Source organism: Panulirus ornatus, chromosome 2, assembly GCF_036320965.1.
Source record: "Panulirus ornatus isolate Po-2019 chromosome 2, ASM3632096v1, whole genome shotgun sequence".
In the NCBI taxonomy this organism is placed as follows: domain Eukaryota; kingdom Metazoa; phylum Arthropoda; class Malacostraca; order Decapoda; family Palinuridae; genus Panulirus; species Panulirus ornatus.
Genome location: NC_092225.1, coordinates 88,110,720 through 88,182,808, shown reverse-complemented (window position 1 = coordinate 88,182,808; position 72,089 = coordinate 88,110,720). Strand labels below are relative to the sequence as shown.

At 45.2% G+C, this 72,089-nt stretch overlaps 1 protein-coding gene across 1 annotated transcript; it reads right to left on the bottom strand.

The window, feature by feature from the left end:
- Nucleotides 1-22,184: 22,184 nt before the first annotated feature.
- On the bottom strand, nucleotides 22,185-46,526 carry LOC139758055 (uncharacterized). Its single transcript, XM_071679119.1, has 4 exons — nucleotides 43,898-46,526; nucleotides 29,240-29,465; nucleotides 27,722-28,217; nucleotides 22,185-26,910 (listed from the first exon to the last, which is right to left on the bottom strand). Exons 1-4 carry the CDS (start codon nucleotides 44,120-44,122, stop codon nucleotides 25,146-25,148), a joined length of 2,712 nt encoding a protein of 903 aa, XP_071535220.1. The 5' UTR covers nucleotides 44,123-46,526; the 3' UTR covers nucleotides 22,185-25,145.
- Nucleotides 46,527-72,089: the final 25,563 nt, after the last annotated feature.

Sequence of the window (72,089 nt, the reverse complement as noted above, 5' to 3'; positions counted from 1 at the left end):
ATTTACCAACCCTGCCAGGGATACTTACCGTATTTACCAACCGTGCTAGGGATACGTACCGTATTTACCAACCCTGCCAGGGATACTTACCGTATTTACCAACCGTGCTAGGGATACGTACCGTATTTACCAACCCTGCCAGGGGTACGTACCGTATATACCAACCCTGCCAGGGATACTTACCGTATTTACCAACCCTGCCAGGGATACTTACCGTATTTACCAACCCTGCCAGGGGTACGTACCGTATATACCAACCCTGCCAGGGATACTTACCGTATTTACCAACCCTGCCAGGGATACTTACCGTATTTACCAACCGTGCTAGGGATACGTACCGTATTTACCAACCGTGCTAGGGATACGTACCGTATTTACCAACCCTGCCAGGGATACTTACCGTATTTACCAACCGTGCTAGGGATACGTACCGTATTTACCAACCGTGCTAGGGATACGTACCGTATTTACCAACCGTGCTAGGGATACGTACCGTATTTACCAACCCTGCCAGGGATACTTACCGTATATACCAACCCTGCCAGGGATACGTACCGTATATACCAACCCTGCCAGGGATACGTACTGTATATGCTAACCCTGTTAGGGATTCGTACTGTTTATACCAAACCTACAAGGGATACGTACTGTATATGCTAACCCTGTTAGGGATTCGTACTGTTTATACCAAACCTACAAGGGATACGTACTGTATATGCTAACCCTGTTAGGGATTCGTACTGTTTATACCAAACCTACAAGGGATACGTACTGTATATGCTAACCCTGTTAGGGATTCGTACTGTTTATACCAAACCTACAAGGGATACGTACTGTATATGCTAACCCTGTTAGGGATTCGTACTGTTTATACCAAACCTACAAGGGATACGTACTGTATATGCTAACCCTGTTAGGGATTCGTACTGTTTATACCAAACCTACAAGGGATACGTACTGTATATGCTCGAGAGGAAGGGGATGGCGCTCGTCGTCTCGGCTTGTCTGGTGTCCGGGTCTTTGTTCTTTCTTCTGACGGATCGATTTTGAGCCCAAGGTCCTCCCAGACGGTTAGACGGATGTGTGCCGCGTTGGATATTCTTTGAGGGGATTTGTGGTGACGCATCGGAGGTGGAAGTAGTTGAAGGCTTCAGACTTTTCTTCTTCAACACGTCGAGAACTGCTGGCATCTCCGACGTGGCTCCAGTTTTCGAATCGGTTCCTCGGTCTCTTGGAAACGTCGTTCTGTTTTGCTCAGTATTTTCCCAAAACCTGAGATGCTTCATGGTATCGGTCACTGGATCAGATCGCTCGACGGTGGTCGGTCTCTTCGGGTTTCGACTCTTCTTGAGTGCCGGGTTCGACGTTGATGCTTTACTCGGGTGACTGATTATCGTCCACACGGTCGATCCACTTCGATGAAAACTTTGCGGTGAGGATGCCGTCTCTAAGTCGTCTGTGGGTAAGTCAGAGGAGGACAACAGTGACTTAAGGCCGTCGTCATTGTTCCGTTTGGACCACTTCGTCGGGAGGAGAGCAGCGCCTCCAGGGTTCCCTGGGTGCATCAGGCGATCCTCTGCAATAGAACTCCAGGTAGAAAGCGTCTGCGCGGGTCTCCAGTTGGCGACCCCCCCAGCAGGCGTGGTCCTCTCAGGCTGGTTGTAACCTGCTGTGTGTCGTTCGTCGGCGGACGCAGAATCCGCGTATCTTCGACGGCTCATGTATTTCTGGGCTTCAGTAAAAGATTTTGTGGCTGGTGTGGAGGATTGATTGAAACTAGAAATATAGGTCGGTCTCTCGAGAACTTTGAGTCTGCTACGGTCACTGTGGTCTGTTTTGACTCTCATGCTGTTAGTGTTATCGTTGTTGTCGTCTGCACTGGAAATGTCTGATTCGGTCGTGTTGTCCGGGTTCGTGATAATTTCTACAAAAAGACCGAGCTCCAAATCCTCACCTCTCTTGTGGCTAACTCTGGAAAATTCTTGCATTTGGTGCGTTACGTTTCTAGAAATATATTTTGGTATTACAAGTCCTGGATAATATGATGTGGAATTAAGATTTGTTATCAAAGCTTGTAGGAATTCATCAAGATCTGAGTGTAGGAGTTCTGAGGGAAAGGATATATTATCATGATCATTCCCGAGCCCTTCCCCAAGTGTTGAAATATCTTTACCAATTCGTCTTCCGTTAACATACAGGCTGGGGCGTATCTTGTAGCCATCAAAATACACGTTTTCCGATGCTTTCAGTCGGTGAGGTGCGTTACTGACGACCTCAGTGGAGACTGAATACCCATTTACATTTCCACCTTTTGTACGGTGGTACGAATCTCTCAGAGGGTCGCTGTGGTAGCCCCGTATGGAGTCTAGCTCCCTTCTGGCCAGCTTTAGCAGGGTCTTGAACGTTTCATCATCCAACATGATGTTTGAAGTAAGGTTAAAGTCGTGGTCATAGTCACTTGGGACCGAAGTCTGTTGCGACTGGTCATTCGGAACGCTACTGTCCTGCAGGTGGCCGTGGGTCGGGTGACTGTGCTGTGGCCGGTGGCCGGAGAATTTGTGGTATACCTCGAAGGAGCTGGAGGAGGTGAGAGTGTGGCCAGGAGAGTTACTTTCTCCTCGAGTATTTTGCTGACTTGAGACGAGATCTGGAGTTGTCTGATGCCCTGCGACTGACAGTGGAACACTCTCTTGAAACCAAGAGTGGCTTGACGTGCTGCTGTCCGTCGACAACTGACTCGGTCGAAGGGACGACAGGTCGTGACTCTGGTGTTGTGTCTCGCTCAGTTGTGGAGGGGTATTGTGAACGTTGTTACCCTGTCCTGGGTGTGCCTCTGGCTTGTAGTTCTTATCCAAGTGGTAACTTGGTGTTCGATCCTCATGACCTGGTGAGGAATGTCGTTTACTGCTTGGCGGTACGTGGCCCGGGATGGTGATCTTGATGTATATACCTGGTTGATGACCTTCGATTGATGTGCCTGGTTGAAGACTGTTGATGTATAAACCTGGTTGATGACCGTTGATTGATGTTCCTGGTTGATGACTGTTGATGTGTGTTCCTGGTTGATGACCATCGATTGATGTCCCTGGTTGATGACTTTTGATGTGTGTTCCTGGTTGATGACCATCGATTGATGTGCCTGGTTGCTGACTGTTGATGTACATACTTGGTTGATGACCGTCGATTGATGTGCCTGGTTGCTGACTGTTGATGTGTGTTCCTGGTTGATGACCATCGATTGATGTGCCTGATTGATGACTGTTGATGTGTGTTCCTGGTTGATGACCATCGATTGATGTACCTGGTTGATGGCTGTTGATGTGTGTTCCTGGTTGATGACTGTTGATGTACATACCTGGTTGATGACCGTCGATTGATGTGCCTGGTTGCTGGCTGTAGATGTATGTTCCTGGTTGATGACCGTCGATTGATGTGCCTGGTTGCTGACTGTTGAAGTATGCTCCTGGTTGATGACCATCGATTGATGTGCCTGGTTGCTGACCGTTGATGTGTGTTCCTGATTGATAACCGTCTATTGATGTGCCTGATTGATGACTGTTGATGTATGTTCCTGGTCGATGACCATCGATTGATGTGCCTGGTTGATGACTGTTAACGTATGTTTCTGGTTGATGACCATTGATCGATATGCCTGGTTGATGACTGTTGATGTATGTTCCTGGTTTATGACCGTCGATTGATGTGCCTGGTTGATGACTGTTAACGTATGTTTCTGGTTCATGACCATTGATTGATGTGTCTGGTTGATGACTGTTGGTTATTCCTGGTTGATGACCGTCGATTGATGTGCCTGGTTGATGACTGATGTATGTTCCTGGTTGATGACCGTCGATTGATGTGCCTGGTTGATGACTGTTAACGTATGTTTGTGGTTGATGACCATTGATCGATATGCCTGGTTGATGACTGTTGATGTATGTTCCTGGTTTATGACCGTCGATTGATATGCCTGGTTGATGACTGTTAACGTATGTTTCTGGTTGATGACCATTGATTGATGTGTCTGGTTGATGACTGTTGGTTATTCCTGGTTGATGACCGTCGATTGATGTGCCTGGTTGATGACTGATGTATGTTCCTGGTTGATGACCGTCGATTGATGTGCCCGGTTGATGACTGTTAACGTATGTTTGTGGTTGATGACCATTGATTGATGTGTCTGGTTGATGACTGTTGATGTGCATTCCTGATTGATGACCGTCTATAGATGTGCCTGGTTGATGACTGTTGAAGTATGTTCCTGGTTGATGACCGTCGATTGATGTGCCTGGTTGATGACTGTTGAAGTATGTTCCTGGTTGCTGACCATTGATGTATGTGCCTGGTTGCCGAACATCGTTGTGATCCTCTTCTGTATCATGACCTGAGACTTGGTCATCATCCCCGTCCTGGTTTCTTGACCAAGGAGGACTCGCATACGTTCCAGGTTTTCCAGGAGGTCGAGCTGGAGGACTGTAGAAGATCTGGTGACCATCATCACTTCCTTGAGGAGGACCGTGCGTGTCTTTCCCTCCACCGGGAGCAGAATGGGTCGTAAGGCTGTCGGTAGTTTCAGCAGGGTTAGCTGGAGAGGTGACCAGCTGGTCATAATAGACGGGAACTGTCGGTTGGACGTATATAGAAGAGGGATCCACGGCACCGTCACTCTCAGGTCTCATTACTTCATACTGCTGGGGTTTAGGAACCCTGGGCCTCACGTACGTGCTAAAGGTCTCCACCAAACCTTGAACTTCACCTTTCTGTAGCTGGAGCCCGTGAGGTCTGTGAGTCTCCGGCGTAAATTTCAGCTCTGGAGACTGAATTACGACGCTAGCCTCATGACTCCCCGACACCTGTGACTGTGGCCTTCCTGGAGTAACTGGACTGATCTCCGCCCCTGGAAACACCTCTGCGTCACCACCTTCAGAACTCTGCCCCTCGGGCTGATACGGTTTGGGAGTTTCAGGTCTGAAAAATACAGGTGAAGGTCTGACCTCCTCATGTCCTTCAGGATCTCCCTCTCCAGCCTGTTCAGCCTCAAGGATTCCAGACTTGGCACTCGGGTCTGAAGATTCCGTCGAACTCTGCCACTGGTGGGTGGAGTCGCTGGGTAACGTGGCTTCCTCCATCACAAGCGAGTAGAGGTCGGGGGGGTCCTCGAGGTGGGCATCACTCTGAGTGATTACAGTCAAGTTTGGCTCCAGATCACGTACGGGGAGTAAGGCAGGGGAGGAACCCTTCATATTTGGAATGACGTTCAGGTTTATGCGATCTTCCTGGGAGGCGTCCGTTCCCCACAGGTTGATGACGGGTAGGGATTCCAATCTCTTGTTGTCTAGAGCATCGCGTATCAGCCCGGAGTAGTAGTGGACAGCGGTGCTCAGTCCAGGTGTCCCAAGACGACTAGGATTCAAGGCTCCTGAATCAGATGGTTCGGGATGTTGGTCATCGGCCGCGTATTTGATTCCTTTGGGCTCTTGAGGTGGTCCGTCCGGGTGAGGTATTGGGACCAAGTTCAACCTGACGGGTCTGAGGTGATCCGTCTGGTGGCCCGTTGGGCCGTTACTATAAGATGATGCGAACTGCTTCGTACCGTTATTCCTGAAGGGTCTGGGATAAGCGAAGGTATTGTGGTTCGGGTGATTCGAAGGAATGTTCATACGTATGAAATCCGGTTCGTCTGTATTAGGCACCGAGACATTTGTGTGTCCATGTATGTCCTCAGACACTACTCTCTGGTCCATCCCTTTGTCTGAGTGATTCTTCTTCGCATTCATCTTCCTCACACTTGAGCTCGGCTTGTTCGTGTTGATGATGGCGTAGCCGGCGTACGCGCCCAGGACCATGGCGGCCGACATGGCTATTTGGGAAAGCGGGTCGAATTGGCGACCCAAACGCTGGTCTAGCGGTCGGAAGGTATCCTCCTTGTCTACAGGGATCACTGAATTAGTTCTCTCGCGCTCTGAGACTAACGACGATCTTTTCGACCTACTTCTATCACCCTCTTCTCTTGAAATCTTTTCGAAGATCAACGCCACAGCGTCCGCTATACGACTCTGCACCTTCTCCGACTTTAACGGAGGAACGCGGTCACCAAGTCCCGAAAAAACATTGCTTACATCGAAGGGCGATCTGACATTGACTCCCAGTGAGGAAATGACCATAAAGAGGATGGTCACCGCCGACACTAACAGAGACATGAGCCCAAGATGACCTCCAAGGATGTCAGTAGGAGAGTGTGAGGTGACGTCCTCCAGCGGGTGTTTCGACGACATCAAGGGATTTCTGGAGCCCTGAGGCACTTTGGTCGTTGGGTACCCAATCATGTAGTCCAGGCTGTCTCTGTTCGTCTTGTTCCTCAGTGTGTTATTGGTGAACTTGGTGCTTGGGTCACTCGTGTTGGAGCTTCTCTCGTGTCCCCAGCGATGATTGCCCGAGAACTGGGGGTCGAACCAGACCCGCGGGTCGACCTCGTACCACCAGGGATCGATCTGGCCAACCTGCGAACTTCCGGATGGTTTTGGGTCACTCTGAACAACCTTGGGTCGTCTTCGTGGGTAACTCTGAGCCCCCTGGGGTCGTCTTGGGTCACTCTGAACACCCTGGGGTCGTTGTGGATCAGTCTGAACCCCCTGGGTGCGTCGTAGATCACCCTGAACACCCTGGGGGTATCTTGAACCACTCTGAGCACCCTGGGGGCGTCGTGGGTCATCCTGAACACCCTGGGAGCGTTGTGGGTCATCCTGAACACCCTGGGGGCGTTGTGGGTCACCCTGAGCACCCTGGGGGCGTCGTGGGTCATCCTGAACACCCTGAGAGAGTCTGTGGAAGGCACTGGGACTTGACAGAGGGAGGAGGGTGTTGGACCTGCTGCGGGTGGTAGGTTCGTCCCACCAGGGGTGATGATGTGGGCTTGTGGTCGGTCGGTCACCAGCAGCGGCCACAGACCAGGTCACCGCCAGGGTCACCAGCTGCCAGTACAGCACCATGATGCCTGCAATGAAACGTATGACGTCACCAACAAGAAAAAAATAAACAAAGGCGTCATGTGACGCTATGCTCTTCAGCACGAGCTGGAGAGACTTGTATAATCGAGATTAACGTTACGGAGGGGGGATGGAAGGCTCTAAGTTTGTGACGTGACGGTGTTACGCACCACAGTGACGCCACATTGTGAGGCGTGGTGATGGCGTGACTGGTGGAAGCTAAGCTGTGGTGGAAGATAGCTAAGAGAACTCGAGGAACATTGAAGGATAAAAAGTCTTTCTATGAAGTTCTCAAAAGGAGAGAAATATGGTCTTGTAAGATATACCCGAGAGCAGAAGAGTTTAGGGACGTGCTGGTGAGGATATGAACGAGCAGCGGCACTGCAGTTTTAAAGAGAACGAGGAACGAGTAAAGCAAGATATGGAAGAGGAAGAAGAAAGAGAATTTAAAAATAGCAAGGAACTAGTAAAGCAAGATGAGAAGAGGAAGAAAGAGGAACTTGAGAATATTCCAGACAAGGCAGCAGATGATCAGCGAGTTTTCTGTAATTCATCAAGTGTAAATTGCCAGTTAAAGAAGAGGTAACCAGGTTAAGATAGTCACGGAGAAGACCTGGAGGGGAACATTCTCTCTCTCTCTCTCTCTCTCTCTCTCTCTCTCTCTCTCTCTCTCTCTCTCTCTCTCTCTCTCTCTCTCTCTCTCATCATCAGCTTCTCTTTCTCTCTCTTCATCACCACCACCAGCTTGGGAGCGCCTCGCCTCATCTTCCCACCCCGCTAATGTCACCTGGATCTCGTTCCCATAACACGGACTCGCCAAGGTGGGGCGCCCCCAGCAGTGACCGGGGTCATGATGAACGTTGCTGCTGGTGGTGGCGCCTCCTCCTCCCGCGTCCTCCTCCTCCTCCTCCTCCCGCGTCCTCCTCCTCCTCCCGCGTCCTCCTCCTCCTCCTCTCCCCGCGTCCTCCTCCTCCTCCTCTCCCCGCGTCCTCCTCATCCTCCTCTCCCCGCGTCCTCCTCCTACTCCTCCTCCCGCGTCCTCCTCCTCTCCCCGCGTCCTCCTCCTCCTCCCCCCGCGTCCTCCTACTCCTCCTCCCGCGTCCTATATTACAGGAAAAAAAGAAATGCTTTACCGAAGTTCGTTGCTGAGAGCCGAGGTGTTCCCGGATGTGCAGCAGACGTTACCGTTGCTTGTGTGACGTCATGACCAGATCTAAGTCTTCTTTCTCTTTTTTTCTCCAGTTATTTGGTAATTCCTGGAGTTATCGCTCCTCATAGATGCCTCATTATTATTATGAGGTTATCACAGCTTGAGGCCAAGACGTCCGTGATCATTATGTGTAATCGGACAGTTAGTTATCACTGATGTATTCCGTTATTTCCGTTATCTTGCCGTAACGAAGGGGGGGGGGGGGGGATTATCATGATGAGTGGTGGGTGATTATCTCGACGAGCGTAATGTTAACGAAGGGCCGCGTCGTATTCTACGGTCGTAAGTTCCTCCTCTTCGTACGCTAATGAGGTACTTAGTAGTAGTAATAGTAGTAGTAGTTAGCAGTAGTACTGTTATGTTAACGTCTTGAGTTTGAATCGGAATTGAGAAAAGTAAGGTTGTGCTCCTGTTGAGGGCTCTCTCTCTCTCTCTCTCTCTCTCTCTCTCTCTCTCTCTCTCTCTCTCTCTCTCTCTCTCTCTCTCAAACCTGGGCCTCCGGGATGACTCCATCATCCTAGGAGAGGAGGGTGGGTGTGGGGTGAGGGGGTTTCCCTTTCTCTCTCTCTCTCTCTCTCTCTCTCTCTCTCTCTCTCTCTCTCTCTCTCTCTCTATCTCGACGTAGGCGCGGTCGGGTGTGATCCCGTCCGATCTAACCCTCTTCATCCACGTTGATCTTCCTCTCCCACCCACCTCCTCGGCACCTCAGGTAGATCCCGCCCGCCCGCCCACCATCGGTATGTGGGCGTGACAACACCGCCTGAGAACAGAGTAGACTTCATTCCGACCCGTGATGACGAACAGCGAGGGATTACTGTGGGAACGGCGATCGTCAAGGCGCCAATTAAAAAAGTGTGGTTTTGCACGCGAAGTTGAACAACGGCCTCGTTCTGTCAGGTGATGCGTCACACCAGTCATTCCTGCGTCACACCAGTCATTCCTGCGTCACACTATCGTTCTGCGTCGTGTCAGCCAGCCTTGCCGTCACATCAGCCATTCCTGCATCACATTAGGCTGTCCTAGGTCACACTATTCTGTCCTGCGTCACGCGAGCCATTCCTGCGTCACACCAGCCATTCCAACGTCACGCGAGTCTGTCCTGCGTTACACCAATCAGTCAGGGAGAATAGCGAGGGTGCAGTCTAGAGGGAGAGAGGATATAGAGATGGAGACATGAGAGCGAGTTAGTGTAGAGGGAAGAGGGGTGGTGCTGGAGACGATAGATGGATAGGTGGGTGAGATGATAAGACAGACGATAGATGGATAGGTGGGTGAGATGGTAGGATAGACGAGAAATGGATAGGTGGGTGAGGTGATTAGGACAGACGATAGATGGATAGGTGGGTGAGATGGTGGGGTAGACGCATTGCGAGAGAATAGATAGAGGAAGAGGCATAGAATAGGATATTGGGTAAGGATAGACGAGACAGTGGTTACCACAAGGATACGTGGAAAGGATGGAAGAGAAAGAAGGCGGAAGAGGACATGCTGTTCAGGGAAGGAAGAGGAAGGTGGAACTAAATGTAATCATAAATGTAACAATGATTAGATTACCTTTGAACTTTTAAAAATCATATAAATGGCTTGTAGCTAATAGCTGTAATTACATCAAATTACTAAGTAGTAGTTTGTCCCCCGATATTTTATATAACGAAAATACTGAGTAGTTTACATGAGACGTTACTTAACCTGCTTAACGAATAGTTTACCTTCGAAAACCTAATACCTTCATGTCAAGTAGTTTAGCTGCCAAACTATACAAACTACACACTAAGTAGTTTACTTCTGAAATATATATATATATTTACGAAGAAGTTTACTTTGATCGTACATAACCTACTTCGCCAGTAGTTTACCTCGTAACCTATATAGACTAACTACCAGTCAGTTTACCTCTGAAACCACGAAACCTAAGTACAGAGTAGTTTTCTTCTGTATTTACATATTGATTTATCTCCAGTGAGTATCATAGCAGGGCTTGGGAGGCCATCTATGTCTCCTGTATGTATTAGAACATGGGAGGCCATGTATGTCCCATGTATATTATAGAAACAGCATAAGAGCCCGTCTGTCTCCCATGCACACTGTAACAGCATAACAGCCCGTCTCTATCTCCCATGTACACTGTAACACAGCATAACAGCCCTATTCTATCTCCCATGTACACTGTAACACAGCATAGCAGCCCGTCTCTATCTCCCATGTACACTGTAACACAGCATAGCAGCCCGTCTCTATCTCCCATGTACACTGTAACACAGCATAGCAGCCCGTCTCTATCTCCCATGTACACTGTAACACAGCATAGCAGCCCGTCTCTATCTCCCATGTACACTGTAACACAGCATAGCAGCCCGTCTCTGTCTCCCATGTACATACACATTACGGCAGAGCATTGGAGACCCTCTGTCTCCCCTGTGTATACTTTACGACAGGGACTTAGGAGGCCATGTTGCCTTTACGAGCGACGTAATTGACCATACTTCCCCACGCTTGCTCTTGTGTGCCTCGCGGGATTCGAACTGTGGTTCAATATTGCTGTTCTGATGTAGATGTACGAAGGTGTTCATGTATTATGTGATTGTAATAAAGGGGTTTGATATAGCGGTACTTTTTGATAACGTATTTGTAATGAGGGGTTTGATATAGGAGACTCAGAACTACCAGGATTATAATAACGGGTTTGATATAGGGGTTTTGATCATACTGTGTTCGTGATAAGGGGTTTGATGTAGGAGTCTTGGTGCTACCGTGTTCGTAATAAGGGGTTTGATGTAGGAGTCTTGGTGCTACCGTGTTCGTAATAAGGAGTTTGATGTAGGAGTCTTGGTGCTACCGTGTTCGTAATAAGGAGTTTGATGTAGGAGTCTTGGTGTTACCGTGTTCGTAATAAGGGGTTTGATGTAGGAGTCTTGGTGTTACCGTGTTCGTAATAAGGAGTTTGATGTAGGAATCTTAGTAGTATAGTTCTTGTAATAAGGTATTTGATATAGTGGTCCTGGTAATAACGAATTTTGTTATAAGGGGGTTTGATGCAGGAGTTTTGCTTCAGCCGTGTTTATAATAAGGGGTTTGATCTTCACCTTACTGAAACAGAAATAAAACCATGACTACGTCAGTACATATTCGTCACACACCCTGAATGTTAAGTGTTTCAGTGTGTTAAGCAATCGTGATGTGAGTGTGTGCGTTGGAAGCACGGATCGGCTTTCAGCAGCAGTCACACTGGTCGTCCCGTTACCCGCCCCTTTCTGATACCTCACGTTACATGTAAAGTAACACACGCACACGCACACTCACTCACAGTAACACACACGCACACAGACTCACAGTAACACACACACACACACACACACACACACACACACACACACCTACATACACACATACACACGCACCCACCCACCTACACACACACAGACTCACAGTAACACACACACACACACCTACACACATACACACACGCACAGTAACACACACACACACACGACCTGGTCATCTCCTGCATATGTAATCGTGACACTTGTCACAAGAATGAAATCAAAATTGTCTTTCTAGAAACGATATATATTTCCAGTGCCTTTTAATTACATTATTCTAATACGAAAGTGTACTTGATTACTGGCTTTTACCGCCCTTACAAACAACCACTTGTATCATGCTGGTTTGTGGGGTAGTTTCCCATTATCTTTAAGCCAGGAATTAACATCAGTAACCTTTCATTCTTCATAATTCGAGTCAAGGCGTAAGTGATGAAAAAAAAGAAAGAAAATAAGTACGTATTGGGGGTACCTACTGGAAAGGAAAATGTATTTCGTGTCTCTGTATCCTCTAGATCGGCCCAGGCGGGCGGGGTAACGACACAGCCCACAACGTATCACACGTGTATAACAGGAGGGTCTGTCGTGTGAGAATTATCCTGAACCACCACCTGCAGAAGGCGCTGACGATGTTTACGCCGGGTAGACCAGGTAACTTCAGTGGCCTTCAGTGACCCTGCCAGTTGATAGGCCTGAAGGCCACACGACCACCCAACCACTTGTTATGTTCGAGAAGGGAAGAAGAGTATAGAAAACGACGAAATGATAGAACAATAAAAAAACGGACTGTTCGCTCCCTCTCTCTCCCTGCCTGCTGGAGGTCAGGAAGAACACTCGACAAACACTGACCCATGAAGAACATAATGAACAAATCTTCTTGTATGAAACAGTAAGTCTGCTCTCCGTACCACTGTACACCTCGTGATATTACATCCAGCGTGAATGAATAGAATAGTTACCGTCAACTGTAACAACTGGTAACCAAATCGTTACGGGCGAGGTCGAGGGAGGGAGTTCTCGTCACACTGATGTTCATAACGTTACGAGATCTAAAGATTACGACGTGTGGGTCTCGTCTGCATTTAAGGTAAATCGCTCATGTGAGTGTAGCGCGCGCGCGTGTGTGTGTGTGTGTGTCAAAAACAAGTTAAGATTGAATTGAGATACCACTCATGATAACACATATACTGGCACTATGGACGGTGCTCGCCCCAGGACACGTAAATGCTGCTTTTATATACCGCGCGAGCTGACATGATCCTCTTGTTTCTGACCAACTGAAATGCAAAGAAATTAATGGAAATATATTCGTGTGTGTGTGTGTGTGTTGGACCTCTGTACACACCTGTTGTCAGATGGACTGATCAACCACAGGGATATGGAAATAACACATGGGTGTAGCTGTCGTAAAACAAACAAAAATGTAATGAAACGAACTGCAAAAGGAATATACAATATATATAAAATTTCAGACTGGCATATGACCACTTGTGTAAAGACACGACCATGGGTATCAGCAAGACGACACGGCGTTGAAGTATATATACTTTGCAGACACTTGGTCGCACCTCCCACACTACTACGTATACGAGTTACCAGACTTTGACGACCTTCAACCCGGCCTGTGTCCGACTGGACATCTGACGGCCGGTATGTCATCCACAACTTCAGGTTTGGACTGTGTGGTCTTCATGAGCTGTAGTTATATGTACCTTCGTGCACCGCACCTGACGAGCGCCGCGTGAGCGAGTGTGGTGGTATGGTCGCCTTTCCTCGTCACGTCCGAGCCAGCCAGCGAGCGAGCGAGCGAGCCAGTCAGTCAGTCAGTCAGTGTTATACTCCCGCATCTCAAGACCGTCCGTGTGGGAGGCTCACCGTCTCAAGACATACTACCGAGACGCCTCAGGGAGCCACAAGTTCCCCAGCACCTCCCTCCATCCCTCACTCCCTCCCTCACCTTGTTGGCACCATCACGTTCAGACCCACCACCTCCTTCCCTCTCGACTCCACTCACTTCAACTCTCCTCCCATTTGCTTTTGTCCATCATTTATCTCTTTTTACCTCCTTCCCACACACATCTTCCTCTCTCTTTCAGTTATTCCCCTCCCCTTCCCACTCTCTCGATCCCTACCACTCCTTTTTTCCTCCTCACTCACAACTCCCTCACCCTCTATCAAGATTTACCCCATCGCTTCACAACAACTCGCCATCAATGATCAACCCATAACCCCCTCCCAAGGCTACAGACTGCTTCAGCCTCCCTTTCTCTCACACAACTATCAGAGCACAATACACATCATACCCGAGACGGTCTCGTAAGCAATGGCTTCTACTGAGGGACGAGAGATCCCACAGATTTACGAGTTATTGTTCATTTACTGTTGTGGAACCGCGCGAGGCGAATGTACTGGTGACCGACGGCTAAATGTTGGTTCATGATGAACTGGTTTCTCATAACTGTTGAGTGGGTGGGTTAGCGCGGCGCAGAAATCACTTCGCGTGCTTGTAAGAGGGTCGGTCCGTCGCTGGCGGACGAGCTAATGCATGGGTAAGGAAGGTACAGGGTTCACATGGAGGTCTGCTGTACTGTGCAGGGGAAGGAGGAAGGTTGATAACCTAGTGTGTAGAAAGTGGGAGGGAGGATTGGGTCGTGGTCGGTGCTGTTGAGGTACATATCATACTGATACACGAAGGGATGACAGCATATACTGATACACGAGGAGATGACAATATAAACTGAAACACACCGGGGGTGACACAAAGGAATTCAAACACCAACAGACTACTCGGTTTCCTTAGAAGTGACAGGGGAAGATGCCAGAGACTAGCAGGATAGCGTAGATTATTTAAAAGAATAATGTTTGTTTTACTTTTAACTAAGGAGTCGGGAATAATGTCAGTCTTGGACTTTAAGTGTTTATCAAGTCTCTTCTTAAACGTATGTATGGTGTTTTCAGCCACTGTAACTGGTGAATCACTCCACATGTTAACAGGCCTTTTGAAAAAAAAATGTATTTCATTTCACATGATGTAAAACGTTTGTCCAAAAGTTTGTATGCTTTACTGCTAGTGACATCTGATATAGGCTCAAGTAGCATCTTAGATCGAGATGGTAAGAAACGTTGGATGATTTATATATTACCGTCTAAACCCGTCCTTAAACCTTCTCTTTTTTGTGTTGAGTTGAAGTCGTTTAATATGCTCTCATAGGATTTGTTTACTGATCTGGGAATGATCTTGATTGCTCATCTTTGTACTCTCTTCATTCTGTTTCTGACTTCCTTTCAATCAGAGTGATCAAGACTGAACATAGTATTCAACGTAGGGACGCCCCAGTGAACTGAGAGAGGATAACTTCTTTAAACTTTAATTTAAGAATATTATTCACCTCTTTTCCATCTTCTGTAAGCAGCTGACTTGGCTTAGCTTTAGATCACCTGAGATTATTACACATTAAATCTTTCTCCTCGTTTACCCCCTGCATTTAACAGATTTCCTACTTTAGGTTATCTTGTCGTTCGTTTAACATTTGCCACTTGGAAACCTAATTCATCAGCTTGTCTTTGTCAGTTTGAAGCTGCAGATGTTCAATTTCTGTTGTAGATATATTTCCTTGTTTAGCATCTTACGTGAATTCTGTTGTCTTACGTGTCCAAAACCATTGTCATATATATATATATATATATATATATATATATATATATATATATATATATATAAGAAAGAGAGCCGGTCCCAAGACTAATCCCTGGGGCACACCACTTGTTACGTATAACTGTTGTGATGTTTGGCTATCACTCGCCACTCTTGGTTTCAGGGCATTAACCCAGTTTTCTAACCAACGAAATACAGTCCCCGCGTCTATACCATGTGAGTGAACCTTTGCTGGAAACCTTTGATGTGGGACTTCAACGAATGCTGTTCTTAAGATTTGTATCGGTCATTTCAACTGCTTCACTTTCTCCATAATTTTTTTAAGTTAGCTGAGACGACACGGGCAACTGAGGCCCTAATCACGACCATCCCATTAATGATATATATATATATATATATATATATATATATATATATATATATATATATATATATATATATATATTTCCTTTTTCTTTCATACTATTCGCCGTTTCCCGCGTTAACGAGGTAGCGTTAAGAACAGAGGACTGGGCCTTTGAGGGAATATCCTCACCTGTCCCCATTCTCTGTTCCTTCTTTTGGAAAAAACAAATGTGTGGAAGGCATAACATTATCTCGGAATGGGTATGTTTGAAGGAATAGTAGTTCCAACAATCTTGTATGGTTGCGAGGCGTGAGCTATAGATAGAGTTGTGCGGAGGAGGGTGGATGTGTTGGAAATGAGATGGTTGAGGACAACATGTGGTGTGAGGTGGTTTAATCGAATAAGTAATGAGAGGATAAGAGAGATGTGTGGTACTAAAGAGAGTGTGGTTGAGAGAGCAGAAGAGGGTGTATTGAAATGGTTTGGTCACCTGGAGAGAATGAGTGAGGAAAGATTGACAAAGAGATATATGTGTCAGAGGTGGATGGAACGAGGAGAAGTGGGAGACCAAATTGAAGGTGGAAGGGTGGAGTGAAAAAGATTTTGAGCGATCGGGGCCTGAACAACTTATGTTAAAAGAATAAGACCAACACAAAAATTGCCCTAAATGAAATGCGATCAGATTGATATTTTCTATTCACTCTAAATGTTGTTTTACTATAGTATGATTGCATTTATTGATCCATCATAATGTCATGCTGCTTATTGTACTTTTATTTCTTATTTCCGCTACGTAGCAGATATAGCAATTTGTGTGTACGAAAACTTTTGTTAGGCGTAAAACTAAATCATCAAAGAAAATGAATTTTCATATAAATCAAAGAAAACGGTATTGAATGGATGGATACCTAAAGCAAAAATATTGCTATCAGCTGCGACGTCTCAGAAATTCATGATAAAATTGTAGTGCATTCATTCCTCTTTTCGGATATTCAGCATTTAGGTAATTTTCTTCTAAGAGTCTTACAGAAGACTAATATGGCCTTGAATGTGTTTGCTCATCTACCCAGTCTCATATATTAGGACCAAGTTATTCTTAGCTAGTTGAAGTTGAAATCAATGTAACTGAACCATTAAGAAAGTAGATGATCTGGAAGCACAGTTGTTGGTACTACCATGTACTAGTGCAAGTTATGCCTATGCTGACCATGTTCAATGCTGTGATTTTCTGGTGCAGACATCCATTTCTTTGTCGTGTTATGTTCTGGACGCGGACCCAGACTGTAACCAAATCTCTGTCGTCAAGTGGAGTTGGACAGCGAGGGGGCCGACTGAAGGGAAGACAACGAGTAGTCAAAATGGCAGTATATCAAGCGTCAGAGGCTGAACTGCACATATTACACAGAGTCCCTCACCCAGGACTGCCCAGGTGCTGGGTATTGCATGGTGGACCCACGTTGGTGTATCGTGCCTCACGGGGAGAGGACCTGGGTGGGTGATGCCAGGCGTGGGTCGGAGGAGAAGATCGAGGACTGTATGTGTGTAGGGAAGGACAGGAATCGTAGTGGAGGAAGTGTGAGTAGGTTCACTCGAAGTGACAGGGTTTGTAGTCCCATAGTAGTCTGATATGAAGTGTAAGGAGTTTAGAAGTTGTATGGGTCGAATATTTCAACACCCCGAGACAAAGCTTAGTGAGCTGTATGGGTCGATATTTGAACTCCCCAAGACGAAGCCTAGTATTAAGATAAAGCCTAGTATGATGTATGATAGATAGGTACGTAACACACACGGATCTTCTGATCTGCCAAATATCTTGTCATCTGGAGGCTGTGTGTTGCTAGGTAGCGAGAATTCTTACATAGGATCGGGAGTGTAAACAGTGGGTGTTTCATACCAGAGTCACAAGTTCTGATAACATGACTTTCGTTATTGCTGTACAATGATTCTGTTCTATGCCGTAGGTATGATGATAGCTCATTACAGAACCACACAGTGTATGTCAGGCCAGTCACACTGTTACAGACCTGGTGTTACTGTCTGATACTCAGAAAATCTTGCACAGTGGTGTTACTGCGTGTGACACGAGAGACCATATCATCCCGTATTGTGTTGGGAAGATGTCATACCAACAGATGAATTGTCATAATGCTTTCAGAATGTGTTCTCTGATGTTTATACTAATTGATTGTTTATTTAAATGGTTGACTGGAGTAAACTAACTTCCAGTCACTATTTGTATATACGTAGACGAGGTCTGGGTGGGTGTGAAGACCTACATTCCTACCCTGATTATAACGAAGGAAGTTATCCAGCGTTCCAAGGATCTCATCATCAGTGTTATCAAGAGTCGAGATCAAAGCTCCTCGTGATTTCAAAGGCTCGGAGGAGCACACTTGTGTTCATTCATCATGGGGGAAAAAAAAACTACGGAATACAGTTCAAAGAATGAGAAGCAAGACCTGAAGTCTGACTCCTGTAGGAGAAAAAAAAAAAGCCCTCGTCCTTCCCCGTGTGAAATATACTATTTGCATATCCGAGGTGGCTCTTCCTCCCTCTTCTCTTTTCTCCAGAGTGACATCAAATACCATCTACCTAACAGTGTCTCCTTCTGTTACCCTCTCCGTCTGCAGGGATGTTGCCTCCTCCTCCTCTTCCTCCTCCTCACTGCTCTGCAGATACCATTTCAGCCGGTGTCCTTGTGAGTTATCTACATGTGTCGCATGTGGACCCTCGCCTGGCTCTCCTGCTGCTTCCCATAGTGGCTGTGAGGAGACTCGTCGTTCGTACGAGGTTCCGATGTCTCTTCTCGCACAGCCAAGTTATGGAATTCATTTTTCGTTTAGTATCTTCCCCTTATGACCAGGTCGGCCACTGCACCCAAAATATTACTGATGAACTGAAATGACTGTTGTTCATTTGCATCACGGTAGTCAAATGACTGTTGTTCATTTGCATCACGGTAGTCAAATGACTGTTGTTCATTTGCATCACGGTAGTCAAATCAGGCTACTTATGAAGGTGATTTGTTATAGTATTGAGCAGATGAATTAATGCATTTCGTCCAGTACCTTTCAAAATGCGGTTAATTATCCCCTTGGAGGAAAATATGTCGCTGAAAAGAAAACGTTAGGACTTTTATTGTGGACGCTGGAGAAATTAGTCGCTGGCAAGAAAACGTTTCGACTTTTATTGTGGACGCTGGAGAAATTAGTCGCTGGCAAGAAAATGTTAGGACTTTTATTGTGGACGCTGGAGAAATTAGTCGCTGGCAAGAAAATGTTAGGACTTTTATTGTGGACGCTGGAGAAATTAGTCGCTGGCAAGAAAACGTTAGGACTTTTATTGTGGACGCTGGAGAAATTAGTCGCTGGCAAGAAAACTTTTGGCCTTTTATTGTGGACGCCGGAGAAATTAGACGCTGGAAAGAAAACGTTTGGACTTTCATTGTGGACGCTGGAGAAATTAGTCGCTGGGAGAACCACCTCCTCATCTAAGGCCGGGTAAGCTAGACCCCGCGAGAGCCAGCCAACACCAACGTCCTGCAGCCTCACTTCAGTCAATATGGACTCCACAGATCCGGCAGCCGAGTTCCCCTGTGTGTGTGTGTCTTCATGTACGTATGTGTGTATATGAGCGTGTGTACCTGTGTGTGTGAGCGAGTGTCTTATGTACATGACCGCATTGGTATGTGTGCGTTTGTGGCCCTGTCAGCACATTGTAACCCCCTTTCCTGTGTTTAATCGGGTCACACACGAGTTGCCATATGCATAATGAGGGTGTGTGGGGCGGGGGAGGGTGTATGTTAACTACCCTGGCAGTTGATGTTACGAGGCCTTGAGCCTAATTACCCAACGAGCCTCCAGACTATAGTATAACTATCTGTTCCTTCAGCACAGTGATAAGATCCTTGAAGTATGATGGTATGGCATTTGAGCTTCCCTTAAGAATAGGGTCAAAGGTCATGATCATCGTCACCCAAGGGTCGTAAGGTCGTGCTCAAGGGTCGTAAGGTCGTACTCAAGGGTTGTAAGGTCGTGCTTAAGGGTCGTATGGTCGTCCTCAAGGGTCGTAAGGTTGTGCTCAAGGGTCGTAAGGTCGTGCTCAAGGGTCGTACCGTCATGCTCAGGGGTCGTAAGGTCGTGCTCAAGGGTCGTAAGGTCGTGCTTAAGGGTCGTAAGGTCGTGCTCAAGGATCATACCGTCATGCTCAGGGGTCGTAAGGTCGTGCTCAAGGGTCGCACCGTCGTGCTCAAGGGTCGTAAGGTCGTGCTTAAGGGTCGTAAGGTCGTGCTCAAGGATCATACCGTCATGCTCAGGGGTCGTAAGGTCGTGCTCAAGGGTCGCACCGTCGTGCTCAAGGGTCGTAAGGTCGTGCTTAAGGGTCGTAATGTCGTGCTCAAGGATCATACCGTCATGCTCAGGGGTCGTAAGGTCGTGCTCAAGGGTCGCACCGTCGTGCTCAAGGGTCGTAAGGTCGTGCTCAAGGATCATACCGTCATGCTTAGGGGTCGTAAGGTCGTGCTCAAGGGTCATACCGTCATGCTCAAGGGTCGTAAGGTCGTGCTCAAGGGTCGTAAGGTCGTGCTCAAGGGTCGCACCGTCGTGGTCAAGGGTCGTAAGGTCGTGCTCAAAGGGTCACAACTTCGTGTTCCGGCGGTTAAGTAAACGGTCAGTCCAGAGAAAGTCGCCCCTCAGCGTATAGAAAACAAGTGACACACACACACACACACACGCATATATATATATATATATATATATATATATATATATATATATATATATATATATATATATGATAGAGTTGATAGAGATGCTTTGTGGAAGGTATTAAGAATATATGGTGTGGGAGGCAAGTTGTTAGAAGCAGTGAAAAGTTTTTATCGAGGATGTAAGGCATGTGTACGTGTAGGAAGAGAGGAAAGTGATTGGTTCTCAGTGAATGTAGGTTTGCGGCAGGGGTGTGTGATGTCTCCATGGTTGTTTAATTTGTTTATGGATGGGGTGGTTAGGGAGGTGAATGCAAGAGTTTTGGAAAGAGGGGCAAGTATGAAGTCTGTTGGGGATGAGAGAGCTTGGGAAGTGAGTCAGTTGTTGTTCGCTGATGATACAGCGCTGGTGGCTGATTCATGTGAGAAACTGCAGAAGCTGGTGACTGAGTTTGGTAAAGTGTGTGAAAGAAGAAAGTTAAGAGTAAATGTGAATAAGAGCAAGGTTATTAGGCACAGTAGGGTTGAGGGTCAAGTCAATTGGGAGGCGAGTTTGAATGGAGAAAAACTGGAGGAAGTGAAGTGTTTTAGATATCTGGGAGTGGATCTGGCAGCGGATGGAACCATGGAAGCGGAAGTGGATCATAGGGTGGGGGAGGGGGCGAAAATTCTGGGAGCCTTGAAGAATGTGTGGAAGTCGAGAACATTATCTCGGAAAGCAAAAATGGGTATGTTTGAAGGAATAGTGGTTCCAACAATGTTGTATGGTTGCGAGGCGTGGGCTATGGATAGAGTTGTGCGCAGGAGGATGGATGTGCTGGAAATGAGATGTTTGAGGACAATGTGTGGTGTGAGGTGGTTTGATCGAGTAAGTAACGTAAGGGTAAGAGAGATGTGTGGAAATAAAAAGAGCGTGGTTGAGAGAGCAGAAGAGGGTGTTTTGAAATGGTTCGGGCACATGGAGAGAATGAGTGAGGAAAGATTGACCAAGAGGATATATGTGTCGGAGGTGGAGGGAACGAGGAGAAGAGGGAGACCAAATTGGAGGTGGAAAGATGGAGTGAAAAAGATTTTGTGTGATCGGGGCCTGAACATGCAGGAGGGTGAAAGGAGGGCAAGGAATAGAGTGAATTGGAGCGATGTGGTATACCGGGGTTGACGTGCTGTCAGTGGAGTGAATCAAGGCATGTGAAGCGTCTGGGGTAAACCATGGAAAGCTGTGTAGGTATGTATATTTGCGTGTGTGGACGTATGTATATACATGTGTATGGGGGTAGGCTGGGCCATTTCTTTCGTCTGTTTCCTTGCTCTACCTCGCAAACGCGGGAGACAGCGGCAAAAAAAAAAAAAATAAAATAAAATAAAAATATATATATATATATATATATATATATATATACAAATGACAAAAAAAATAGTTTCATTTTTGTCGGATCAATATATCATATATTAATCGCAATGATTGGAATACACTATATCTTATAAAAACGATAACTTTGTCTAACAGAGTGCAAAAAATAAGCGTGTAATGATTCCATTTTTTTTTTTTTTTCAAGGAAAACGTAACGCGAGCACGACCGTTACAGATAAAGAAAGATAAACAGTTGTCTTATGACTTGAGAGTGTGTTTTCTCTCTCTCTCTCTCTCTCTCTCTCTCTCTCTCTCTCTCTCTCTCTCTCTCTCTCTCTCTCTCTCTCTCTCTCTCTCGATAAGAATTTATATAGATTATAATGCACAACAGCCGACCCAAAACTCAAACTGTCTCGTCAGTGCAAAGCAGATGATAACTGATTTATTCATCAGCTTTTATCTTCACATTTAATAACTGAAACTGTAAATTGTAATGTTGAGTTACCTATCATTATCAGTAAATATTAAATCATTCAGTTGAACACTGTTACATTTTCTTAGAAATAAATGGATAAATTTTTCCAGTTTATTCATACACGATTCTAATAAGCATCTCGTATCTTTTTTATTAGACAAACATAACAATGTTAAATAACTTTTTCTTATATTAATATATGTACAAAAATAAATATTTTTTGTATAGATTAATAGACTTTTTAAGTTCTAACATCGCCTTAGGGGTAATACAATACTAAGTAAGCACAGATAATCATAGATATTAATATACTTCATAAAGTCTATACTTTCTCAGACTTGCTGAAATACATATAAAAGTAAACATTTGAGATATAAAGAAATGCGTCATAGAAAGCACTAGATATCTTATATACTACGATTATGTACATGGAAGTTGTATATTAAGAGCATTTAAGAATTATCAAGATAAGCGAATGCTACGCTGAATAATTAAAAAAAAAGCTGCTAAACATAAGCCAGTTGTTCGTATACTGTGTCGAGGTTTTCAATCCTTTATAGCAAGGAGTTTAACACAATGGAATGCACAACCTAAGCATAATATGTACACATACGGACAAATGAACTGCATTTTCCTAAGACTGTAGCTTAGCGCAACCCTCTCGGGTAACTCCAACTACAGTAACATGCTGTAGGATACAGGAATTGGCTTCAGTGATTATTCTTGTCTAATTACAGTTACTGATAGTTATACAACCACTGTTCATATACCCTTTGAGTACAACAGACGATGGGTATAATGGCCTCTTACCTGACCCCCGTCTTGCCCCAGGGTCGTAAGGTCATGTTCAAGGGGGCTACGATGATAAAGACATTACTAATATGATATTTAAGTAGAATCATCTTATGCAGATCGTATTTAAAACTGGTTCTGGATCGTATTACTTCATGCATATGATAGCATAATCTATAAGCTTGCTTCTCAGAGGTGTAATTGCTATCACATCTACTATGACTTCTATGCTACAATTACTTCTACTACTACTACTACTACTTCCACTGCTGCTAGTACTAGTACTACTGCTACTACTGCTTCTGTTATTTGTACATTGTCATTACTACTAACGCTACTATCACTGCTGCTGTTTCCGTAACTACTACTACTACTACTGGTAATGCTGCAAGTCGTATGAGTACAGGTGATACTGATTCTACTTCATCCGTCCTACACCTACAGCTTATTTGTATCACTACTACTGCTCCTGCTTGTAGCAGGAACAGTATTTGAGTATAACATGAACTTGAGAATAGGGTAGCCAGCTTACCCTAACCAGGGAGTAGGGTAGCGAGCCCACCCTAGCCAGGGAGTAAGGTAGCAAGCCCACCCTAGCCAGGGAGTAAGGTAGCAAGCCCACCCTAGCCAGGGCGTAATGTAGCAAGCCCACCCTAGCCAGGGAGTAAGGTAGCAGGCCCACCCTAGCCAGGAAGTAGGGTAGCAAGCCCACCCTAGCCTGGGAGTAAGGGTAGCAAGCCTACCCTAGCCAGGAAGTAGGGTAGCAAGCCCACCCTAGCCAGGGAGGGGTTAATGAGCCCACCCTAGCCAGGTTTGGCTATGCAGCGTATTCGACTGGTGTTGGAGGAACCCCAAACCAGCAGTATTAATCCCTACAAAAAGGTGTATGGCTACAGGCACGTATTCAACCTCATAGGAATAGGAAAGGACTCCATCGCAACGCATAGATAGATAGATGATAGATATATAAACAGATAGAATCATACATATTTTCGGAGATTCGGCACAGAATACGACCATCATACACATACCAACGTGCATCTCCCGTTCGCTGTAAGTCTCCCAACTACACACACTTTTACCTGATCAGTCTTGCTGTAATTTTGGTTACCTGATTACAGGTACAGTTTAATTCTACTACCCTGCTGCACTGTATTTAAACTGTAGGATTATAGATACTGAATGGTTTTTTAATTGTGCTAGAAGGGTTGAAGTCCTCTCTGATAAGTCGTGATCATTGTAATCATCATCATTATCATTACACTTTAATCATCACTCATAGAGCTTATAATGCCGTTACCTGCGCCTCATGCGTTCAACGGACGGACACACACACACACACACACACACACACACACACACACGCTCCTATATAAACACAGTCGCTCACCATCTTACAGCTCCGGGAGCAACGCTCGACACACACAGACACACACACACACACACGCTCTAGAAGCCTCAAACTCAGCTCGAGGAGCCGTTAGTACTCCACCCTCAGGTTCCCTCGGTCGTATTGGAGGACGACCTCAACCCAGAGAATAGCTGACACTCGTACCTTGCCTCTGTGTCTTGCACGTTGAACACGGGACTCGCCCCTAACGTAGAAACCATCTGGTCCAGCCCGTCATCCCTCCACTGTGTAAACCATCTGACACACATCCTAAGTGTAACATCGTAGACTACACTCGAGTCTTAGTCAAATCTAACGTTTTATGGCATGACTTAAACATAGAGAAATATACGAAATATATCGGTCAACATTCCTATATATATATATATATATATATATATATATATATATATTGCTTAGGTATGTAACTTCTACGACTAACGCTTCGTATCCAGCGACCAAGGAGGGGGAGGGAAGGTTTCCACCTCCCACCTGGTGAGAACAAACGACCAATGGGAATGAAGATGTAAACCACATCGACTGACCACTAACTGCAGATCGCTGTGTGTATCATCGTACACCACTACACTGTGTAGTTAGCGGACGAATTGATGGTTTCACACACCCCCTCCTCCCTCCCCCCATTTACTATCATTCATTTGAGTTGTTCGAGTTCCTCATTCACCTGTTCACACCGTCTTCTAATACTATATTCCGTTTTCTGCTTCGCAGAATATTGTAGGCTGCGGCTCTAATGACCGTAATCACAGAGCCACTCGGGGCCAGGTTATGACGGTGTGAGGTATAATGTCCACATGCTCTCACGCCGTCGTTAAATGATCTTTTCCTCCTCTACAGTTTGGAAACAACTTAAACGCGAATGATCGTCATCAACACGAGAAACACAACACTTGTTTATGGACCTCTGAAGAACCGGGTGGGCTTGTTGGCGACAACCTGAGCGTGAGGGAACTTCTTCAGCATCTGAGCTCTGGTGTCGCTGAGTCGCAGATGCTCCTGGCTCTCCCCCGACGGTTCCTTGATCTTGGTGCCGCTGGAGGAGCCCTCCGAGTGTGTGGTGCCAGATGGAACCTCTCGGTCGCTGCCTATTAGATCGGCGAGTAAGGGCTTGACTAAAATCTCTTCCTCTCGGCTGGAACCGTGTTGTGTGGCGCCTACTTCATCCTGCGGTACTCCTGCTTCAGCCGTTGGGTTTCGGGAGGGAGGAACGACCAGCGGCGCCGCTATGTTGCTGGAGGAGTCGAGTCCCTCCCCGTGAGCTGGGGTCTGCGCCTCCTCTCTGAACTTATCATCACTGGTCTTCTGACTTACCTTATGTTCCACCTTGTGCTCAGGCTGACTGTGCAAGAGCAACAAGGTGTGCAAGAGCCCCTTGTCAGGGTACAAGCTTAACGTAGCCGTGGTACTCTCGGGATTAATTTCGAGATCTTCCAGATGAGGGTGGGCGAGTTTGACCGCCTCCGCTCCGTCTGGAAGTATTTGTACCGCTTCCGTTTGTATCTGGAAGTTTTGGATCTCCTCGGTGCTGCTTGGGACATTGGATACCGCCTCAAGCTGGGACTGGACGCCTGTATTCTCGCTCGTGTCATCGGCAACATTCGGCGTCACTTGAGCGTCAGTGTGAGGCGGATCCGAGAGGAGAGGCTGGTCGTCCAGCGGCTCACTCTGCACGCCTGCGGGAGGGAGTTTCTCTTGGATGAGCTGTATTTTAGGAGGTTCCTCCTGTACCTCCAGTGTTGTTGTCAGGTAGTTTTCAGGGGTCACTGCGTCACCGACGGCGGCCAAAAGTGACGACGTCTTGTTGCTCTGCGATGCATTCTGTAAGACGAAGGTGACAAAAGGATGAGTTTGCGGTGGTCTCTCTTCCGTGCCTTCAACCTCGTCCTGAAAAACAGGAACCGATTCCCCATGTTCGTTGACTCTGTTTGTGGTCTGGGAGAACTGCTGCCAGATATTGGGAACAGTGTTGGCCTGGACGTCTTCACTTTGTTGTGGTGGATTCTTCACGACCGTGGCGGGCGTACTGCTCGGGTAGAAGACGTTTTGAAGAGCTTGTTCACTCGCGAAGGCTTGCTGGATGCTCTGGACTTGCGACAGGAGCTGTTGGATCACCGGGAGGTGTGCCTCCTGCGGTTTCAGAAGATCGTCGATGACCTGAGCTATGGAGGGCGTCTTGACGGCGTCTGCCTCTACGCCAGCGTCGCTTGGGACGACGTCCGCGTGTGGGAAGTTGTTTTCTATGTGCTGATCCTTGTTAGGGAGCTGCTCCTGCTGCAGTGGGGAAGAGAGGCCTGGGAGGTTTTCAAGGATCTCTGCAGACGGGTGTAGATGCTGGATGACTTCGATAGCAGACGGGGTCGAATCCTCAGGCGAGGGCATCTGCGCCAAGCCCTGCGCGTGTTTGTGCAGGAGCAGACCGTAGAGTTCTGCTTGGGCCACGCAGGAGGGCACGTCGCCCCCAAGGACGAGGCATGCGTGGAGGACGGAGTAGCTGGGAGCGACGGTGGGTTGGGGCGTCTCCGTGTCCACGTTGGTAGGTGTGTGGCTGGGCAGCCCTACCCAGGAGACGGGTATGACGCCGTCCAGAGTGGTGGGGCCGGGCACAGGTACTGGGGGTAAGGAAGGCAGGTCGGACGCGTCTGCCGCCAGAGTGGAACTCCTGCAATGGAGAAAGAAAAAGAAGAAAAAAAAAGTCATTATCCCACTAGATCAGAAATGGCTTTGAATCTCTCTCTCTCTCTCTCTCTCTCTCTCTCTCTCTCTCTCTCTCTCTCTCTCTCTCTCTCTCTCTCTCTCTCTCTCTCTCGTCACAGTCGACGAGGATAAACGATAGGACCGTCTGGCTCGCTCAGCTGTCGACAGTTTGTGGTAGAATGTGTCTGTAGGGGATCATCGGGACGCGCCCTGCTGACGTTGTGGAAGGCGCTGGAGTCGTGTGTGTGTGTGGAGCCTCCTCGACCTAGGCAATCGTAGGCAGAGCATCCTCACCGTCAGCAGGGAACGTTATGCACTTATCCACATTTAGTTAACATGTTAACCAAGGCCACTTTAACTCTCCATCACTAGCGAATTAAAGTTGAATTAGTCATTTAGATTTTTTTTTTTTTTTTACTGTTTTCAAGAAAAAAAGGAGAGAACTTTAGTTATACAGAGGCCTCACCTTCACTGTGGCTCATCCTCATCATCACTTTGTATGAGAGTTGAGTTGCATTCCACCTGCAGTGTGTCAGCCCAACCTTGAAGTTGGTCGCGGTCGCTTTGTAAGCTGATGCCATCCATCTTTTTGTGTTTTTACTGCCCCCAGTACCTGTGTGTGTGTGTGTGTGTGTGTGTGTGTGTGTGTGTGTGTGTGTGTGTGAAAAGTGCTCTTGGGACTACATTATGTATGCATTGTGTGCAACGACTCCACCCATCAACACTTACATATAGTCACACGCGCGTTACCCGCGTCCTACTGCTGAGGAACTTACTCTGGCAGGATGGAGGTGGATATGTTGGCCAGCACCTGCCAGATGGCGCCGTCCACCGCCACAACTCCGTCCGTGACCTCATCCGTCGGTTCGCCGAACACATCCGTCGTAGAGGAAGGTCTGGCGGAGGCGAAGTCAGGTAGCACGGGTACGGTCGGCAGGGCTGGCGGGAGGTCGACAAAGTCGGAAGGAATCGCATCTCCGCCTTCGCCGTCTTCTCCGTCGTCGTCTCCGCCGTCGCCTCCTCCTCCGCCTTCGCCGCCATCTTCGCCTCCGTCTCCGCCGTCATCTCCGCCGCCGCCGCCTCCGGAGTCCTCCCCGGCAGATACTGGGGCAATGACCAGGCCACCAACTCCCGGGTCCACTAAAGGAACGTCTTCTATTCCGGACGAGGACGGATCCGTGAGTATGCCGGATGAGGAGGACTCGTCGTCCGCCGTTGGATCGCTTGACGACGACCCTGCGTCCCCTGCACCGACGAGTCCCGGGTCTTCAACTGCAATGGAAAACTAGATTTACCGAAGGTCTTCCTCCTCCTCCTGCTCCACACCCCAGTATCTCTGACGACATCAGGTGCAAACATCACATCTCGCGCGTGATGTCAACATCGCCACGACTTATAATCTGGATTGAAAAAGATGAGAAATATGAGATGTGTAATGAGACTTGTACACTACTCCGGTGAAGTTCACACAAAGCGAGACATATTCATGAAACGCCACGGAAGTCTTCAGTCTCGCTACAGCAAGAATATCCTCCTTAAATAAACATGAAAGACAAAGAAAAACAATAATACAGTCTGATGAACAGAGAGGCAGTGGCATTCCAGATGTTAAAGAACTAATGACATCACATTGTAGCGTCTTCAAGAGTTGACACCATATCTAAGAAATATATGGGGCGTGAGAAACTCCAGCAATTTGCGAAAACAAATGCAGAATGTCTGTCTCGCTTGGCGCTATCACTGACCATCATTCACTGTCGTTCGCTACCAAGGGTTACACGGTCCAATATTCTTCTTTGCCCTTGCCCACGTTTGGGGTTAAAAGTCCAGGCTCTTGGCAAGAAGAAAGACTTGAAGAGGATGAAGGAGAAACCACAAGTGTTTCCGCTCCTAAAGAGGAAGACAAAATACGTACTTGTGGTCATTTAATTCCATCATATTTGCGGACCGTGAAGAATGTAAGTGAGTGACTTAAGACTTTTATATGACTCACCCTCATATTTTCTTTTTATAACCCGTCGGAGATGAGTGAGGGAGAGGAAGGCAGGTAACCTGGTGAATCACTGGTGGTATATTCATTCGACCTGGCGTTGTCACAAGTCGTGATGCACGTAAGGAAACTATGCACCAAGACATGAGCGAATAATGATCGTAATTTTTTTTTTTTTTGCGTTTTCATTCAGAAGAACGTCGGAGAGAGAGAGAGAGAGAGAGAGAGAGAGAGAGAGAGAGAGAGAGAGAGAGAGAGAGAGAGAGAGAGAGAGAATGGTAAGGTAACTCAGTCGGTCGCTTACCTTCAGGCAACAGGTCCTCCAGATTCCCCTCCAGGAGGGAGCTGGCGCCCACGGGCGAGAACGATACTGGCACCGCCGGCGGAGACCCAATCGACGACGACGGTGAGGAGGACGATGATGAAGACGACGACGACGACGAGGAAGAGGAACCCCCAGCTCCACCACTGTCGAGGAGGGCGAGCGGGTTGAAGAGAACTCCCGTGAGCGCTGCCCAGATAAACCAGCCCTGTGGTAGGACCGGAGTGTGGCGTTGAGTACAAGACCTGCTCATGGTCGTGGTGTAGCGGCAGTAGATATGATCATGATGGTGAGGGGGAGGGAGGGAGGAAGAATAGTGAGGGTGATGGTGAGAATGACACAATCTCCTGTGGAAGGATGATGAAGACGGTGATGAGTCGGGGTGACGATGGTGACCAGTGTGATAAAGGACAATGATGCTGTTTATCCATGGCCTTATAAAGAAGGGTAGTTATGAGACAGAGGATTGTTAACGAAAGGCTGAGGCAACAGACCACTGGCAGGGTAGTTGACAAGAGGTTTGTTTGTGATGGTAGAGGAGATCATTACGTATAGGTTAGTGTGGTAAGAGTAGGGAAGTAAACATATATGACCTTAGGAAACTATCTGGACACTTTACATGTAATTATGGAGGCGCAAATGATGCCAATGTACTTCAAGCGAAGTAATTGTCCAATTCATTACCAAACGTATTTTAAGTGTTGCTTTCAACTATTATGATCAGTAACTCGATAATAATCCAGTTGAGAAAAATAAATGCATTGCCCCAACAAGTGAAATACGACTAATATGACCTTAAAGTAGCTGTATAGATCGATCTTTGATACCTGTATTAGATCACCTCTTGACCTTCTCTTCTTCGACGTTAAGTAAGTTGAAGTCGAAGTCGAGTCTGTTTTCGAAGGATTTGTTCCTCAATCCGGGGATCATCACTGTTGCTCACTACTGGACTCGTTCTATTACGTCCTTCTCCTTTCAGCTATGAGACTGGACACAGTGGGAGGGACGCACCAATACATTCTAGTGTGTGGACGACATTATGAGACTTGATCGCTGGGAATCCTTACCTATGGATCCCAAATATTTTCTCCCAAGTCTTCTGTCCAGATTTAGCGCACCGCTGACCTCTTCTGAGGGTCGACGTAGACTCGTAATACCCAAACATTAATTATTTTCGTAGCTTAACAGAATTCCAGACTAGCCTGTCCTCCTATTTTCAATAGCAGTGGGTAAAACGACGTACGAAGATAGTACGTATTTTGCGCCTGTGTGTGTGTGTGTGTGTGTGTGTGTGTGTGTGTGTGTTGTCAGCAGGCGACACCCCACACGCTCGTTTTCTGTTGCCCATTTGTATATCTTAAGTTTCGTTCGCAGATTTTTTTTATTTTTTATATATATTACGACGTAGCCCAGTTATTCAGGTCTTTGGTGTTTGAGCACGAGGAAGAGCGAGGAAATGATAGTGAAGAAAAGGGGATGAAGATAATGAGCCATGATGATGATGATGATGACACGGAAAGCGACGAAGATAAATGAAGATTTCCTATGATGACTGTGATCTCAGGAGAGTTCTAATACAGGAGGAATGTCCGCGAAAGTTCATGATAGTAAATGTATGATAGATAAAAAAAAAGATAAGATATGATAAGATAATGAAACTTTGTGTAAGATAAGAACGTCAGCATCTGAAAATGTACGAATGATGGTGAAACTTGGGGGAAAAATGAAAATTGAAATATGTAAATGAGAGCAGGTTTGGGGAGGTAAAGACAGATCAAAATGTCGACGGAGGAACATTCGAGAAATCTCGACCAGGTTCTCGAAGCCAGCGACGCGTGTCTAGGGGTCCAGAGGCAGGTTCCCAACCTTTCATTTTCTTCTGAGCGTCGAACTAGATTCTCTTCGTGAAGAGAATCTTGAGATCGTTCGATTAAAAAGATGATATATGTCGAAAACTTGTGGTGTGTTTTTTGAATATATTTTCGACTGCGGATACGAATCGGTGTGGACACTTTGCTAGGGAATATCGTGCTCAGAAACAGACTCGTTCTCCTCACTACTTCAATGTGAAGTTGTAACGCTATTAAAAAGGGATCAGATGACGTGGGTGTCATGTTATCTGTGTAGGTTCAGGTAGGCTGATCCTACACCAACAGAGAGCGGAGGTACTTATACAATCCTTGACACGCCTCGGGCTCACTAGACTACTACTACTGTTACTGCTTACTGCTACTACTACTAACTGTTACTACTACTACTTCTAACTGCTACTGCTACTACTACTTACTAATACTTTTACTAATTGCTGCTACTACTATTGCTACTACTACATACAGCTACTACTACTATTACTACTTACTTCTACTATTACTACTTACTACTACTACTAATACTTGTACTACAACTACTACTACTACCACTACTAATTACTGCTGCTACTACTACTACAACTACTTACTACTAATTCTATTGTTACTACTATTGCTACTACTACTTACTCCTACCACTTCTTACTACTGCTACCACTACCAACTACTACAAATTATGCTACTACTACTACAACTACTTAATACTACTACGTACTACTACATACTACAACTATTTTCTGCTACTGCTAATACTACTGCTACTACTACTACAACTGCTTACTACTACTACAGACTGCTACTACTACCACCACCCACTCCACTACCCACCACGGTTTGCCGAAGACCAGAGCAACTCGCGAAACTTATATATCGATGATTTATGAAACTTGATATCTTCATAATGAAACAAAAAGAAAAACGCGCGTGCGTGTGTGTGTGTGTGTGTGTGTGTGTGTGTGTGTAGCTCACAGTAAATGAAACTTTAACAATACTATCAAAGTGACGCTAGAAGGAGAGTCCACAAGTGGGTCTTGATCCCCTCGTATCTGTGCCATGGTCCACAGCCAAGCACGTCACCTGTGAGGAGCAGCGGAGCATCGCTGGGATGCGTCATCCATCATACGAGGAGCTGCTGCTGGCTATTACCGGGCGAACTGATCACCCTTGTGAGTTCCAAGGGAACTGATCAGGCCAGACTCCCACACACCTGGCCGGCCAGGCGGGGCTGTGGTCCGTAGCGTGAGTAGTGAGTGTGGTCAAGGAGACGGTGTGTGTGTGTGTGTGTGTGTGTGTGAGTAGTGAGGATGGTGCGTCTTCCAGAGGTGGCCGACCATACGTCTCCCACGCAGGTTCCCACGTGGGGTGAGGGCAGGGTGATGCTAGTGTCTTGGTTTACTGTCTTGGAATGATGGTGGTGGTGGACACACAGGCACACACACACACACACACACACACACACACACACACACACACACACACACACACACACTAGATCTTCCTCCTACCGTGAGAGAGAGAGAGAGAGAGAGAGAGAGAGAGAGAGAGAGAGAGAGAGAGAGAGAGAGGATATCCACTGAATGATCCAACAGAATGATGGGCCTGAGTAATTGTTAACTGATGCGCAAACACACAATGTGTGGAGCATTCAAGGGCGACTCTCTCTCTCTCTCTCTCTCTCTCTCTCTCTCTCTCTCTCTCTCTCTCTCTCTCTCTCTCTCTAACTAGAGAAAATAAAGCGACGCGTCGTTGGGTGATCTCGTCAGCGTCAGGGTGTGTGTGTGGTGGGTGTTGGGTAGGGCGTGTCCGTCATTGGAGGCAGGCCTCCACGTCTGCCTCACCACGCCGCCCGACCCGACGCACCTGCCCGCCCACAACCCCCCGACCCGCTCCACCCCGGCTAATTACCCGCATCGCCTACAGGTGGTTCCTCGCTGCCTCCCTCCCTCGCTGCCTCGCTGAGCTGCCTGTCCCGGATGACTCTTATGGTGTGAGACGACGTGATGCCTCTGAGTCAATGGAGAGGCATGTGTGTGTGTGTGTATGTGTGTGTGTGTGTGTGTGTGTGTGTGTGTGTGTGTGTGTGTGTGTGTGTCCAGGAAATATCTTTCAACTACGTAACGTGATGATGGGGTGAGCTTGAAGCGCTCTGTACTGCCTTTGATTACTGGCTGGCTGGCTCACCACCATCTGAGCAGGAGGTACCCCGCCCCTCATTATCATCACCACCGTCTGAACAGCAGGGAACCCTCCTCACTCCCTCATTATCACCACCACCTGAACAGCAGGGGACAACCCCACCTCATCACCACCCCACAGACAGACCTCCAAACGCCGCACACCACAGTAATGTGGCTTCTCCAGGGGAAATAGATGGGTAAATTGAGGAGTAGGAGGAGGAGTAGTAGTAGTAGGAGGGAGTGGAGTAGGAGGAGGTGAAGTTGAGTAGGAGGAAGGAGGGAGGAGGGAAGACCAATTGATATATAGGTTAGCGAGTCTAAACACCGGCGTCATGACCCGGTTCCACCCTAGAGAAAGTGATGGTGACAGAAGCAGAGGTTTGTACAGTACTCGCCTCCTGGTTGATCTTGAACCGTCTTGCATCTCCGGTGACATTACCTTATGCTGGGTCGGGTGTAGTCTTGCTGGGTCGGGTATAGTCTTGCTGGGTCGGGTATAGTCTTGCTGGGTCGGGTATAGTCTTGCTGGGTCGGGTATAGTGTTCCTGGGTCGGCTATAGTGGTGTTGGTCTTAGTGTAGCATCTGGCTATATGCATGCTATATAGGGCACAGACTTGATTGATTGACTATAAAGTCCTCGGGTCAGGTATAGACATGGTGCAGGATCTGCCATAGACTTGATACGATAAGTATAGATTGACCTGATGAACTGGGTACTGAATTCTGTATACCTAGATATATAGACTTGTCGCGTGTGGTAAAGATTCCACAAGATTCTGTATACACCGCCTGTAGATTTCATGTGTTGTTGGGGTCACTTGCTGGGTCAGGTTCCTCAGTGCTGGGGTGGTAAGGCTTGTCCTGCTGTGGGTAGAATTTGTATCATCCACTTCCCAACCTAAGAACCACCTCAGATAACACGTCCACCGTTCGACATCAACTGCAGACCAGTTCTCCTCGCTACACCAGACTGAACGCCCCATCATCCCAAACATCGTCTCCGCGAAACATAAGCATTGAAATGAACAAAGCAGAGAATATAACATCCGAGTCTCATTCCTCTTGCTGAACCACGTTGTCATGGGTACATCAGCCTTGTGGTTTGGGGGAGGATACTGCATCCGACACTCGGAAGTGAGGTGGAGGAAGTGTCTTGAAATGAAGAGTGGACGATAAACTTACTTACATGGAATCCTCCCCTATGCTGATGGGTTTGAGGTGTCATTTCTAACCCTCTGTGATATTCCCTGCCAGTCATGACTTAACTTTCCTCTCATCATGTCTCTCGCTTGACGTCTGTCAGGTACTGTGATGCGTTACGGACACTTGAACGGAAACATGATCCATTGCAGGTGACGAGGAAGGTTCAGGTCATGGTTGGCATGCAGACAGGCAGGCAGCACCTGTGACATGACCAGGTTACCAGTATGTCATCATCGTCAGGTTTGCTGGACCTGTGTGGTACGGTACAGACACTCTGGCTCGAAGACCAGATACCAGATTGCTAAAGGGGGGGCTTCTGTGAGTCTCGGTGACACAGGCTCTTTTGTACTTTAAGCCACAGGGTTTGAGAAGAGGGTCACGTGTCAGGGAACTAGACGAGACCAGTGAGTCTGCCGTTGTGTAAGGTTGTTTGTAAGCATAGCTGGGGGTTTAGGTTGGTCAAGCGGTGGTGAGGGAAATGTACAGTATAGCGAGGCGGAAGATGACCTGAAGGACGTATTGTAACTCCCTCAGTCAGATTATGATCGAGTTTTGATAAGGAAAATAATCATATATATATATATATATATATATATATATATATATATATATATATATATATATATATATATATATATATATATATATATATGGCTATTGATAGGGTTGTGCGGAGGAGGGTGGATGTGTTGGAAATGAGATGTTTGAGGACAATATGTGGTGTGAGGTGGTTTGATCGAGTAAGTAATGAAAGGGTGAGAGAGATGTGTGGTAATAAAGAGAGAGTGGTTGAGTGAGCAGAAGAGGGTGTTTTGAAATGGTTTGGTCACCTGGAGAGAATGAGTGAGGAAAGATTGACCAAGAGGATATATGTGTCAGAGGTGGAGGGAACGAGGAGAAGTGGGAGACCAAATTGGAGGTGGAAAGATGGAGTGAAAAAGATTTTGAGCGATCGGGTTGTCATTTCATGGGTGGCGGCGTGAATGGATGAAGGCAGCAAGTATGAATATGTACATGTGTATATATGTATATGTCTGTATGTACATGTATGTATACGTTGAAATATATAGGTATGTATATGTGCGTGTGTGGGCGTTTATGTATATACATGTGTATATAGATAGATATCGATAATAAAACAGTTCCTTGTAGTCAAACGTCGTAACTCAATGTCTGGTCGTAACGTTTGTCGTAATCATTAACGGTTGTATTACGAGGAAAGGTAGCGAGGTGTTACCACATGTAACACCCTTATGGTAACGTTATCAAGCCACATATTAACGATGGATTCACGACTGATGTATGTGGTTCAACTTAATGACACCCGAGAACATTCATGGCGTGAGTAATGACCATTCATATATATATATAATGACACTAGAATGGAAATGATCAGCCACTGTTCCCTAGTCAGAGAGGGAAGGAAAAAAAGAATTTACGGGTACAAAGATGTGGAGAGGTTGTGGAGGGAGATGGTGGTGAGATGGAGACAGATATATAAAAGTAATATTTCCCCGGTGGACGAGAAAGAGAAATAATACGAGTCATGGAAATGTGAATCATAACGTATGGCTGTGGTTGGCCCTGCCCTGCCCTGCCCTCCAGCCATTGTTGACCGTTGAGTTATCTGTTGTTGTACATAGAGACGGTACCTGCGTCACGCTCCCACTGTCTTACAGAATCCAGTTATCCGGGAAAATTCCCACCTCCCACACGACTGTGAGAACATAGTAGGTGCATCAAGACACACACACACTTATACATCCATATATAAGGTTTTTTGTTCTCTCTCTCTCTCTCTCTCTCTCTCTCTCTCTCTCTCTCTCTCTCTCTCTCTCTCTCTCTCTCATGTATATATATGTAATTGTTTTATGCTCGATCGCCTGTTCTCGCATTAACGAGGAAGCGCCAGGAAAAGACGAAGAAAGACCGCATTCGCTCCTATCCATTCTCTTGCTGTCATGTGTAATGCACCCAAAACCCACAGCTCCCTATCCATAACCAGGCCCCACAGACCATTCCATGGTTTAATCTTGGACGCTATACATGCCCTGGTTCAGTCCATTGACAGTACGTCGACTCCGGTATATCAGATCTTTCTAATTCACTCAGTGCAAGCCTTTCGCACTGTATCATCAGCAAACAACAACTGACTCACTTCCCAGGCCTCGTGACTTTCCTCAAGCTACAACAAAACTGAACACAATGTTCACAGATTGGGACGCTGGTAAGAGCGGCTCTTGAAGACTAATGATAGTTCGAGAATTTTGTTCGCCTTCGTAGCTGCTTCTGTACATTGTTTACTTGGCTTTAAATCACCAGAGATTATCACAACCAAGACGTTTTTTTTTTCCCCCATTTACATTATGCTGTTCAACAGATTTTGTACCGTAGTTTGCCTTTATATTTTTGCTACTGACGAGTAGTACTGTCCACTTATCGATATCAGAATGAATTTGCCATCTTTGAGCCCAGCCCATCATTTAACCTGTGTCCATTTGAAGCCGCAGACGATCAGTTTCTGTTGGAGATTCATTTGCCAACTTGATATCATTGGCGAATTTCCATGTTCGACAAGGCAGCCTCATCATTCGTGCCGTTGATTTATATGAGAAAGAGAAGAGGTCCCAAGACAGATCACTGGGGTACGCCACTTGTTACGTGTGACCATCCTGAGGCTTGACCATTCACCACAACTCTTTGTTTACTGCCAGTTAACCAATTAACTAACCACTAGCGTACAACCCCCATCTACACCGTGTGACTTAACTTTGATTAGTAGTCCAGGTGGTTACACGGTACAACATTGGTGGATCACGCGGTACAGCATGAGTGGATCACACGGTACAGTATGGGTGGATCACACAGCACACCATAAGTGGATCACATGATACAGCATGGGTAGATCACACTATACAGGATGGATGGATCACACGGTACAGCATGGGTGGATCACACGGTACAGTATGAGTGGATCACACGGTACACCATAGGTGGATCACACGGTACAGTATGGGTGGATCACACGGTACAGTATGGGTGGATCACACGGTACAGCATAGGTGGATCACACGGTACAACATGAGTGGAAGGGGGGGGGGGTCAGTGATGTGAGAGGCTGTTTCCCGTGTAATTAACCCACTCCAGGAAATTGATAACGTATTTAATGATGATAAATAGATGTCTATTCGTATAGGCAGAGGCAGCTGTTCACACTACGCTTGTGTTCACTGATGCAAACTTATGCAAGTTCATTAACACACACACACACACACACACACACACACACACACACACACACACGGGCTTGCTTGGTGTAGTGGTTAGCGTTGCTGACCATGCATCAATGTGTACCATGGTTCGGACCCACGCATGAGATAGAATCTTGAACGTGGTATTCGGGTCACACCTAACCCAGGTGCTCTTCCTCCCCTCGGGCCTGGTGGACAAATGAGTAGCTGACTTAGCCTGATGTGTGTGTGTGTGTGTGTGTGTGTGTGTGTGTTTACGTACGTGTATAGACAAGGTTAAGAGACGGGGCCAAACTAGTTTAAAAGTCTCTCTCCGTAACACACAAAGAGGAATTACGCACATACACACACACATACATACACATATACACACACACACACACACACACACACACACACAGATTGACAACATACGAAAAAAAACATATAACACATTCAGCAGTAGAGCAACATAGACAAACATCCCACTTAAGACGGCAGAAAAAAAAAACTTTAAGTTTTGTCAAAGATTTACAGCAGGTCGGGGTCCCCCCCCCCCCCACCACCACGATGGTAAACACCACATCAAGAAAACCTCCAGTGAAAGTCACATGACGTCGCCCCCCTCCCTCTCCCCTCAAGTGACAGCGAAAGAATAATAAAAAAAAAAAGGAAAACTTTCACGAGATGAAAGTCAGTTCAGTAAAGGTGCTGGAGGGTAGGTGATTGTTAGATTGGCCTGGTTACACCTTGAATTACGACGGTGAAGGTGGTTTTTAGCTGTTAACTGGTGATGATGGAGCGCGGCACAACGCATCGGCTGTCGGCCAATAATGGGTCTGGATGTTGTTTTTGTCATCCGTTAATGGGATGAATGAACGAGGTGGAGAGGGGAGGTGGAGGTGTGGGTGGAGAGAGAGAGAGAGAGAGAGAGAGAGAGAGAGAGAGAGAGAGAGAGAGAGAGAGAGAGACTGAAGGAGGAGAGGAAGAAATGAGAGCGAGAGGAATTGGAGAAAGGCAGCGAGAATGAAGGAAAGAAGAAAGAGGGGAGGGGGTGAGGGAGGGAGGGAGGAAAGAGGTGAGGGAAGGAAGGATGGAAAGGAGTAGAGTGAAGGAATGGGTAATGAGGAAAGAGAAGGACATGGAGGTCCTGTGTGTGCAGACCACTGGTAGTGGCGCTGTTAGTGGGTGGCCCAGTGGGTGGACGGTAGTAGGTGGCCCAGTGGGTGGACGGTGGTAGGTGGGCCAGTGGGTGGACGGTGGTAGGTGGGCCAGTGGGTGAACGGTGGTAGGTGGCCCAGTGGGTGGACGGTGGTAGGTGGGCCAGTGGGTGGACGGCAGTACAGAAGGTGGGTGGTAGGTGGGCCAGTGGTTAGACGGCGGTACAGAAGGTGAGTGGTAGGTGGCCCAAGGGCTACTTCCATAAGGACGACGCTACGACTCTTAAACACAACGTTACGACCCTTGAACAATGCTACCCCTGAGCACAGCAGTACGACCCTTGGGCTGTGACAAATTGGTCTTGGACCTAACCCTTAAAGGTCAGGTCATGAGACCGTCGTAATCAGGGGTCTCGTACCGTCGTGCACAAGGGGTCGTACCGTCGTGCACAAGGGTCTCGTACCGTCGTGCACAAGGGGTCTCGTACCGTCGTGCACAAGGGTCTCGTACCGTCGTGCACAAGGGTCTCGTACCGTCGTGCACAATGGATCGTACCGTTGTGCACAAGGGTCTCGTACCGTTGTGCACAAGGGATCGTACCGCTGTGCACAAGGGTCTCGTACCGTCGTGCACAAGGGTCTCGTACCGTTGTGCACAAGGGATCGTACCGTTGTGCACAAGGGATCGTACCGTCGTGCACAAGGGTCTCGTACCGTCGTGCACAAGGGTCTCGTACCGTCGTGCACAAGGGTCTCGTACCGTTGTGCACAAGGGATCGTACCATTGTGCACAAGGGATTGTACCGTCGTGCACAAGGGATCGTACCGTCGTGCACCAGGGTCGTACTATCGTGCTCAAGGTCTCGTACCGTCGTGCACAAGGGATCGTACCGTCGTGCACAAGGGTCGGTACCGTCGTGCTCAAGGGTCGGTACCGTCGTGCACAAGGGATCGTACCGTCGTGCACAAGGGATCGTACCGTCGTGCTGAAGGGTCTCGTACCATCGTGCTCAAGGGATCGTACCGTCGTGCACAAGGGATCGTACCGTCGTGCTGAAGGGTTTCGTACCATCGTGCTCATGGGATCGTACCGTCGTGCACACAAGGATCGTACCGTCGTGCACAAGGGATCGTACCGTCCTGATCAAGATGTAATTAACCATCAGCCATCTATACACCACCGGATACATCTTTCGTGTTTCATTTTTCTTTTTTTTCTTTCCTCCCGCGACTTGTTGATGACTACATGCCCGTTCACATGGAGGGAGGGGGGAAAAAAGGAGAGTGAAGAAGGGCGGGTGAAGCTCGTTCACATGGAGGGAGAGGGAAAAGGGAGGGTTGGGTGGTGGTGTTAGGGTGGAGAGGGTGAACATGAGACATCCGCTCCTGGAAAGTGTTGGGCGCCGGATGCTCTGAGTGACGTAATCGAGCGAGATTCTCAATGACATACTGATACTCATTTGACTCCCTCATGATAAACAAAGCTGCTCTTTTCTTTTTCCTCCTCTCTCCTTTAAAGGAAAAAATCGTGATGGGGTTAATGACAATGTATACAATATTGTACCTTTTGATACTCGTTTGACTCTCAAATCATTCTCGAAGCAGCTTTTTATCTTTCTTTGGTAAAAAAAAAAAAGAAAAAAAGAGCAGTGAAAAAAAGATGATTTATTGGAGAATTTATATCTTTTTTTTTTCCTTTTTCTTTCTACAGAAATATATACATCTGAATAGAATCGTAACGTCAGTGATATATCATCTTTTCCTAAAAGAAACAGTGATGTCACATTTTGGCGTTTTGCACGAGCAAATCCGTATAAAAAGTCCTACGCTAAGGTTGCAATATTTGATTCACGAAAATAAGTAAATACTGAATAATGAACAAGTTTAACATAAATGAACAGACACAGAATCCTTACTAGACAGGTTGATTTTCAAAGGACACATTAGAAAGAGGCGAACCCTATAAAAAGTAATGTTATAAAAGAGAAGTATCATCTTTTCAAGAAATCTTGATATTAATACGAAAAACTTGCATGTTATTAGAGTTAGTTACCATTAGAAAGTGGTATGTACAGAAAGTGATACATGCTATTAGCATGACTTAATGAAAATGACACGTGTCATTAAACGTTCATTCCAATATATATATATATATATATATATATATATATATATATATATATATATATATAATCAAAAACTAACATACGATCATACGAATAGAAGGACGCTTGTAACAAAAGAAAAGACCCAGTGATGACATAAGAAGCAAAGTTATCTGTGAAGACTTTTCTCATTTGATTATATAAGTGATTAAGCCTTCGTTTCAATCACTGTTGATTGACAGGAGAGGGGGGAAAAAAAGAGTTGAGTTATGAAAGCCGTGTGAAAGTGTGACCTGAAACATAAGTCATTTCTTAACTTCGACAGAGTTTGCCCGAGCAAAATAGAAAGCCTAGCCCATACTTAGCAAGGAGTGCTTGTTGGAGGTCCGCTTGGCCTTTAATAATTATTATTATTAACCTTTCGAGCACGAGGGGACGACTTTGGTTACGATGTCATGTTCTTTTGACCTGACCCTACCCAAGGGTCGTACCGTCGTGCTCAAGAGGTTAATGTACAGTTACAGAGTGAACGACGGTCGTTTGGCACCAGAGGATATAAGAGACATATAGAAATGGATGTGTGGAAATACATCAAATGCAAGGGAACTATTTACGGTAATAGAGCTATAATTAACAAGTTCTATGATATTTTCCAACTCATGAAATCGAATTATAGAGAGGGAAACCATTAGATAGTTAACGAACAGTTTGCTACGTAGCAAATGATGGAAATTATATCAAAGGAGAAACTATAATCATAAAGATCACCCAGTGTACTCGTGGAATATCAATTATATCATCTATATAACACCGCTAACCAAAAGTGTGATGATTTAGCGGAAGAACCACAACTGAGAAGAAAACGTAAAAAAAAACCCGAAGCCGCTAATGGTTGACTGTGAGTTGGAGACGCCGCTGAAAGCAGTATTTTGGTAGATAATGGTCGCCAGACCCCGTCGTGACGCGACAAATGATAAAGAATTAAGCAGTTGGAGGTAATTACGCCTTAATCAGGGAGCAATTAAATCTTGAAGGCAAGACTGCCTATAATTTCTCCTGAGATGCCTTTTTTTTTTTCTTTTTTATCGTTGTTTTCACAAGTTCTCTTGCGGTAAAGGTTCACGAACGTGCTTTTTATCTTCACTGAGAAATGCTTTCATCTTTTACGACGCAGGGAGAGACGCAGTGGGCACGATTTTGGTGTCGTCATTTTTGCCTTTCTCATGACTGCTTATAAAGATTACAGCTTGAAAGGTCAAGAAACAGACAGTTTGGAAAAGACGTGAATATCTGAAATGCCGTGTTTGTGAAATTACAGAGTGCTTGAAGTTCCGGAAGTGTACGTATACAACGGAGATGTTTTGGAAATCTCACTAGTTAAAGGTACGTGGCTTAGTTTACTCAGGTGCTTAGTCATCAAGTAAACAATGGCAAGAGGGCAAAATGTAATGTTTGTTACTAATAATCTTGTCACTGTATTCGGCTACAGGATCAAGCCTAGCCGTTGAAAAGGGAGAGCAGTGTTAGGCATCATAACCCAACTTAACCGCACGGTTATGCTGTAAAATTATATATAACCGCTGTTCTTAGGTAGGAACAGTGTTAGGCTACATAACCAAACTTAATCGCTAAAAAAGGGAGAATAGTGTTAGGCTACAGAACCGAATCTAACATTGATTGGAGATGAACAGTGTTAGGCTACGGAATCTAGCCTAGCTCTCATTGAATAGGGAGGACACTGATTGACTAGGTTCTGTAACACTAACTTAGCAACTAGGTATGGTTGAACATTGTGTTCAGAACCTAACTACTGAATAGGGAGGAACACTGTATTAGGATAGAGCACTTAACTTAGTCACTTGATAGAAAGGAACACTTTACTGTTAAGGTACAGATGCTAACCTAATGGCTCGGTACGAAGGAAGAAAAGTTACCGGTAGGTAACAATTAGCTAATTTTTTTTTTAATTTTTCTTTTTTATCGTTGTTTTCACAAGTTCTCTTGCGGTAAAGGTTCACGAACGTGCTTTTTATCTTCACTGAGAAATGCTTTCATCTTTTACGACGCAGGGAGAGACGCAGTGGGCACGATTTTGGTGTCATTTTTGCCTTTCTCATGACTGTTTATAAAGATTACAGCTTGAAAGGTCAAGAAACAGACAGTTTGGAAAAGACGTGAATATCTGAAATGCCGGGTTTGTGAAATTACAGAGTGCTTGAAGTTCCGGAAGTGTACGTATACAACGGAGATGTTTTGGAAATCTCACTAGTTAAAGGTACGTGGCTTAGTTTACTCAGGTGCTTAGTCATCAAGTAAACAATGGCAAGAGGGCAAAATGTAATGTTTGTTACTAATAATCTTGTCACTGTATTCGGCTACAGGATCAAGCCTAGCCGTTGAAAAGGGAGAGCAGTGTTAGGCATCATAACCCAACTTAACCGCACGGTTATGCTGTAAAATTATATATAACCGATGTTCTTAGGTAGGAACAGTGTTAGGCTACATAACCAAACTTAATCGCTAAAAAAGGGAGAATAGTGTTAGGCTACAGAACCGAATCTAACATTGATTGGAGATGAACAGTGTTAGGCTACGGAATCTAGCCTAGCTCTCATTGAATAGGGAGGACACTGATTGACTAGGTTCTGTAACACTAACTTAGCAACTAGGTATGGTTGAACATTGTGTTCAGAACCTAACTACTGAATAGGGAGGAACACTGTATTAGGATAGAGCACTTAACTTAGTCACTTGATAGAAAGGAACACTTTACTGTTAAGGTACAGATGCTAACCTAATGGCTCGGTACGAAGGAAGAAAAGTTACCGGTAGGTAACAATTAGCTAATTTTTTGGTTTTTATGTAAAAGAAGTTTTTAGTTAAGTAAAGAACTTACACAGAGGATGAGAATCGAGACCACAACACCGGTGTTGGAGAAGGCGAATTGTAACTGTGAGAGCAGCCCTGATCCCACGCTGGCAAGAGGGCCAAATTGGCGTGAAATGGCTTCCTCCTCCTCCTCCTCCTGCTCCTGCATCACAAGTAGGTCGCGAGCCTCTTCGCTGGTGCTTGCCGCTTCGCTTCTTTCGTATACGAGAGGGAGATTCCAGGATGGTTGCATGGCCGAGTGTTGAACCGGCCCTTCGGACGGTTCATGTGAGGACCAAAGTTCTCGCCTGGACCTTTGTATCAGGGGTTTCCCGTGGTTCGCAGGAGGAGCCAGGCGTTCGCTTTGTTGAGCAGGCTTGTCAGTCGGTCTCCCGTTAATCTTCTTATTCAGAAGAGCTTCTTTTCCCTCCGAACGAAACTGATGGACCGAGTCTTCTTTGTTTTTTGTCTTTGTTTTCCTCACAGCGAAGTACTGACCGGATATAAAGTGCCGCTAGAGTTTTGGGCGTTTCCGAAGACTAGTTCTTTGGGGACATATTCAATCCTCACCTTTGGGTCTGACCTTCCTAGGGGCTTTGTGACGCTCGAAGAGGATAGGTAAACAAGAACTGCCATGTCCTCTATGTTTCTCTTGTTAACCAACGTGTCTGGTGGAGATTTCATGGCTTCGCTGTCAAAATATCCCACCGAGGAATTGGTTTCCTTAGCAGCGCCCTTTCCGTTGTACAGCTGTAAGGCACGGATTAACTGTGTCAGCAGGACATCCCTCTGTGGCGGTGGTGAACGTATGGCTGGAACTGCTGCAGCGTGCGTCCGTGTGTGAAGGCAGACACACACCAGCACACATACCAGCCTCACGTGAAGGACCATCTTGCTCTACGAACTAATTTTCTCTCGCAAGTTTCGCAGTTATTCTAAGTTTCGGTGATCTTAACGAAAATGGTGTCTGAGTCTTTGTTTTTTTTTTTTTTTACATTCTTTTGTTGGAAGAGAACGACAACTTCCCGTTCAAGGCAGCGAGAAGGGCGCTAGTCATTCTGGTGACGCTCTACATTCCCTGCCAAGTTATGGTGCCGAATTCACGGATCGCCGCTACCAAAACTAGACGCACCCACACAACGCTCTCTGTTTTATTTATGTTTCCTCTCTCTCTCTCTCTCTCTCTCTCTCTCTCTCTCTCTCTCTCTCTCTCTCTCTCTGACTACTATTTTACTCCTTGATTCATCCGTGTATCTGCTTCGCCTCGGTATTATTTACCTCTTTGTTCGCTCACGTTTAACTTGGTCACACTTGCCTCTCTTGATTACGGCCGTTCGTTACGCGTTATTCATTCATCGTCTACTTCTTATCTTCCCATGATTATTCTGTCGTCGTGTGTATATACAACAATTCGAATGGCAGGCAGGGAGGATGCGCCCGCCTCTCTCACTCAGGTGGTGGCTGGCGCGGTGCTGGTGTGTCTTGTAGAGATCATCAGAATGTTGGGGGTTCCACAGTGTTTACCCTCGCCTCACAGAGATGACTTCCTCTCTGCCGACACACTTGTACACCACTAAGACTTTAACTACTATTATTTCAATCTGAATTATTATTATTTTTATTATTATTATCTAGCATATGTAGAGTTTTGGTGGGATATACTTTGCGATCAACTTGCTCAGTCGTAGTTAGCTGAATTTTCCCCGAATTAACCTCACTTCTGCGCCTCATTAGCTACAAGACGTGCAGAACAAACGCTCAGCAGATCACCTCACTACTTCTAAAATCGTGATATCACTTCATATTTACCCTTATATAAGTCTCCGACGGTTTCCTCTTGTTTTGCTACGTTTCATTTCTTACAACACTTTTCCCAGGAAGCCTGGGCGCCTTAACTACCAATTCTTAGGGTTAGGAAAATGGAATACTTCAGTTTTCATGAACATAAATCCTTTAATCAAATCCTCCACTCCTCACAGGCTGTGAGTGAGTGAGTCAGACTGAAGAAGCAACGTCGTGGACTGAAGTCTTCCAGTACTACTTCCCCTGCACAGGTCCTGATATCAGTTGTGTGTGTCCATACGTAATGAAGTTTGCGTCTTAACTGCAAGTTGTCTCGAGCACTTTTTATCCTAGCCTTAAAACACAAGGGTTTGCACGTCAACTGGTCTCGCCTGTTTTCAGAGTTATAGAGTCGGTCGGAGTAAGCGGTCTAGTTATAGTCTCACAACACCCGAGTTATTGCTCGGATGCTTATCTTTTTTTTATCTCGTTAACACTTGAAGCCTGGGTCTGACGGTCTGCCCTAGTCTGACAACACATGAAACCCCCTCGGTCAAATGGTCCAGTTCGGTTGCACAGTAACGGAGTCGTGTGGTTAAGTGGTCCTGTCTCTTTTCGTAGTTCACACGAGCCTTACAACACGATGGTCCCAGGCCTGTGGTGATCCAGACCAGTCTTACAACACAGTGAGTCCCAGGACTGGTGGTGGTCCGTCGTAGCCTGACAGTAAGTACTATAGCCCTGGGTCTCTTGGTCTCTTTAGGTCTAGTGGTCCTCTCGAGTCCGAGAACACTGGGGGTCTCAGGTCTGCTCCGGCAGCAACCATCTAGCACGTCCTGTCGCGCCCCGTCTCCCGCACTCACTAACCGCACAGGCACCCCGGCAGGAGAGCAAAGAGAGAAACCGTGACAATGCAACACGGCCTCCTCCTCCTCCTCCGCTTCCTCCCTCCCTCCCTCTCTCTGCCGCCTCCCTAAGTAGCCTCCCTCCTCCGTCGCGTGGCGGGCTGCACGCCCACTCAACCCACCCAGGGAGCCATAGACTGTAGAAAGTCACGTCACTTTGTGGTTTAGTACGAATCTAATTGTCGGAGGTTGATGCTGCTCAGCATGGACGACAAACAAAGTCGGTTTCTCCCACCGCGGGTCGTGTCTCGCTCCCGCCGACGCACACTGCTGCTGCTGCTCCAACAACGAACGACCGGGTAAATATTTTTTTGCCAGAACGACGAGGCCAAAACCAAGTAAAGAAAACTGTAATGGTAGGGAAGCGATGAGGTTTAAGGAGTCACCATATAGATGTACGATATCTGCAACGAGTTAAGGCGTGTCGAGGCATCGCTGTGGCTCCTCCCATTTGATTGATGTCCTGGCAGGCTCACCCTCCTATGGTTACTCCCCGACTCATGGCTTCTGCGCATGACTAAGATCAGGGATTCCAGCTCGCTTACGTATACACGTGTTATGGTAAATACTGACTGGCATATGTTCAGGCGGAACATATGACATATATTCGGGTGTACGATGTATCCAGATGCCGTAAAGAAGGAGGAGTTCTTACAGTAAACCCGGTTATTACTGAGGGGAGAATAAATACGCATCATGGGAGTATTTTCTGTGGATGTAGATTTGCTCTGATTAAATCATCAAACATAGCGTTAATGTATGTAAGTAAACACGATTATTCATCTCAGACATGTATGATTAGCAAAGATTCACATACACACACACACACACACACATACACACCACACACACACGGCGCAACAGGAGTGTAAAACTCTTTTCCTTTTTTCGAACAAACAGTAATAACACACCCACGCACGCACGCACACACGCAAACAACACACACCCCCATCCATCCACCCACACACATGATGCATGACGTATAAAATGTAATCCTGAGGATGGGAATCGTTGAAAGAAGGCTTCAGTGTGAATACTATCAAGAGGGAAATGAGCTGCTGGAATCTGTCAGCGAAAGAGACCTGGGAGTTGACATCATCCCTTCCCTGGCGTCAGGGTCCTATATTAGGAGGGTAGTAAAGGAGACAAACTGTCTGCTGGCATGTATAAGTATAGCATTCAAGTATACGTTAAGGAAATATGCAGCAAGCTTTCATGTCTTGTATCAGGTCAAGAGTAGAACATCCTTCTCAAGTTTGTTTTCCTTACTTTAAGAAGCCCTAAAAAGATCTGCTAGAGAAGGTCCAGAGGAGAGCAACAAAGCTGGCACCAGAATTAAGAGAGACGCGTCACAGATTTGCCTATCTTGAGAGAGTGTGAGGTGTGATCTGATCACATCCTTTTTAAGGTTTTGAAGCAGATTGATGACGTGGACAGTAAGCAGTTCTTCGAGGGATGGAGGGATAAGTTTTGAAATCAGCTTGATGAACGTAGACAATGAACGATTCGAAAACTATGGGGAAAGAACAACCAGGGGCGCGGGAGGGGAAGGACGGGTACATGAACACATATTAGTAAAGTCATGATACATATATACAAGGTTAAGAGACGTGGGGGCGACACGAGTGTAAAACTTTCTCTCTGTAACACATAAAATCACAGACCCAACCTCAAATAAGTCCTAAACTAAGAATGAGCTTCTCAAGTTTGGGTACAGCACATAAAAGAAACACATAGAGCTAACAAAGGAGGAGAAGAGGGAAAAAAATCCAGAATAAAAAAAAAAAATGATGAGTTGTAGGGAAAGGCTAAAGGCTTTAGATCTGCCCAACTTGAAAGAGAGTAGAATGAGGGGTGACCTGATCACAACCTTTAAGATTCTGATTTAGATCGATGACGTGGACAGTGAAGAGTTAAGTCTTCTAAGGGATATAGAGATACAACAGTTAGAGGACATAACATGAAATTAAGCTAGAAACGTTTAAAGTAGAAGGTGAGAGGAAGTACTTTATAAAAGATGAGAAAGCGCTTTTATAATGGATGATGAATGGAATAAAATGACTGAAGGAATGGTTAATGCAGACAGCATGCATGAATTAAAGATTCTAGTGAAGTATGTTTAAATTAAGTTTGATGATAGCAGGAATGTCGAAGAGCTGGTTCCCTACGAGTGTAAAAACTTTTCTTGTACAGTACATGTTGGCAATTACCTCTTATGCTATCACCGCCATCATTCCACACATACTACCCACTGCACTGGGGTCAAGTCACACGCACCCTCACTGTTATTCGGGACCTTTGACCCGCCCCTTAAGGGTGAGTGGCGGCTTTAAAGGCCATTGGGGTTGAGAGTGTAGTGAAGATGAGGGTATAGTGAAGATGTCCGTTGATCAGTGCTCATCTTCACTACACCCTGTACACCGTGACCCTTGAGAGGTAGTGTTCTGTACGTCTTCGTTGCCATGAGAGAAAAATTAAAGGTGGGGAAAACATTATCTGAATGTCGCTCCAATGTTGGTCACGGGGTTGACGCCTTCACCCTGAGTGAGGAGAAACCAGGACAATGAATGATGAGATCTGCACGGCCGTGGGAGCAACTGTGTCGAGGAATTGCTGTTCGATCGATCCTCTCTTGATTTTCACCCGGATGTTCAATAAGATTAAGAGCATTTTTACTCTTATGGTAAACGTGTGTTTTGTTGATAAAGATCAAACGAGGTATGTAATCATGTACTCCATTACAAAAATTAGAAAACGAGGTATATTGTCATGTACTGCATTACGAAAAGTCGCGATAATTCAATTAATTTTGGTAATTCATTTAGTCTTCAACTTTCTAGGTGTCCTTCACAACTGTGATGTTCAGGACACCTACTTTTAGCCAGTCTTATTTAAGTACCACTCAAGAGCACCATTCAATTCAAGTAGGTTCTAGTGAGGTAGAATGTCAGGTGGTGATACTGAGCAACACATTATTGAGCTGCGGCTGAGTTCAACTGTATCCTAGCCGGATTAAGTGAGCTTTTGTTAGTTTTTAAGTAGGTCTGTAAGGGTTGTATTACGTGCTGTATGGTGCTAGTTACTTAAACTATGTTCACTTAATTATGTTTCCCTTAAATCAGGCTTATAGCCACAAACTATGGAATGGATAGATTAAATGAAAATGTATAGATATAAAAAACAAAACTTTCATGTTATGTCATACATAAATGTATATAAGTATCATTGATAGGAAGGTATGTGTGTCCTTGTGTTATGTGAGTTTATGTATTTGCGTATTTCGTGATTAATTTATCATTTAACTTTCCAGATTATGACTATGGACAATTCCAGATGTGTATACAACTAGATTTCATTGATCATAGGGGATCAAGTCGTGGTTCGAAGATTGAAATATCAGTATAAAATATTTTCCCACAAGAATCGAAAAACTAAAAAAACAAAAAAACTGTCGAAAAGCTAGAAAAAAAAAAAGATGTAGCGTGGTTATGAATCATTCCTGCTGGTAAAGTCTTAGGTGAAGATAACCGAGTTGAAAGGCAGAATTTGGCTTAGAATCATGACTATTATTGTTGATTATATTCATCTTTTATAGATTATCGGCGAAAGCGCATCATTTATATCCACCATACTTAAATCGACGACAAGTTGCCTCAACTGCCGAAGGGGTAGTAGATCCCAAGAGGCACTGTTGCCTCGCTTTGATAGGTGAGAGCAGAGGCATGAAATGGGAGAAACAGATTCTCAACAGTCACAGGATCAGGAGTCGTCATGCACGATAGAAAAGAATATTCCAGCCCAAGTGTTGATGTGCGCTGGATCTACAGAACTTCTTGTTGCTGGAGCTGAAATTTTCAGCGACTAACGACTAGAAATGTGAGGCTGTATGAATGTTTGGACTGCATGAAGAGGCAGGCGGCTATCAAGCAAACATCATGACTCTGCTGTACGTGTAATGCGTGTTCACACTCGGAACCATCTTAAGATCGAAGTGACGAAGTGTTCTTCATACAACTCACGGAAGACAAACAGTGAAGACTGGAACTGATGGATGGAAATATAAGAATCTCATGGACAGGGGTCCGCTTCCGGTATGGATGAACAGTTATACCAACTTTCTACAGAAATATACAGGCATTGGGCAAAAGTATCTTTCGTGTTTCTGCTTGCTAGCGTAGCGACGACTGTCCATGTTTCTTCTGCTTGGTAGCGTAGCGACGACCATCCATGTTTCTGCTTGCTAGCGTAGCGACGACTATCCATGTTTCTTCTGCTTGGTAGCGTAGCGACGACCATCCATGTTTCTGCTTGCTAGCGTAGCGACGACTATCCATGTTTCTTCTGCTTGGTAGCGTAGCGACGACCATCCATGTTTCTGCTTGCTAGCGTAGCGACGACTATCCATGTTTCTTCTGCTTGCTAGCGTAGCGACGACCATCCATGTTTCTGCTTGCTAGCGTAGCGACGACTATCCATGTTTCTTCTGCTTGCTAGCGTAGCGACGACCATCCATGTTTCTGCTTGCTAGCGTAGCGACGACTATCCATGTTTCTTCTGCTTGCTAGCGTAGCGACGACTATCCATGTTTCTTCTGCTTGCTAGCGTAGCGACGACTATCCATGTTTCTGCTTGCTAGCGTTGGGACGACTATCCATGTTTCTGCTTGCTAGCGTAGCGACGACTATCCATGTTTCTGCTTGCTAGCGTTGGGACGACTATGCTTAAGAATCCTCTAGCGTCGATCAACAGTGCTGTGTATGTAGAGAGCATATCGAAGACTCGCTTGTCTTGTTATTATGCAGTCATTTCTGTTAACAAGATGTTGCTCTTGATGTGCATACATTATGTAGCATCCATAGACCACAACACAAGTGCTTTGGTGGAATTATTAACTTACCTGCTTTCAACGCGGACGTGAAGACAACGGCTCTCGAAGATGTCTACATCCTGAATAAACAGAATAGGATGAAAATGGTAATTTCCACTTCAGTTATTTGTCTCTTTCGTGTCGGGGGGAATCACAGTGTGGCCGTACCACACAGCTTAAGCTAATGTATTCCAACGTCTGAAAAACAGCGACATTTTGTGGGTCATCGAGAAGGTTTGAGGTTGGTTAGCAGCGACTGAAGCAAATTGCCGACGATAAAGACTTTTTTGAAGACCTTTTCACTCATTGAGTGGTCCTGCAGACCTCGAGTCGAACGACAACTTCAGGAAACGACAAATTTCACGGAAAATGAGACTGTGGCTTCAACTTGTAGATTGTGATGGATTGCTCTGACATTTCGCTGTCATTGCTTTGATGTGCATTTTCCAGGGTCCTCCTTAGAGACACTGAACATGAAAATCTCAGTAAAAAATGAGCCCGATTGCGATTTATTGCCTAAAGAAGCTTGCTGATGTTGCATTTACGCACACGCACATGTGTGTGTGTGTGTGTGTGTGTGTGTGGAAGAAAGCTGAGAGTAAATGTGAATAAGAGTAAGGTTATTAGTTTCAGTAGAGCCGGTTTGATACCTACTTCTTTCCCCCACACATCGAAGCTTTGGAACTCTCTACCCTCTCATGTCTTTCCCGATAACTGTGACCTGGCACATTTCAAATGACAGGTGTTTCACGTGCTCAAAAATTCTTAAATACTTTCCCTTGTCTTTTCTTTCCTTGTTTCATAATTCTCTCTATATTTCAACAAAGGCCCGGCTTTGATGTGGACTTTTTTTTTGTCCGTGAATGGAGCCTTCAACATAAAAAAAAGTTGACAACATCAGACAGGGGAATAACAATGTGACTTAAGGATTGGCAGGGATTTTGTGGTCCAGGTGTTTTTGACGAATATGTGAGAAACACTATATATACTATATATACTTTGTATACTACATATGCTACTGTATGTGGCATTTATGGATCTGGAGATTAAGAGATACTTTGTGAAAGATGCAACGAATACATGGTGTGAGAGAAACTATTACTATTATAGGTATTATCATTATAGAGAGTATGACGTCCTTACGAGTGAGAAAGGAAGAAAAAGAGTAGCTTTAGAAGGTATGTATTTGGCAAGGGTGTGTGATATCACCATGGCTATTTAATCTGTTTATGAATGGATTGGTGAGGGAGGTAAATGTGAGGGTTCTTGGGAAGATGGGCGAGTCTGCCGTCTGATAGGGGGTTGGACGATGGGGGCCTGGGAGATGAGTCAGTTGCTCTTTGCAGATGACGCAACGCTGGTAACAGACTCGAGCGCATGTATGAAGAGAGGAGGCTGAAAGTTAGTCAATAAGAGTTGATGAGTTTTAGTAGGAGAGAGAGAGAGAGAGAGAGAGAGAGAGAGAGAGAGAGAGAGAGAGAGAGAGAGAGAGAGAGCTTGGTTTGATGGGGAGAACCTGGAGTAAGTGAAGTTTCGAGATGCCTGGGAAAGGACACGACAGCTGATGGAACTATGGCAGTCGAATTGGACCATAAGGTAGGTGAGGGGGCACAGGTCCCGGGCGCATTGAGGAGTGTGTGAAAAGACAATTTTTTGCGAGGGCAAAGATGGATGTGTTTGATGGTATAGTAGTCACGACGGTACTGTAGGGATCCGAGTCCTGTTTCTTAATTCCAAAGGTACGAATGAGGTAGGAATCGATGTCTGAAATAATTGAGAACATGTGGTATGAAGAGGGTTGATTAAGTAAGGAATGACAGGGAAAAGTTATGTCGTAGTAAGTGGGGTATATGTTTGGGAGAGCTGAATAGGTTATGCCGAAATAGTTTGGCTGTATGGAGCGGATGAGTGAGGAGAGACTGGCTAAGAGGAATACATTTAAGAAGTGGCGAGAAGAAAGAGGAGGCTGAGACTAAGGACGAGATGGAAGAATGTAGCGAAAGACCCTTTTGAGTTATCTGGGTCCTGAACAAGCAGGAGGGTGTGAGACTTGCATGGGATAGACAGAACTGGAACTATGCGGTATACAGGTGCAACGTGCTGTAAATGGGCTGAACCAGGGCATATGAAGCGGTCAGAGAAAATCACCAGAAGGTCGATAGGGCTTGTACATGGACAGAGGGTTCTAGTGTCGGTGCATAATACATGAAAGTTTAAGAGCGGATGTGAGAAAATGAGGCCATTGTTTGTCTGTTCATGGCACTCCCTCTGTAACACGAGACACGGTGAACAAGTATAAAAACGTTGACACAATACCAGCGTAATACATCCCACCATACGGCTCTGCTTCGTTACTGTCAACAAAATGGTCACCTGTGCCTCGGCCAGTGCAAAAACATGGGGGTCCGCGGGGCGGGAGGAAGCGTGCCGTTCTAGCGATGGCGTGGCACAAGAGAGGCGTTGGTTCTCCCCATTGTTTCTTGGTACGTTGCTCTGATGGATGCAAGAGTTACATGGCAGGAGGCGTGATCTGCTCTGCTCACTGAGAGATGTTTGAGTGGCCGAGATGTGGGTCAGTAGGCTGGCAAGGTGGGGTCTTCAAGTGAGGAGGAATCTGTAGGTATGAGTGCCACGCCCGCCCCGTGGGTTGGGTTGGGAGGAGCTGCACACTCACACAGCCCTCTAGGGTGAGGCTAGGAAGGTCGTGTGGTGCATAAGGCGGCTCCTCGTGCTTCTTGACCCTGTCACACTTTTTTCAGGGAAGGCGTTGTTGACCCAGTCACACGCTCCGCTGCCAGGGCGCGGCCGTGTTGGTGGGTCGATCTGAAGTTTATATTCGGGAAGAATATAAAAAGATTATGCAACGTAAGCTCTCTCTCCTTTTTGTCTTCCGGGATCCTTCCTCTTACCCTCACCATTCCCCCTTCTTGGCCATGGACCTCCCTCCTTCAATCTAGGCCTCCGTCTCTCTAAGCCTCCTTCTCACCCACCAGCCACCCTCACCATACAATCAGGCCATGAACAAATGGCTCTGTTTACCCTGTCAACAAGGGCACCTCGGTATATGGCCAACACCCGTGAGAGCGTCCTCACCGTGTGTACTTATACATCCAGTGTGTACATACACACGCATGTATTGTGTATGTATACACTTATGTGCGAAAAATATGTTCCCAGATGTCGTAAATATACACAAACCAAGTTTGGGTGTACCTTTTGTATGTGTGTACTGTATGTTTGGTTATACCATGGAGATACATACACTGTATGTATACATGCCTTGTGTATGCATCACCATGTGCGTGCGTATGTCATAGGTACATGTTATATACACTATGTATATTGAGCCTGTATATGCACGATTGCTATATATATGTACAGCGAAGTGTTCTTCTCCCATATATTGGTCGGCACGTTCATCTTGGTCATGTGTTTATCTTGGTCCTACGTATGTGCTGATCCGTTCCACCGTCTCACTCGTCTTGGTCCTACGTATGTGCTGATCCCTTCTACCGTCTCACCCGTCTTGGTCCTACGTATGTGCTGATCCCTTCCACCGTCTCACCCGTCTTGGTCCTACGTATGTGCTGATCCCTTCCACCGTCTCACCCGTCTTGGTCCTACGTATGTGCTGATCCCTTCCACCGTCTCACCCGTCTTGGTCCTACGAATGTGGTGATCCGTTCCACCGTCTCACTCGTCTTTATCGTTGGTCACCTATTGGACTTCACCATTCTGTGTACGTAATCTGGACGTGTTTGCCTCTCAGCTGCTGGAAACACTAACTGAGCTTTATGATGGGCGTCTCAGCTGCTGTGAACACTAGCTGAGCTTTATGAGGTAGTCTCAGCTGCTGTAAACACTAGCTGAGCTTTATGATGGGCGTCTCGGCTACTGTAAACACTAGCTGAGCTTTATGAGGTCGTCTCAGCTGCTGTAAACATTGGCTGACCTTTATGATGGGCGTCTCAGTTGCTGTGAACACTAGCTGAGCTTTATGAGGTAGTCTCAGCTGCTGTAAACACTAGCTGAGCTTTATGATGGGCGTCTCGGCTACTGTAAACACTAGCTGAGCTTTATGAGGTCGTCTCAGCTGCTGTAAACATTGGCTGAGCTTTACGAGGTCGTCACAACAGCTGTAAACACTAGCTGAGCTTTACGAGGTCGTCACAACAGCTGTAAACACTAGCTGAGCTTTATGAGGTCGTCTCAGCTGCTGTAAACACTAGCTGAGCTTTACGAGGTCGTCTCAGCTGCTGTAAACATTGGCTGAGCTTCGTCTACGCACTTAACAAGATCTAAACCATCGTACCGCTTTCTTCCTCTTCTTCCTCCGACGTCCTCCGGAACTGCATGCATGCATGCCTGCCTGCCTGCCTGTCCGCATTAGAGTCTCTCCTCCCCCCCGCCCCGGCATCGCGTGCATGGCATGATGACGATCCTGCCTGGCGCATGATGCTATGGTCAGCCTCTTATCTTCACAGGTTTCCCAGACCGTCATCGCTGAGGGTGTCATCATGCGGCGTGACACCGCTGGCTGGATACGTCAGTCGTGTTCAAGGGAGGGAGCGAGGGAAGGAGCGAGGGAGGAGGAGAGGTGGTTATTTGTATCTCTGCCGGGCGAACTGCTCTGACCTGATTTGGTTAAGATTTTTGCTGGTTATTGTTACTGATATTTTTTTCCCCTCCTACTTCTGTCAGAGAGAGAGAGAGAGAGAGAGAGAGAGAGAGAGAGAGAGAGAGAGAGAGAGAGAGAGAGAGAGAATATCGCACATAGTCTACATTAGTGCGAACTCACACACACACACACACACACACACACACACACACACACATAAGGGCCTTCGTGGTGTAGCGGTTAGCGTTACTCACCATCGCGCGTGCAAGGGCCGCCTGAAATCAAGCCCGCATCGATTCGAATCCTTGTCGCGACAGCCGGTCCACAGCTCACCCAGCCGTTCATCCTCCTCTAGGGGCTAGTCGATAGAATGGGTGCTTAACATATCTTTGTGTGTGTGTGTGTGTGTGTGTGTATGTGTGTGTGTGTGTGTGTTAATATATATATATAGAAGTAAAGAAATGACACATACATGGAAGATTTAAGAGACGGGGCAATACTAGAGTAAAATTCTCTCCCCGTAACACACAAATAGTAATCACTTACACTCAGAAATGTTAGAGGAAAATAATCAGAAAACACATCACAGTTGGAAGATGGTTCCAATACCCAGCGTTACCGTGCTATCATACCTTTACGTTCGGTACTTCAAGATAGAAAGACTATGCTTGAACTACATCCTTATATGACGAGGCTAAATAGCTCCTCCTTCCTCCACCCTCAACAGCTGATAATTAAGGTTAAACTAATGTTATCCAGAGTGAGCATGACGACGCTATAACCTGGAGCGTTGTTGCTCTGCTTCCCTGACGCACACACACCCAAGTTACTGTCCAGCTGTTACGTGTTTACTGTCTTCTGTGAGGGGAATACTGGAATACATTTGCTATGATGTTTATCCATACTATCTCATGGGTATATAGCCTTAACATCATAAGGATAGCCATGCTATAACACGGATAGCCAGAGTATCATCGCAAGACTAGCCTAACTACCTCAAGGACTGCGTAACTATCAAGGATAGGCTAACAATGTCCAACTACAGCGGGCGGATTGTATGGTGTATTTTACCTCTTAGGCGTCGAGTGTCTGGTGTAGAGAAGGGTAATCCATCTGTAAGCCACTGATGAAAGCGTCGCCTTAACGACCACATTGTTAGAACGAGAACATGACTTAATTGCCCCGAAGCCTGTCCTCCACTCACAGCTTGGCTAAAACGACTCGTTACCGTGAAGGTCCTATAATTAACAGCCAGTCAGGCCATTGGCGTGCATGACTCTTGTTAGATACCATGGCTGTTAACTGCTAAATGGTCATTAAGGCCCAATTCGTATTCACGTAAAAAATACATAAAAAAAAAAGGATGTGAATTAGAGAATGATGAGGTGATTATGAAAGTGGCCGACCAATTAGTTAATTCATGTGATTTTCAAAGGTCCACCAAGTGATCACATGATTATTCCGCAGGTGTTTTATATACTTTCCGAGAGGCTGGCTATGTGGGGCGTCATTGAGTGCGAGATGCCTTCCACTACCCACAGTCACTGACGAGAGATATACACACTCCGCTCAGGTCATCCTGTTTTCTTATATCTCGAGTGGTAATTGTGTAAGGTGGAGACTAACCAGGACTTCCCAACGCTGGAGGTCAGACTCTTGTATCTCATCGTATTCCTCACATGCGTTGATCCTTCACATCACTGACAGTCGCATGGTTTTATACAGTCACATCACTGACAGTCACATGGTTTTATAGAGTCACATCACTGACAGTCACATGGTTTTATACAGGACACAGATTTTTTTTTGGCTTTTCCGTGAGAGCGTAACAGGTCTACTCACTGCGGTGTTGCGCCCTCCCATCCGCCGACGTTGCTAGTCTGAGCAAAAATTTGTTCATGAGGATAGAGAGAGAGAGAGAGAGAGAGAGAGAGAGAGAGAGAGAGAGAGAGAGAGAGAGAGAGAGTACAGGTTAATCAACGTGTTACAGTGTATTGCAAGGCCATGTTAGCCGATCAATGACACTGGCCGGTGTGTTAGTTGAGGTGACACTTGAGTTAGACTGTAGTTGTGACCCTTGTGGTATGATAGCATGACTCTTGACCTGACCTTTTGAAGGTCGAACCATCGTCCTTAAAGATCGTATCCTTGTGTACAATGGATTGATGATGTCTCTTGTGTGTCTGAACAGATCCGTGCGTCCGCCTCTCGTGTCGTGTTGTGTATTCTTGCTAACATTATTGTCCCTTCGTCTCACGTTCGCCAGCCTCCGACGGACGTGAAGTGAACCTGTGCACTAGATCACCGTAAGAGGTAAATGAGTGGAAACAGATGAAGCAAATTGTGTGGAAAAGGAGAAAAACAAAAATTGGCGATGCGCCCTTCTAGTCCATGCGAATGAGACGTAGCTTTACGTTGAATGCGTTCAGTTCGCGCGATCACCGCAAGAAAAATAGAAATACCACATTAAGCGATGAGCACGACTGCCAGTGGAGCCAAGATATTAGAAAAAGAAAAATTATTCCAGCGTTTTTGTTTTGTTTTTTCTTCCCAAGCTGGCTGGCGGGCTGACTGACTGACACACGCCACACGAACCTCCCCCAAAAATATGATACAAAATTGGTAATGCTGGAAGAAAGATTCGCGCCTCCACCACACAAAGGAAGCAGACCTTCCAATGACGGCCGCTCAGATGTTCTTTCCTGTGTAATTCAGGACGTGCACCGAAAGTGGGTGCATTTGTTGCCACATTATCACTTGATGATTTGCCTTGTGAAGGCTCCGTCTCTGATGACAATACTTGCAACGGTAATGACGCGTTTCACTCACAAGGTCGAGCGATCCCGCGTATTCTTTTTCTCTCCAAAGAAGTAATGGATTTGAATGTGCGTTTGAGAAACACTGGCTGTTTATTAAGGTCGCTGCTCGCAGTCGCTTCAGTATGGAGGAGTGTAGTTGATAGCGAATGATGATATCTTGCGGTTTTCTGGTCTGATAATGTGTTATGCACCTTACACCTTCTGTGTAAAGTTCTCTTGTCTCTCTTCACACACACACACACACACACACAGGAAATATTATCATGAGAATTGTAATATTTTAGAAAAAAAATGAGTGAGGAAAAAATAGAATTGTGATATGGTCTAGCGAACTTAGGGCTTGTCTAAGTTTCATTTGCATAAAAGAGGTATATTGTATTTTTTGCCTTTTTGTTAACAAAGGAAAAAAATATGAAGTAGAATTTAAAAAGAAAAAAAAATGTAGTCCATCGTCACCCGAGTTCCCTCCACATCAGGGACTCGAGTAGTGAGCAATATACCAAACGGCAACACCGTTGGTGCGTCAATGACTGTCAGAACTGAGGACATTCATGATCTCCCAAGAGAAATCCCCCGCAACGCTGATCATCATCATCATCATCCAGACGACTATTTCCACCAGCCTTCAGATCTCAGCGGTTCAGAGGTGTGATAAAGCCGTCGCATCCTTCACCCCCTGTCTGGTTCAGGAGGGCGTTTCAGAGACCTAAGATCCCCCCACAGATTAAGGAAACTGTTTACCCTCCTGTGGGTCCGGTCGCCGAGAACTTCCCGAGTGAATTTACCAGATTTGTCGAGTCTTTTGTCTTGCTTGTGAGATGCCGCCACTCGCCAGGCTCGTTCTCATGCGTGGTTCCCTCCCAGCGATTAAGTGAGGGTGGTGGCATTAAACCCACGGACGTCGACATGATCCCTTCGCCGAGTTCGTGCTCCCAGGACAGCCGTCAAGAGCGAGCGTTTGGCTGTGAGGTTCCCGAGTCCAGAACACCCTGGCTTCATCCTCTCACTGGGTTGTGACAACAGCAGCCCATGTTGCGCGATCTTAGGTTCTTAATCTCGCCCTCGGTAGGCTTTCGGACAAGATAGATTACAGCGAACACCTTCAAGCTTGTGTGAAGAGATGCTGTCATTTGGAGAGTTTGGTAATACTTCCCTGCAATTCTTCCCTTCGTTTATATGTGCTACAGCGCATCATCGGCTTTGCTTTTAAGGTTAACTTGAAACCGAATCATCCAGAGGGGTTTAGCAAGGTGACCCTCTTGTTCTCAGTTTTATTCGTCTTAGTTCGTAAATGGAATACAGCTTGGTTAGGCAGATGAACATTATTTCTTCCGATGATAGTACTCTGGTGGTCACTGCAGAGTCCCTGTTTGCTGCTCTCGCCCAGTGGAAAAGCTCAGAGAATTGCTGAGTCTCTCGCATATCCCTTCTAAACGCGAGGCCATGACCTCCATCCTGTAGATGGCTGACAGCTTATCCGCATATACCTGCAGGAGCTTCAACCATTAACCCGGAAGACAGCATTTTGCTTGTTGTGACCGTAAGGTCCAGGATCTTCGTTTTCGTATTATATAATACTTGGAAGAGTCATCAAGGATGGAAGACATGAGGAATACCGTGAACGCCCATAAGAGGTGCTTAACCTCACCGAGATTGACTTAGGTCTTCAGCATCTTCCAATAGTGACAGACTCAGGGAATATGACGAGATGATTTATGTTTACATTTTGAGATGTTCCTCTTAAACTGCGTCGTACTGGGATATGCTTTGTCCCTCTGATGTCTGTTCCAGCCTTCTTGTTCTCCTTTGTAGCCTCCAGTGAACTGGTGTCTGATATGCTTCCAGAAGCCTTGTGGAACTCTATGGATGAATATGATCCTCATGTAACCTCAGCAGCCAAGACTTGGGGTAATGTGCTGATGGTTTATGGAGACAACATCTCTGTGACCCACAAGCAGAGTAGGTCTGGTGAATATACATCATGAAAGTAACGGCCTCAACCATGCTGGATCAAGCTGGACCAGACCAATGCTCGTATGTGGAAGGCCGACGTAGCTGTAAGGCCTCCTACCCCAGCGACTTCCTACTTGCTGTCCCAAATTCTTCCTTTGGCACTCGCCTTGACCCACATGCTCTTCGCCCTTCGTCCTGCCGCCCACATCTGCTCTGAATACCATCGTCTATGCGGTAGAGGAGTGGCTGATCAGTATGCAGAGTATGGCCGACTTGTATCGAGATATAAGGGTTTCGTTGGGCGGTGCGCCAGGCGAAGTGAGATCGATGACATCATTTTAAGAAGTCTTGCTTCAGCCAGTTGTGTGTACAGTGGAGAGGAACCCAAACCTCTCAAGCCGCTTGCTGGATGCAGCAAGCGGCTTGACGGTGTAGCATCGTACGTGTCTACAAGAGGAAGGGATGAGTATTCATCTGGTGTCGGACTAAACATTTTTGTTTGCACCTCAGCTAATACCAATTTGGAGAGGAACCCAGAGAATTGAAGTGATGCTGTAGACTTCAGGGTACAGCAAGAGAATGCAAATTATATGGCCATGAAATTACAGCAGCTTTAAGGCTCCAGTTAGCTCTAAAACGCAGTTACTTTGGAGGATGAGTGGCCTTTGCTTCTTGTCCTTTAAGTCATCGGAGGACAAGAGATCATCCAGGCTCTTTACCTCAACGCCTCAACATCTGTTTAACGAGAATAAAAGCCGAATCATCAGCTGGAGGAGCTGAACATTCGACTGATTACTCTACTTCAAAGACGTTTAAATCGTGTGTGAGTTTTGTTACTCACTATAACGCAGGATACATATACGTTCGTGTAGGTGTTAACTGTTCGTAAGATGGGTCAAGTGAGATTATTTGCCGCCATCGCTTATGTACACAAGATTTTACAATTTCTTTTTAAGATTGTCAACACCTTCACCAGAGGAAAATACGACGACTGCCAACCTCACTCGCATGAAGGTCTATGACAGAAGAGACGAGGGCTGAGAGAGCTGAAAGGTAAATAAGCAGGGAAGTGAAAACTGTATGAACAGCTTGACTTTCGCCAGTCAGTCAGTCAGTATCTGAAAAGAATATTCATACACTTGTGCACTTCTGGTTTTTTTCTCCTCCTCCGTCACACATGATACAGAATAGTTATGAGAGATCTTCTTCGCCAGTGAGATCGTGTCGGATCATACCTTCTGTTGGCTCTTGTTTATCCCAGATTGTAGTTTGAACACACACACACACACACACACACACACACACACACACACACACACACACACACACACGCGCACACGCTCACATTTCATATCCTTGATTGCCGTTTCCTGCTCTGGAGATGTAGCGCCAGGAACGGACTAAGAGGGGGCCGCATCCGCTCATATCTATTCTCTAGCTATTATGTTTAATGCACGGAACCCTCACACTTCACATGTTCTGGTTCAGTCCATTGACAGCATGTTGACTCCAGTACACTACATCGTTCAAATTCACTGTATCCCGCGCAAGCCTTTCACCCCCTTCAATGTTCAGGCCCTGATTGCTAGAAAATTTTTTGATTCCATCCTTTCATCTCCAATTTGGTCTCCCGCTTCTACTAGTTCCTTCCAATTCTCACACATATCCTCTTTGTCAACCTATCCTCGCTCATTCGCTTCATATATCCAAACCATTTCAACACACCTTTTCCAGCTCTCTCAACCACACGTGTATATATATATAAATATATATATATATATATATATATATATATATATATATATATATATATATATATATATATATATATATATATATATATATATCCCTGGGGATAGGGGATTAAGAATACTTCCCACGTATTCCCTGCGTGTCGTAGAAGGCGACTAAAAGGGGAGGGAGCGGGGGGCTGGAAATCCTCCCCTCTCGGTTTTTTTCTTAATTTTCCAAAAGAAGGAACAGAGGGGGCCAGGTGAGGATATTCCAAAAAAGGCCCAGTCCTCTGTTCTTAACGCTACCTCGCCAACGCGGGAAATGGCAAATAGTTTAAAAGAAAAGAAAGATATATATATATATATATATATATATATATATATATATATATATATATATATATATATATATATTTCTTTCTTTCTTTCATACCATTCGCCATTTTCCGCATTAGCGAGGTAGCGTTAAGAACAAAGGACTGGGCCTTTGAGGGAATATCCTCACCTGGCCCCCTTCTCTGTTCCTTCTTTTGGAAAATTAAAAAAAAAAAAAAAACGAGAGGGGAGGATTTCCAGCCTCCCGCTCCCTCCCCTTTTAGTCGCCTTCTACGACACGCAGGGAATACGTGGGAAGTATTCTTTCTCCCCTATCCCCAGGGATATATATATATATATATATATATATATATATATATATATATATATATATATATATATATATATATATATATATATATATATATGCAGGAGGGTGAAAGGCGGGCAAGGAATAGAGTGAATTGGATCGATGTGGTATACCGGGGTCGACGTGCTGTCAATGGATTGAATCAGGGCATGTAAAGCGTCTGGGGTAAACCATGGAAAGTTCTGTAGGGCCTGGATGTGGAAAGGGAGCTGTGGTTTCGGGCATTATTACATGACAGCTAGAGACTGAGTGTGAACGAATGGGGCCATTGTTGTCTTTTCCTAGCGCTACCTCGCACACATGAGGGGGGAGGGGGATGTTATTCCATGTGTGGCGAGGTGGCGATGGGAATAAATAAAGGCAGACAGTATGAATTATGTACATGTGTATATATGTATATGTCTGTGTGTGTGTATATATATGTGTGTACATTGAGATGCATAGGTATGTATATTTGAGTGTGTGGACGTGTATGTATATGCATGTGTATGGGGGTGGGTTGGGCCATTTCTTTCGTCTGTTTCCCTGCGCTACCTCGCAAACACGGGAGACAGCGACAAAGCAAAAAAAAAAATATATATAATATATATATATATATATATATATATATATATATATATATATATATATATATATATAATGTGTGTGTGTGTGTGTATATATATACGTATAATTTTGTGTTTTATTCATGCACACAGACACATTATTTCTAAGATAAAACATCATCAGTAAATGTTTTGCGTCGATAATATACACCATTTTTACATTCATATTGACCGAGCATTGTATCCCAGATTCTTTGGCCTGTGTCACAGCTTTCTACCCATCACTCACTCACATCCAGATGATATACCGTGGGCGAGGACAAGCCTCCACCTGGCTGTCGAGCGGTACATGTGTTTACACGTAAAGAGAAGCCCCTCCTCCTTGCCAGGCGACCCCGCGGGAAGACTTGGTGTGTCGCCCAGCCCGAGCGTGGCCCACGGGCGGCGGTGATGTGCGGAGAAACTGAGCAAATTGTGCCAGATCCATTCCTGAGGTGTTGAACAATTGTGGATAGCGTAAGACACACACACACACACACACACACACACATATATATATATATATATATATATATATATATATATATATATATATATATATATATATATATATATATATATATATTATCCCTGGGGATAGGGGATTAAGAATACTTCCCACGTATTCCCTGCGTGTCGTAGAAGGCGACTAAAAGGGGAGGGAGCGGGGGGCTGGAAATCCTCCCCTCTCGTTTTTTTTTTTTAATTTTCCAAAAGATGGAACAGAGAACGAGGCCAGGTGAAGATATTTCCTCAGAGGCCCAGTCCTCTGTTCTTAACGCTACCTTGCTAACGCGGGAAATGGCGAATAGTATGAAAGAAAGAAAAGATATATATATATATATATATATATATATATATATATATATATATATATATATATATATATATATATATATATATATTGTACTTGATCGCCGTTTCCCGCGTTTCCTCTTGCCCGCTTCTCCTAGGGACAGTTATATCAGCTGTAGAGCTTCTAGTCTCGTGTTTCATCTGGAGTCTCCGATACCCTGTCCTCGGCCAAAACCTCAGCCAACAGGAGGATAACACTATTTCTCCCTCGATGATAATGAGACATGGTTAACATTACCACTCATCACCTGTATCTTCCTGCTCCCTCCCTCCCTGTCAAGTGTGTCAGGAGAGATTGTCGTATTATATGCCAGTGAAGGTGTCTCTGTCTCGGGTTGGGTCGGTCCCGTTGTTTTCAGAATGACCCCCGTGACTCTCGTGGGTTTTTTAAGGTTATTTGGACTGAGATCTGCATTGGGTCTGGTGTAGTAGGTAGGTAGGGGGTTGGAGTCTCGGGTCTGGTGTAGTAGGTAGGGGGTTTGGAGTCTCGGGTCTGGTGTAGGGGGGTTGGAGTCTCGGATCTGGTGTAGTAGGTAGGGGGTTTGGAGTCTCGGGTCTGGTGTAGTAGGTAGGGGGTTGGAGTCTCGGGTCTGGTGTAGTAGGTAGGGGGTTGGAGTCTCGGGTCTGGTGTAGTAGTAGGTAGGGGGTTGGAGTCTCGGGTCTGGTGTAGTAGGTAGGGGGTTTGGAGTCTCGGGTCTGGTGTAGGGGGTTGGAGTCTCGGGTTGGTGTAGTAGGTAGGGGGTTGGAGTCTCGGGTCTGGTGTAGTAGTAGGTAGGGGGTTGGAGTCTCGGGTCTGGTGTAGTAGGTAGGGGGTTGGAGTCTCTGGTCTGGTGTAGGGGGTTGGAGTCTCATCACGGAGCCTAGCACTTTTCAGACGCTGTGTAACACCTCCAGGCAGGTTCATTTGGGAAGAGACATTGCAAAGGCTAACTCCAGTCAAGCTAGATTTTTTTTTTCCCCTTCCTGACGGTAATCAGATCCATTTTCTTAGTTTCCTCTACGTCTCTGGGTCTCGTCTCCCTTTTCAGTATGTCTCGCGAACGTAGCACGGGTCTCGAGGAACTGTGTTAGGCCGTTGTTGTCTCGCGTCTTATATTGGCTACTATACCACCTTATCCACATACAATATCGTATGTGTATTGCATACATACATGATATGCTAGATCGTGTACCTTCTAATAATTTTGGTTGATGTTAATGATACATAGGAAAAATTAGATTTAAAGGTTTTTTCGTTGTTTTATATGAAGAATTAGAGACTTTTGTGTCGTTCCTGAAGTATTTTCTTGTTTCTTTGAATTCATGTCGTTACTCCGATGATAGAAAGCTTTCCTCCTGGATGTATTGAGGCAAAGAAGTAAACATCTGAGAATTCTACCAGTTTATATGACCATATTATGGATGACAATGTTAAGTGTAAGACTGGCTGACGACAGCTGGTCAAAACAATGTTGAATGTGAGACTAAAGGATGACGAGAACTGTGGTAGCATTTGATGAATATAACTTTCAGTTCATTGGTAATATTCTTGACTCAAGATGTTTCTCAGCATTTATGCCACAATTACTTAAAAATATATTGCCATACATGTTTGGTGCAATAATGGGTTACCAGCTGTATATGTAACCGAGTCATATTTAGGCATTTAAATTATCTTACATCGACATTTAATCTTGAGTAAAATACGAGACAAATTATCCTCATTTGTTGAAGGATATTCCTCGTATTACACTAAACTAATTCGTTTAGTCATCCTAACTTATAATTTATCTAATTAATGACCATCGCAAACATGATTATAAATCATGATCTCACACTATCCTAAAATAGCAGTAAAAAAATATGTGTAAACATTGACGTCGATCTCAAAGTTACCACAACATCTTTGATGTTCCTCCCTACCTTGTGTGGTGGTGGTCAGCTGGACGTGTGTCATGAGTTTCTGGTAACGGTCAGGTCTGCTGCGTACGTTGGTGCGTGTGTGTGTGTCTAGGCTTATGTACGAAGTCCGTGTATTATTTTTGATGATGTTTTCACAAACTTGATATTATTGTTATTATTCTTTTTTGTTTTCATACAAGGACAGCATGGAAGAAATGTAAACACGAGAGTTTGTTCAACAAAGATATATTTTCAGTTTAGTGTTAAAAGTCTTTGGGAAATGTAACGTAATGTCGTTGCCATACGAAGTCAATGATACTATTATCACTTTTGGCACTTATTAAATATCTAAAAACTTTTCAGTATACATCGAATATAAATGTCACCTTTTGCATTCACTCAAAGACATCAAAGTAGAAATAGAAATTGGGATACAACAAATATAGAGGAAAATTATCAAGCAAAGATCATGATGGCCTGTTTCGTTTTCGTCAGTTGAATGTTTACCACAACTCCCTCGACACGATGTCCGAGTTGTGACACACAGGGTTGACTTCCCGCCACCAGAGGGAAGGAAGTTCGGTTGTACAAGTATTTCAATTTTATTACTGTCATTTGTCTGTATAGAGAACGCCGTTCCGCCATCATATGATTTATATATATTGGAAAGGATCACAATTTTGCGCGTGTTCAAGTATATTCCTATGAGTCCAGGGGGAAAATGAAACGCGATGAGTTCCTAAGTGCACTTTCCTGTAATAATCACATCATCAGGGGAGATAAAGAAAGAAATATAAGTCAGCTGATATACACCAAATGGTGACTAAGCTACGTCTCTTCGTTGTATATCAACTGACTTATGTTTCCTTCTTGTATCTCCCCTGATGATGTGATTATTACACGAAAGTGCACTTGGGAACTTATCGTGTTTCATTTAACCCATGGACTCATAGGAACATTATATATGTATGTATATATATATATATATATATATATATATATATATATATATATATATATATATATATATATATATATATATATATATATATATTGTGGTGTTGGATGAAAATTATCGCTAATTCTTTTCACGGCCACACCTCTCAACTGCCCCTCGGGTGTGTGATATATACTCTCTGGGCGAAGACAGACTCCGCCAGGACGGTGACGAACATGGGCGGGAAGTAATAGGGAGAACCACAGAATTATTGATGTTCCGCCCACACGTGTAGGCGTCCCATACAAGATGTACAGAGAAATTCTGGAAATTGTACAATAACCTCTTCTAGGGTCATAGGTAATTGTAGATATTGTGATATAAACAACACACACACACACACACACAATATGTATATATATGTATATATATGTATATATATATATGTATATATATATATGTATATATATGTATATATATATATATATATATATATATATATATATATATATATATGTATATATGTATATATATATATATGTATATATGTATATATATGTATATATATTGTTTTAATGCTTTAGTACAGCAACATTAGGTTTGTTAACTAGTATCAACATTGTTGCTGAAACTGTTGCTTGTGCTAACTTCTAAACGGATCTGAAACCGATTTACTTGCGTTCCTAATCTTTAGTGAAACTTGAAACAAACTGGTCAACAACGATCCTTAAAAAAAAAAAGATTTCATTTGTCTGAACATAAGTTTAATGATGAAGGTAAAAATGAATATGTCAATTAAAGATACAAATATACTAATATCTATACGTACATTGATTATATAATTCTACAGGAACATCTCCCATCTTTAGTTGTTGTATAGAGGGGCTAAGTGTGCGAGGATGAATGTATTAGGGGTAATGTGTTTGTTGGCGTGTCTTTACCACAAAATATTGATAAACCATAGATTCCGTTTGATTAGATTTAGGAAGCCATTCGGCTGAAAATACACGGTTGAAGTATGACAGATATTACAGAACTGGAATGTCATGATAGCTAATACTCAACTAATAATACAAGAGCTTAAGATTAGGGCGAGCTGGATATTTTGCACACTTTGGATAAACACATGGGCGAGGTATGTACACACTGGACCGACCGGGTGGCAGATCTTCAGCGATCTTAATATTCACCAAGCACTATTTGACACAGATCTGTTCTCAGTCTTAACCTAAGCGTCTGCATATATCTGCTGAGGACACTATATATATTTTTGTGTATAAATACCTCGAACATTTGTGTTTTTACGTAGATAAACACTTTCATAAAGACTGATATTATATTGAGGAAATGTCTCTCAGCTTTCGAGTGGAGTGGTCTAACAATGGCTTTGTTTATAGCCGTGTCAGTGGCTTATACTAAAGTATTTTTTTTTAAAACCGTTCGTAAGTTTTCACTGAATTTCTTAAAAAAAGAAAAAAGATGTCGCCTTCATGGAGAAAATGTGGGTACGAAGAGTCCACGGAGTAAATTACTAGGTAAAGATTATGTACCCCTTTAAAAGTCTCCCGTAAATATTTACGGGACTGTTTCACTTGACACAGTTTTCAAGACGACACGAAAAAAAAAAAAGAAAAGAAAATATATTGCCTAGAGGTACACCACAAGAGGGTGTCACCATACCTTAGTGATCTATCACTTAGAATTCTATATGTTTTTTCGCTGCGAAGATCACTTGTGTAGATGTCTGAGGAATGTTGTACAATCGTAACGTTACTGGAAATTGTGTGATACTTTATATATATATATATATATATATATATATATATATATATATATATATATATATATATATATGCATGTGTGTGTATATATTCTTTTCTAGGGAAAGAAAAGAAACACTGCAGGCCACGTATCCCCTGCGTGTCGTAAAAGGCGACTAAGAAGGGCGCGGGGCTAGGCGTTGTTGTCTGTCATCCCTCCCTCCCATCCTGCCTCCCTCCCTTCCATCCTGCCTCCCTCCCTCACTCACTCTACCCCGCGCTCTCTACACGTAAGATCGCGGGATGGCTCTGAGCGAGGAGTCCTTCCCTTAAGAACGTATATCCCTGATTTCTGCCTCCCGGCTGCGGCTTTCTATTGCTTTACCCACACATGTGAATGACCTGATCTAGGCGAGGACAAGATCCACCACACCTTCCCGATAGGGGCGGGCGAGGAGGAGGAGGGAGAGAGACTGTTCAGGAAATCATTTGGTGAGACACACGTAAAGACTCGTGTTCCACCCGCATGATATTATCCCATGCAGAATATCCAGAGAAATTCAGGATATTGTGTAAAACCAAGTCTTGAGGAATTGTGAATATTTTTACATAAGCAGTATACATAAATAAGATATATAAATATATATATATATATATATATATATATATATATATATATATGTATATATATATATATATATATATATATATATATATATATATATATATATATATATATACATAACCATAGGAGAATGAGACAGGATAAGTTCCCAAGTGCTCTTTCGTATTATAATCACATCGTTAGGGGAGATACGAGAATGAGATACACGACGTAGAACAGTCATTTGATATACAGGGAAGAGACGTAGCTAAGACACCAATGGTTTACTTAGGAACTTATCGTGTTTCATTTCCCCGTGGACTTGTAGGAATAAACTTGATCACGCGCTCAATTGTGATCCTTTCCACTATATATATATATATATATATATTACCTCCGGAAGTATTGTTTAAACTTAGGTAGATTGGATTTCTAAATTCTTAGGTTCATGTGTATCAGCCTTTTTAAAACCACCCCAGCGAGCTGCTTCCTAAAGCTCTGATATAAAATTCTTTCTCGCCATCCTAACTGCGCCGAAAGAATGACTTTAGCTGGACCTCGAGTCTTTTGAGTCTTGTTCGATGGGAACAGACGATGACGTGGAGGAAAGACCACAAGGAGTGTCTAGTGATGTACGTCTGGGTAGGATCGGAGTTCTAGTTGGTAGGATCGGAGTTCTATCACACAGGAAGAGAAAATCAGTGATGCAGATTTGTATACAAAGAGACTTTTACCGTTCCGATAACCTCTTGAGCACGACGGTACAACCCTTGAGTGCATCGTAGCGACCCTTGATTACGGCGGTATGACCCTTGAACACGAAGGGACGACTACCCATGCACACGACGTTAGAAACCTTGAGAACGAAGGTACGACCCTTGATAACGGCGGTGCGAAACTTGATCACGAAGGAGCGACCCATGTACACGACGGTACGACCCATGTACACGACGGTACGACCCATGTACACGACGTTAGGAACCTTGAACACGAAGGTGCGACCTATGTACACGACGGTACGACCCATGTACACGACGGTACGAACCTTGAGCACGAAGGTGCGACCGTTGAGCACCATCTCACCCAAGGGTCGTGCTGTCGTGCTCATTTCTACTCACAATCGTTTCCTCGGCCACCTTCACTGTGTTTACGATCCACAATTCGCCACGTTCTTGGTGCGTTGTGTGTGTGTGTGTGTGTGTGTGTGTGTGTGCCACAGGCCACGTCATTGCACGCAATAATAATGTTTTTCTGTCCGGAACTTTTTTCGTGTTTCTTTTTTTTCCCCTGTCACAGAACTCGCCGCTATCGTCTGTGTTCATCATTAGGTGAAAAGATATCTTCGAGATCAAAGTAAAAAGCAAATAAGTAACATAAATAGAAAGTTTAGATATTAGAAACTTTCGACTTATTGACAAAAGTTTGTGATTCGTCATTTGTCGTCACTCAAGTATTTGGTGCACATCCAGGAATATGGAACAGAAGGAACACGCCTCCGTCAGGGTGTAACCGAGTCTACGCCTTCTTCAGGATGCAACAAAAGAGGTCGCTTTCATAAGGACGTGACAGAGGTGACGTTTTCTCCAGGATATAACCGAGGAAACGCCATCACCAGGATATAACCGAGGAAACGCCATCACCAGGATATAACACAGGCGACACCATCACCAGGATATAACACAGGCGACACCATCACCAGGATATAAACGAGGAAACGCCATCACCAGGATATAACACAGGCGACGCCATCACCAGGATATAACACAGGCGACACCATCACCAGGATATAACGCAGGCGACACCATCACCAGGATATAACACAGGCGACACCATCACCAGGATATAACACAGGCGACACCATCACCAAGATATAACACAGGCGACACCATCACCAGGATATAACACAGGCGACACCATCACCAGGATATAACACAGGCGACACCATCACCAGGATATAACACAGGCGACACCATCACCAGGATATAACACAGGCGACACCATCACCAGGATATAACACAGGCGACACCATCACCAGGATATAACTGAGGTGACACCATCACCAGGATATAACCGAGGAAACGCCATCACCAGGATATAACACAGGCGACACAATCACCAAGATATAACACAGGCGACGCCATCACCAGGATATAACACAGGCGACACCATCACCAGGATATAACAGAGGTGACACCATCACCAGGATATAACACAGGCGACACCATCACCAGGATATA

Coding starts and splice junctions, on each gene's coding strand:
- LOC139758055 (XM_071679119.1), bottom strand. CDS start 44,122: ATGCAACCATCCTGGAATCTCCCTCTCGTATACGAAAGAAGCGAAGCG. Junction 29,466..43,897: donor TCTCGATTCTCATCCTCTGT/GTAAGTTCTTTA, acceptor GTCCTACCACAG/GGCTGGTTTATCTGGGCAGC. Junction 28,218..29,239: donor GGAGGACCTGTTGCCTGAAG/GTAAGCGACCGA, acceptor TTTCCATTGCAG/TTGAAGACCCGGGACTCGTC.